This window comes from Oncorhynchus clarkii, chromosome 12, assembly GCF_045791955.1.
Source record: "Oncorhynchus clarkii lewisi isolate Uvic-CL-2024 chromosome 12, UVic_Ocla_1.0, whole genome shotgun sequence".
Classification (NCBI taxonomy): Eukaryota; Metazoa; Chordata; class Actinopteri; order Salmoniformes; family Salmonidae; genus Oncorhynchus; species Oncorhynchus clarkii.
In genome coordinates this window covers 3,763,077-3,831,038 of record NC_092158.1, presented here as the reverse complement: position 1 = coordinate 3,831,038, position 67,962 = coordinate 3,763,077, and the positions used below count along the sequence as shown (strand labels likewise).

The following is a 67,962-nucleotide window of genomic DNA, read 5'->3' as shown; positions in this document are numbered from 1 at the left end:
ACTCCCTGCTGACAGACAGGACAGAGACGTTAGGTAACTGTTACTCCCTGCTGACAGACAGACAGAGACGTTAGGTAACTGTTACTCCCTGCTGACAGACAGGACAGAGACGTTAGGTAACTGTTACTCCCTGCTGACAGACAGGACAGAGACGTTAGGTAACTGTTACTCCCTGCTGACAGACAGGACAGAGACGTTAGGTAACTGTTACTCCCTGCTGACAGACAGGACAGAGACGTTAGGTAACTGTTACTCCCTGCTGACAGACAGGACAGAGACGTTAGGTAACTGTTACTCCCTGCTGACAGACAGGACAGGACAGAGACGTTAGGTAACTGTTACTCCCTGCTGACAGACAAGACAGAGATGTTAGGCAACTGTTACTCCCTGCTGACAGACAAGACAGGACAGAGACGTTAGGTAACTGTTACTCCCTGCTGACAGACAAGACAGAGATGTTAGGCAACTGTTACTCCCTGCTGACAGACAAGACAGGACAGAGACGTTAGGTAACTGTTACTCCCTGCTGACAGACAAGACAGAGACGTTAGGTAACTGTTACTCCCTGCTGACAGACAGGACAGAGACGTTAAGTAACTGTTACTCCCTGCTGACAGACAAGACAGGACAGAGACGTTAGGTAACTGTTACTCCCTGCTGACAGACAAGACAGAGATGTTAGGTAACTGTTACTCCCTGCTGACAGACAAGACAGGACAGAGACGTTAGGTAACTGTTACTCCCTGCTGACAGACAGGACAGAGACGTTAGGTAACTGTTACTCCCTGCTGACAGACAAGACAGGACAGAGACGTTAGGTAACTGTTACTCCCTGCTGACAGACAGGACAGAGACGTTAGGTAACTGTTACTCCCTGCTGACAGACAAGACAGGACAGAGACGTTAGGTAACTGTTACTCCCTGCTGACAGACAGGACAGAGACGTTAGGTAACTGTTACTCCCTGCTGACAGACAGGACAGAGACGTTAGGTAACTGTTACTCCCTGCTGACAGACAGGACAGAGACGTTAGGTAACTGTTACTCCCTGCTGACAGACAAGACAGGACAGAGACGTTAGGTAACTGTTACTCCCTGCTGACAGACAGAACAGAGACGTTAGGTAACTGTTACTCCCTGCTGACAGACAGGACAGGACAGAGACATTAGGTAACTGTTACTCCCTGCTGACAGACAAGACAGGACAGAGACGTTAGGTAACTGTTACTCCCTGCTGACAGACAAGACAGGACAGAGATGTTAGGTAACTGTTACTCCCTGCTGACAGACAGGACAGAGACGTTAGGTAACTGTTACTCCCTGCTGACAGACAGAACAGAGACGTTAAGTAACTGTTACTCCCTGCTGACAGACAAGACAGAGCCATTAGGTAACTGTTACTCCCTGCTGACAGACAGGACAGAGACGTTAGGTAACTGTTACTCCCTGCTGACAGACAGGACAGGACAGAGACATTAGGTAACTGTTACTCCCTGCTGACAGACAAGACAGGACAGAGACGTTAGGTAACTGTTACTCCCTGCTGACAGACAAGACAGGACAGAGACGTTAGGTAACTGTTACTCCCTGCTGACAGACAAGACAGGACAGAGACGTTAGGTAACTGTTACTCCCTGCTGACAGACAGGACAGAGACGTTAGGTAACTGTTACTCCCTCCTGACAGACAGGACAGGACAGAGACGTTAGGTAACTGTTACTCCCTGCTGACAGATTGATGGACTAATAGTATAGAAACTAATAGTATAGAGACTGACAGACTAATAGTATAGAAACTAATAGTATAGAGACTGACAGACTAATAGTATAGAGACTGACAGACTAATAGTATAGAGACTGACAGACTAATAGTATAGAGACTGACAGACTAATAGTATAGAGACTGACAGACTAATAGTATAGAGACGGACAGACTAATAGTATAGAGACTGATGGACTAATAGTATAGAAACTAATAGTATAGAGACTGATGGACTAATATTATAGAGACTGACGGACTAATAATATAGAGACCGGTGAACTAGAGACTGATGGACTAGAGACTGACGGACGAATAGTATAGAGACTGATGGACTAGAGACTGACGGACGAATAGTATAGAGACTGATGGACTAATAGTATAGAGACTGACAAACGAATAGTATAGAGACTGATGGACTAATAGTATAGAGACTGACAAACGAATAGTATAGAGACTGATGGACTAGAGCCTGATGGACTAATAGTATAGAGACGGATAGACTAATAGTATAGAGACTAACAGACTAATAGTATAGAGACTGATGGACTAATAGTATAGAGACTGATGAACTAATAGTATAGGAACCACCAAGACTGTTTTTAGAGCTGGTCGCCCGGCTAAACTGAGCAATCGGGGGAGAAGGGCTTTGGTCAGGGAGGTGACCAAGAACTCGATGGTCACTTTGACAGAGCTCCAGAGTTCCTCTGTGAAGATGGGATAACCTTCCAGAAGGACAACCATCTCTGCAGCACTCAACCAATCAGGCCTTTGGGGTAGAGTTGCCAGACGGAAGCCACTCTTAAGTAATAGGCACATGACAGCCCATTTGGAGTTTTCCAAAAGGCAATTAAAAACTCTCAGACCATGAGAAACAAGATTCTCTGGTCTGATGAAACCAAGATTGAAGTCTTTGGCCTGAATTCCAAGTGTCACGTCTGGAGGAAACCTGGCACCATCTCTACGGTGAAGCATGGTGGTGGCAGCATCATGCTGTGGGGATGTTTTTCAGCAGCAGGGACAGGGAGACTAGTCAGGATAAAGGGAAAGACAAACGGAGCAAAGTACAGAGAGATCCTTGATGAAAACCTGCTCCAGAGCACTCAGGACCTCTGAGTGGGGCGAAGGTTCAACTTCCAACAGGACAATGACCCTAAAAACACAGCCGAGACAACGCACGCATGGCTTCGGTACAAGTCTCTGAATGTCGAACGCCATAGGATGTTTATGTGTTGGTTAAGGGCAGTCAGGTCTGGAGAGAACCAAGGGCTATATCTGTTCCTGGTTCTAAATTTCTTGAATGGGGCATGCTTATTTAAGATGGTGAGGAAGGCTTTATTTTTAAATAACCAGGCATCCTCTACTGACGGGATGAGATCAATATCCTTCCAGGATACCCCGGCCAGGTCGATTGGAAAGGCCTGCTCGCTGAAGTGGTTCAGGGGGCGTTTGACAGTGATGAGTGGAGGTCGTTTGACCGCTGACCCATTACGGATGCAGGCAATGAGGCAGTGATCGCTGAGATCTTGGTTGAAAACAGCAGAGGTGTATTTAGAGGGCAAGTTGGTTAGGATGATATCTATGAGGGTGCCCGTGTTTACGGCTTTGGGGAGGTATCTGGTAGGGTCATTGATAATTTGTGTGAGATTGAGGGCCTCAAGCTTAGATTGTAGGATGGCTGGGGTGTTAAGCATGTTCCAGTTTAGGTCACCTAGCAGCACATTAACAACTGCCTCCTTGCCCCTATCTGGGCTCGAACCAGGGACCCTCTGAACACATTAACAACTGCCTCTTCGCCCCTATCTGGGCTCGAACCAGGGACCCTCTGAACACATTAACAACTGCCTCTTCGCCCCTATCTGGGCTCGAACCAGGGACCCTCTGAACACATTAACAACTGCCTCCTCGCCCCTATCTGGGCTCGAACCAGGGACCCTCTGAACACATTAACAACTGCCTCCTCGCCCCTATCTGGGCTCGAACCAGGGACCCTCTGAACACATTAACAACTGCCTCCTCGCCCCTATCTGGGCTCGAACCAGGGACCCTCTGAACACATTAACAACTGCCTCCTCGCCCCTATCTGGGCTCGAACCAGGGACCCTCTGAACACATTAACAACTGCCTCCTCGCCCCTATCTGGGCTCGAACCAGGGACCCTCTGAACACATTAACAACTGCCTCCTCGCCCCTATCTGGGCTCGAACCAGGGACCCTCTGAACACATTAACAACTGCCTCCTCGCCCCTATCTGGGCTCGAACCAGGGACCCTCTGAACACATTAACAACTGCCTCCTCGCCCCTATCTGGGCTCGAACCAGGGACCCTCTGAACACATTAACAACTGCCTCCTCGCCTCTATCTGGGCTCGAACCAGGGACCCTCTGAACACATTAACAACTGCCTCCTCGCCCCTATCTGGGCTCGAACCAGGGACCCTCTGAACACATTAACAACTGCCTCCTCGCCCCTATCTGGGCTCGAACCAGGGACCCTCTGAACACATTAACAACTGCCTCCGGCAAAGCATCGTTAAATATCCCTCAACAAAAGCTCCTTGCAGAGCAAAGAAAACAACCACTTCGAAGTCTCGGAGCTTTGTGACGTCACAGATTGAAACTCTATTAGCGAACAACACTAACTAGCTAGCCATTTCAAACCAGTTACATGTGTTTTGGTCATTTGTATTTAAATGTGTTTTGCTAAGTTGTGTTGAAAGAAGTTTTGTGTGTCTTTTTGCTGAGTTGTATTTAAAGGGGTTTAGGGGTTTAGGGGTTTATTTGAGGCAGTTATTAATCTGACATCAATTTCTCTCTGCCCTTCAGTCCTCGCTCTGTTCACTAGTCAACACAGCGGCAGCCACTGGGCCTATCTACTCCCTTTGATGATATTCAAATAGCCACCGGCAGAGAATGAATATGCAAAGAAAATAAACAAAGATACAATCTCTTTACCCTTTTCCTACTAAGCCCTTCTCTGACATTTCAGCTGCTGAGTGAGAGATGCGCACACACTGGGAGGCTGTCCACACACACTTAGAGGCTGTCCACACACACTTAGAGGCTGTCCACACACTGGGAGGCTGTCCACACACACTGGGAGGCCGTCCACACACACTGGGAGGCCGTCCACACACACTTAGAGGCTGTCCACACACACTTAGAGGCTGTCCACACACTGGGAGGCCGTCCACACACACTGGGAGGCCGTCCACACACACTGGGAGGCCGTCCACACACACTGGGAGGCTGTCCACACACTGGGAGGCTGTCCACACACTGGGAGGCTGTCCACACACTGGGAGGCCGTCCACACACACTGGGAGGCTGTCCACACAAACTGGGAGGCTGTCCACACACTGGGAGGATGTCCACACACTGGGAGGCCGTCCACACACACTGGGAGGCTGTCCACACACTGGGAGGCCATCCACACACACTGGGAGGCCGTCCACACACTGGGAGGCTGTCCACACACTGGGAGGCTGTCCACACACTGGGAGGCTGTCCACACACACTGGGAGGCTGTCCACACACACTGGGAGGCTGTCCACACACACTGGGAGGCTGTCCACACACTGGGAGGCTGTCCACACACTGGGAGGCCGTCCACACACACTGGGAGGCCATCCACACACACTGGGAGGCCGTCCACACACACTAGGAGGCCGTCCACACACACACACACACAACACTCTGCCATTTCACACACATCCCCAGGTAGATATCAGCCGGTCCTACCCTCTCTCCTGCCCTAAATGCCTAACACATTGGCATTCAGGCTGGTACCACCTCACACTACATCCCTTCTAGGCAGAGATGCAAAGAAAAAGCCATATCTCGGACTGGCCAATAAAAAGAAAAGATTAAGATGGGCAAAAGAACACAGACACTGGACAGAGGAACTCTGCCTAGAAGGCCAGCATCCCAGAGTCGCCTCTTCACTGTTGATGTTGAGACTGGTGTTTTGCGGGTACTATTTAATGAAGCTGCCAGTTGAGGACTTGTGAGGCGTCTGTTTCTCAACCTAGACACTCTAATGTACTTGTCCTCTTGCTCAGTTGTACACCGGGGCTTCCCACTCCTCTTTCTATTCTGGTTAGAGCCAGTTTGCGCTGTTCTGTGAAGGGAGTAGTAAACAGCGTTGTTCCAGATCTTCGGTTTCTTGGAAATTTCTCGCATGGAATAGCCTTCATTTCTCAGAACAAGAATAAACTGACGAGTTTCAGAAGAAAGTTATTTATTTCTGGCCATTATGAGCCTGTAATCAAACCCACATGCTAATGCTCCAGATACTCAACTAGTCTAAAGAAGGCCAGTGTTATTGCTTCTTTAATCAGGACAACAGTTTTCAGCTGTGCTAACATAATTGCAGAAGGGTTTTCTAATGATCAATTAGTCTTTTAAAAGTATAAACTTGGATTAGCTAACACAACGTGTCATTGGAACACAGGTGTGATGGTTGCTGATAATGGGCCTCTGTACGCCAATGTAGATATTCCATTAAAAATCTGCCAATTTCCAGCTACAATAGTCATTTACAACATTAACAATGTCTACACTGTATTTCTTATCAAGTTCATGTTAAATGCTAAATTCCCAATCTGGTCACCTAATAATCCCCAGTTTACAATTGGCTCATTCATCGCCCTCCTCTCCCCTGTAACTATTCCCCAGGTTGTTGCTGCAAATGAGAACGTGTTCTCAGTCAACTTACCTGGATAAATTAAAAAAAATAAACTGACAATTCTTCATCAGTTCTGCTAATACATCAAAAAAAACTGACATTTGGGACTCACATTGTGGCTCACCTTAATACGGATCACACCAGTTAACAGGGAAGAGACTCATTTATGCCCTTCACAGTATGCAACGCTGCGCAAAATGATGATCCCGTGTAGCAAAAAAATACACAGACGTGTCCAACCCCACAATTAAACAATTCACGCAAGTACGCAGGATCCTAATGAAGCTCTAGAGATTAATTCCTTCACTGTACCATTCATTCACACCATGGTACAAATACACCCATATGGCCAATGTGTTGGCGTACATACATGGATAACTGATGTGTTGGCGTACATACATGGATAACTGATGTGAAAACATTTGCAAAGCTACTATTGCACGTCCATGCTGACCTTGTGATTGACTGACTGACTGGCAGGTGGACTGACTGACAGGTTGACTGACTGACTGGCTGACTGACTCACTCACTCATAAAGAGATACTTTGGGATTTTGAGTCAGATAAACTCATGGACACCATTTTTATCTCTCTGTGTCCAATATGAAGGTAGTTTCGCAAACCAATGCTAATTAGCATTAGCGCAATGACTGGAAGTCTATGGGTATCCTCCATTAAACGCACTAATGCTAATTAGCATTAGCGCAATGACTGGAAGTCTATTAGGTATCTTCCATTAAACGCACTAATGCTAATTAGCATTAGCCCAATGACTGGAAGTCTATTGGGTATCTTCCATTAAATGCACTAATGCTAATTAGCAACTTCCTTCAAACTGCAAGCAGAGACCTAAAAATGGTATCATCCGCAAGTATATCCGTTTATCCGGCTCTGGGGAAGTAGATAAAAGGGATCATTGCCAAAATCTCGAAGTATCTCAAGGCCAAAATCAGTGGGGGGGGGGGGGGGGGGTCCTCTCAGTCCTCTTATGAGCCACATATGGAAGTGTTACACCTTTTTGTTTTTCAGGTCAACCAGTACTAGAAACATTAGAATACAAAGTTGCCTCACCGGGCTCCATTTTACACATGTTCTGGTATTGTGTAGTTATGAAAAACCTTTGGGACTGTATTGTTTGTCATTTCTAAGTGTGTCGGAATTCAAGGGGGGGAGGGGGAGGAACAGCGGCAGGGTGGGGGAACAGAGGGACAGGGAGGGAGAGTAATAATTTTGCACGCCCAATTTTTCAGTTTTTGATTTTGTTAAAAAAGTTTGAAATATCCAATAAATGTCGTTCCACTTCATGATTGTGTCCCACTTGTTGTTGATTCTTCACAAAAAAATACAGCTTTATATCTTTATGTTTGAAGCCTGAAATGTGGCAAAAGGTCGCAAAGTTCAAGGGGGCCGAATACTTTCGCAAGGCACTGTATTTGGGCTGCAGGGCTGGTAACTCTAATGAACTTCTCCTCTGCAGCAGAGGTAACTCTGGGTCTTCCATTCCTGTGGCGGTCCTCATGAGAGTCAGTTTCATCATAGCACTTGATGGTTTTTGCGACTGCACTTGAAGAAACTTTCAAAGTTCTTGAAATTTTCCAGATTGACTGACCTTCATGCCTTAAAGTAATGATGGACTGTCATTTCTCTTTGCTAATTTGAGCTGTTCTTGCCATAATATGGACTTGGTCTTTTACCAAATAGGGCTATCTTCTATATACCACCCCTACCTTATCATAATACTGATTGATTGTCTCAAACGCATTAAGAAGGAAAGAAATTCCACAAATTAACTTTTAACAAGGCACGCCTGTTAATTGACACTTTTTTGGTTACTACATGATTCCATATGTGTTATTTCATAGTTTTGATATATTCACTATTATTCTACAATGTAGAAAATAGTCCAGCTAATTTTTGACTGGTACTGTATTTATGTCCTGTGTGGGTGGGTTTTATTTTTAACCTTTATTTAACTAGGCAAGTTAGTTAAAACAAATTCTTGTTTACAATGACGGCAAACAGGGGAACAGTGGGTTAGCTGCTTTGTTCAGGGGCAGAACAACAGATTTTTACCTTGTCAACTCGAGGATTCGGTCCAGCAACCTTTCGGTTACTGGCCCAACGCTCTAACCACTATATTATGCCATGAAAATAAGGTAAGTGTTCATCCCCAATTTTGTAGTATGAGGACAGAGAATAGGAAGATGAGTCCTCTACAGAGATATCAGACAGAGAAAGAGGCTGGTATGTTACTATGGGGCATAGCAGTGTTATAAGTGTGGAGTTATAAGTGTAGTTAGCATAGGGCTACCGTATACTACAGTACATCAGCTAGCTTTAACACGGAGACACATCAGCTAGCTTTAAAACGGAGCCACATCAGCTAGCTTTAACACGGAGCCCCATCAGCTAGCTTTAACACAGAGCCACATCAGCTAGCTTTAACAAGGAGCCACATCAGCTAGCCACATCAGCTAGCTTTAACACGGAGCCACATCAGCTAGCTTTAACACGGAGCCACATCTGCTAGCTTTAACACGGAGCCACATCAGCTAGCTTTAACACGGAGCCACATCAGCTAGCTTTAACACGGAGCCACATCAGCTAGCTTTAACACGGAGCCACATCAGCTAGCTTTAACACGGAGCCACATCAGCTAGCTTTAACACGGAGCCACATCAGCTAGCTTTAACACGGAGACACATCAGCTAGCTTTAACACGGAGCCACATCAGCTAGCTTTAACACAGAGCCACATCAGCTAGCTTTAACACGGAGACACATCAGCTAGCTTTAAAACGGAGCCACATCAGCTAGCTTTAACACGGAGCCACATCAGCTAGCTTTAACATGGAGACACATCAGCTAGCTTTAAAACGGAGCCACATCAGCTAGCTTTAACACGGAGCCACATCAGCTAGCTTTAACATGGAGACACATCAGCTAGCTTTAACACGGAGCCACATCAGCTAGCTTTAACACGGAGCCACATCAGCTAGCTTTAACACGGAGCCACATCAGCTAGCTTTAACACAGCGCCACATCAGCTAGCTTTAACACAGAGCCACATCAGCTAGCTTTAACACGGAGCCACATCAGCTAGCTTTAACACGGAGCCACCACCTAGCTTTAACACGGAGCCACATCAGCTAGCCACATCAGCTAGCTTTAACACAGAGCCACATCAGCTAGCTTTAAAACGGAACCACATCAGCTAGCTTTAACACGGAGCCACATCTGCTAGCTATGTGAATAGTTGAAGGAGCTATTAACTCTAACCCATAAAGCACAAAGAGATCCAACAAGCGTCTGCTGTCTATCGTATCGTAACCGAGGTAAAGCTGAAGACTCAGGGGAGAAGTGCAGCCTACATCCCAAATGGCACCCTAGTCCATGTACAGTGCACTACTTTAGACCAGGGCCTATGGGGAATAGGGTGCCATTTGAGACGAGTACTAGGTATCTGAGAAGGTGGGAGATAGGGACGTCTCTAGTCTCTGTTGACAGAACATGATGGGCCCTGGACCTCAACAGTCCTTCAGTGGAGTTATCAACATTTAGATACTAATGTCAACTAATGAAAATACTTCTAACAACATCATGTACCAACTACCAAGGCCTACTGCATAACAACACCATGTACCGACTACCAAGGCCTACTGCCTAACAAATCCATGTACTGAAGCCTACTGCCTAACAACACCATGTACCGACTACCAAGGCCTACTGCCTAACAAATCCATGTACTGAAGCCTACTGCCTAACAACACCATGTACCGACTACCAAGGCCTACTGCCTAACAACATCATGTACCGACTACCAGGGCCTACTGCCTAACAACACCATGTACCGAATACCAAGGCCTACTGCCTAACAACACCATGTACCGACTACCAAGGCCTACTGCCTAACAACACCATGTACTGACTACCAAGGCCTACTGCCTAACAACACCATGTACCGACTACCAAGGCCTACTGCCTAACAACACCATGTACCGACTACCAAGGCCTACTGCCTAACAACACCATGTACCGACTACCAGGGCCTACTGCCTAACAACACCATGTACCGACTACCAAGGCCTACTGCCTAACAACACCATGTACCGACTACCAAGGCCTACTGCCTAACAACACCATGTACCGACTACCAGGGCCTACTGCCTAACAACACCATGTACCGACTACCAAGGCCTACTGCCTAACAACACCATGTACCGACTACCAGGGCCTACTGCCTAACAACACCATGTACCGACTACCAAGGCCTACTGCCTAACAACACCATGTACCGACTACCAGGACCTACTGCCTAACAACATCATATGCACCAAGGCCTACTGCCTAACAACACCATGTACCGACTACCAAGGCCTACTGCCTAACAACACCATGTACCGACTACCAGGGCCTACTGCCTACCAACATCATGTACCGACTACCAAGGCTTACTGCCTAACAACACCATATGTAGCAGGGCCTAATGTTTGCGAGCACACCTGCAACATGTGTATTTGAAAGGAATCACATAATGAAAGCAGTAATGCTTCTGAACCACTAGCAGGTCCTAACAGGAAGTGGTTAAATTTAATTGAACTGGTAACTCGGGTTACTACGGCAGGGCTGAGCATGTGGCCGAGGTGAGGTGGGTGTTAGTTTCCGTTTAATATTGGATGGATGGAAGCACACACACACACACACACACACACACACACACACACACACACACACACACACACACACACACTCTTAAAGAAGTGTAAACTGAAACCCAGCCAGGAACAGCAGAGAATCAGGCCAGGTAGGCAGGTCAGGTCATCTGATCCAGTATCAGGCCAGGTAGAGAGGTAGGCAGGTCAGGTCATCTGATCCAGTATCAGGCCTGGTAGAGAGGTAGGCAGGTCATCTGATCCAGTATCAGGCCTGGTAGAGAGGTAGGCAGGTCATCTGATCCAGTATCTGATCCAGTATCAGGCCAGGTAGAGAGGTAGGCAGGTCAGGTCATCTGATCCAGTATCAGGCCTGGTAGAGAGGTAGGCAGGTCATCTGATCCAGTATCAGGCCTGGTAGAGAGGTAGGCAGGTCATCTGATCCAGTATCAGGCCTGGTAGAGGTAGGCAGGTCATCTGATCCAGTATCTGATCCAGTATCAGGCCAGGTAGAGAGGTAGGCAGGTCAGGTCATCTAATCCAGTATCAGGCCTGGTAGAGAGGTAGGCAGGTCATCTGATCCAGTATCAGGCCGAGTAGAGAGGTAAGCAGGTCATCTGATCCAGTATCAGGCCAGGTAGAGAGGTAGGCAGGTCAGGTCATCTGATCCAGTATCAGACCTGGTAGAGAGGTAGGCAGGTCATCTGATCCAGTATCAGGCCTGGTAGAGAGGTAGGCAGGTCATCTGATCCCGTATCAGGCCAGCTAGAGAGGTAGGCAGGTCAGGTCATGTGATCCAGTATCAGGCCAGGTAGGCAGGTTGACCTGCTTGGTCCTACTGCTGTACTGTCTGACTGGGTGAAAAGAGAAACCACACACTGGAACCCTAACTCAGACCCTAACCCTAATCTAACACCTACCCCTAACCCCTAACCCAGACCCTAACCCTAATCTAACACCTACCCCTAATCTAACCCAGACCCTAACCCTAATCTAACCCCTAACCCAGACCCTAACCCTAACCTAACCCCTAACCTTAATCTAACCCCTAACCCTAATCTAACCCTAATCTAACCCCTAACCCTAATCTAACTCCTAACCCTAACTCAGGCCCTAACCCAGACCCTAATCTAACCCTAACCGAGGCCCTAACCCTAATCCTAATCTAACCCCTAACCCTAACTCAGGCCCTAACCCAGACCCTAATCTAACCCCTAACCCTAACCGAGGCCCTAACCCTAATCTAACCCAAACCCTAACCTCTAACCCTAAACTAACCCTAACCCAGGCCCTAACCCTAATCTAACCCCTAACCCTAAACTAACCCTAACCCAGATCAGGAAGACACCCCCCAATTCACTGAGCCCCGAGCAGAAAGGAACTGCAGGATTTGAAGAATTGCTGATTCACCAAAAATACTCTGGCCCCCATGCTGGGCGAGGTTAACATGCTTTAGTTGCAAATTCAAACGAATGTGAGTCCCAAATGGCACTATATTCCCTATATAGTGCACTACTTTTGACCAGAGCCAATTGAGGGTCAGGTGGGGGGGGCATGTCAGATAGGGTCAGATTTGGGGCGCATCCAGGGGCTATGGACATAGTGAAATGTTCAACAACTGAATCTGTCATGACAGTGAGGCCCTTTCTCCTCTCTTCCTTCACCTGGGACAAGAGAGAGGGAGGACAGGTGTAGACAACACACCTGGGACAAGAGAGAGGGAGGACAGGTGCAGACAACACACCTGGGACAAGAGAGAGACAGAGGAGGGGGTGGATACCAGAACATCCCCCTCGCTCTCTCACACAGTGCTGCGATGAGGCCTGGCACATAGCTGACATTCCACTAACCTGAGCCCTGGACTGTGGAGAGTGGAGAGAGGAGGGGGGGAGATGAGAAGGGGAGAGAGGAGATAGGAAAAAGACAGGAGAGGGGGGAGAAAATGGGAGAGAAGAGAGGAATGGGAGAAAATGGGACAGAAGAGAGGAGTGGGGGAAAATGGGAGAGAAGAGAGGAATGGGAGAAAATGGGACAGAAGAGAGGAGTGGGAGAAAATGGGAGAGGGGAGGAGAGAAGTCATATACAGTCGAAAATTCAGCCGCACAAAAGTACAAGGAACTACGCAGAGAGAGACGCAAGCGGAGCTCTGTAGAGCACGTAAAATGGAACAATGGTCCAAGCAGCCAGCCCTCCTTCCACCCACCTCTGTTAAAGCCTGCTAGCCTAGAGACACTGCCAGTCAGCACAGAACAGAATGCCAACAGAGAACTAACAATGCTCAGCGGTTAAAACAAAGGAAGGAGAGGACATGGCCATGGCTACTGTCATGTAGAAACACAATATGGACTTACTACTCCATGTAAGTGTGTCGATGATAGTAATATGTTTGTTCCATAAAATACAAATAATAAAGCCTTGTGTGTGTGTGTGTGTGTGTGTGTGTGTGTGTGTGTGTGTGTGTGTGTGTGTGTGTGTGTGTGTGTGTGTGTGTGTGTGTGTGTGTGTTCATGTTCGGGTCGATTCAAAGCGTGGAAAGAAAGCTTGAGAACTTGTCTGCTACAACAAGAAGAGAGAGAGAGAGAGAGAGAGATAGAGAGAGAGAGAGAGACAGAGAGAGAGAGAGAGAGAGAGAGGGGGGGGAGAGAGAGAGAGAGAGAGAGAGGGGGGGAGAGAGAGAGGGAGAGAGAGAGAGAGGGAGAGAGAGAGAGAGAGAGTGAGACGAGGGGGGGAGAGAGAGAGAGAGAGAGAGAAAAAAACAACAGGATTTCACAGTCAGATGATCGTGCCATTGTTCACCAAATTAACCAACAAACAAACGCAAAAAGGAAATGTAGAAAGAACATTTGTGGAGAAGAAAAGTCATCTGAAAATGAGGAGAGACTAGCAACTGTAACAGCTGTTTAATGTTTTAGTGAAAAACATCACTCTGTTAGTCAGTTCCATTCCCTACATAGTGCACTACTTTAGACCAGAGACCTATGGAACCCTATTCTCTATTATATAGTGCACTACTTTAGACCAGAGACCTATGGAACCCTATTCCCTATATAGGGCACTACTTTAGACCAGGGCCCTATGGAACCCTATTCCCTATCTATATATATATATATATAGGGATAGGGTGCCATTTGGGACATAGACCATGTGTTTGGACTCCAGGAAGAGTAGCTGCTGCCAAGGCAACCTAATGGGGATCCATAATAAACCCAGGAAGAGTAGCTGCTGCCTTGACAGGAACTAATGGGGATCCATAATAAACCCCAGGAAGAGTAGCTGCTGCCTTGGCAGGAACTAATGGGGATCCATAATAAACCCCAGGAAGAGTAGCTGCTGCCTTGGCAGGAACTAATGGGGATCCATAATAAACCCCAGGAAGAGTAGCTGCTGCCTTGGCAGGAACTAATGGGGATCCATAATAAACCCCAGGAAGAGTAGCTGCTGCCTTGGTAGGAACGAATAGGGATCCATAATAAACCCCAGGAAGAGTAGCTGCTGCCTTGGTAGGAACGAATAGGGATCCATAATAAACCCCAGGAAGAGTAGCTGCTTTCTTGGCAGGAACTAATGGGGATCCATAATAAACCCAAGGAAGAGTAGCTGCTGCCTTGACAGGAACTAATGGGGATCCATAATGAACCCCAGGAAGAGTAGCTGCTGCCTTGGTAGGAACGAATAGGGATCCATAATAAACCCCAGGAAGAGTAGCTGCTGCCTTGGTAGGAACGAATAGGGATCCATAATAAACCCCAGGAAGAGTAGCTGCTGCCTTGGCAGGAACTAATGGGGATCCATAATATACCCCAGGAAGAGTAGCTGCTGCCTTGGTAGGAACGAATAGGGATCCATAATAAACCCCAGGAAGAGTAGCTGCTGCCTTGACAGGAACTAATGGGGATCCATAATAAACCCAAGGAAGAGTAGCTGCTGCCAAGGAAACCTAATGGGGATCCCATAATAAAAACAAATACTCAGTAATTAACACCTTGTACGCATAGCAACATGTCAGGATGGGAGCACAGTAGCTAAATACCAAAGCTAAAATATTCTGTGTCACGCAGTAAACATTGTTTTATAGAGAAAATCTATTCTAACACAGTTTCTCAGAGTGTAGCGCAGTGATGTTCTGTCTCAGGCAGGCCGAAGACATCCCCAGTAACAGGGCCCAGAGGTATTCCCAAACAGTAACAGGGCCCAGAGGTATTCCACAACAGTAACAGAGCCCAGAGATATTCCCCAACACTAACAGGGCCCAGAGATATTCCCCAACAGTAACAAAGCCCAGAGATATTCCCCAACAGTAACAGGGCCCAGAGATATTCCCCAACAGTAACAGGGCCCAGAGGTATTCCCCAACAGTAACAGGGCCCAGAGGTATTCCCAAACAGTAACAGGGCCCAGAGGTATTCCCCAACAGTAACAGGGCCCAGAGATATTCCCCAACAGTAACAAAGCCCAGAGATATTCCCCAACAGTAACAGGGCCCAGAGATATTCCCCAACAGTAACAGGGCCCAGAGGTATTCCCCAACAGTAACAGGGCCCAGAGGTATTCCCCAACAGTAACAGGGCCCAGAGGTATTCCCCAACAGTAACAGGGCCCAGAGGTATTCCCCAACAGTAACAGGGCCCAGAGGTATTCCCCAACAGTAACAGGGCCCAGAGGTATTCCCCAACATTAACAGAGCCCAGAGGTATTCCCAAACAGTAAGGATAACTCACAGTGTGTCCCAAACCCTATTCCCTATATATAGTAGGCCTAGGGGTTCATGCTCTGGTTGATTAAAAAATGTCATGATATTTAGTGATATTGATTTGTGTGTGGTTGTCAACACAACCACCAGATATCAACATTTAAAGGAGATGTATCTTCTGATTGGATAGTTCCATCTGAGCCTCTGACTGAGTCTGGCTTTAATTCCAGTTTGTCTACAAATTAATAATTGATATGTTGGATTCACGTCTTCATCTCAACCAAAAAAGTTAAAGAACAGGAATAAATCAAATTAAATTTGATTTCAAATCAAATCAAATATATTTTACGTGCATTTGAAGTTTAATTTAATGTGAAAACAACGGGGGTGTAGACTTTCATAAGGCACGCTATGTTGTAATCTCATTGATCAACACATCTACCAAATATTATCCAATTATCCACGTTGAAATGGCATGGTGCGCCCTGTGGGATTCCAGCTCCAGCTCTTTTCCCTGCCTAACCCAACCAGGAAGAGACACAGAGGCAAACCAGGAAGCAAAACCAGGAAACAGTCACAGCAGCTTCCTGTATCTATAGCCGCAAACAGACACAACAGACAGTGGGGGGCTGGGTCATACTGTTCTGTTTATAATGGAAACATACACAGTGGACAAAACATTAGGAACACCTTCCTTCCTTCTCAGAACAGCCTCAATTCGTCGGGTCGTGGACTCTACGAGGTGTTGAAAGCGTTTTACAGGGATAATGGCCCATGTTGACTCCAATGCTTCCCACAGTTGTGCCAAGTTAGTTGGATGTCCTTTGGGTGGTGGACCGTTGTTGACACACAGGGGAAACTGTGTGATACCAGGCGCGGTGTCAGAGGAAGGCCCTTAAAAAAGTCAAAGAATCCAGCCACCCTAGTCATAGACTGTTCTCTCTGCTACAGTACGGTAAGCGGTACCAGAGCACCAGGTGTAGGTCCAAGAGGCTTCTAAACAGCTTCTACCCCCAAGCTATATAGAGGGGGGGGGGGAGAGAGAGAGAGAGAGAGTTCAGGAGTCTATATATGACTCCTGAACATCTAATCAAATGGCTACTCAGACTATTTGTATTGCCCCCTCCTCCCCCTCTTTTACACAGCTACTACTCTCTGTTGTTATCATCTATGCATAGCAACGTTAATAACTCTACCTACATGTACATATTACCTCAACTACCTCAACTCTGTACCGGTACCCCCCTGTATATAGCCTCCACATTGACTCTGTACCGGTACCCCCCTGTATATAGCCTCCACATTGACTCTGTACCGTAACACCCTGTATATAGCCTCCACATTGACTCTGTACCGGTACCCCCCTGTATATAGCCTCCACATTGACTCTGTACCGGTACCCCCTGTATATAGCCTCCACATTGACTCTGTACCGTAACACCCTGTATATAGCCTCCACATTGACTCTGTACCATAATACCCTGTATATAGCCTCCACACTGACTCTGTACTGGTACCCCCTGTATATAGCCTCCACATTGACTCTGTACCGGTACCCCCTGTATATAGTCTCCACACTGACTCTGTACCGGTACACCCTGTATATAGCCTCCACATTGACTCTGTACCGGCACCCCCTGTATATAGCCTCCACATTGACTCTGTACCGGTACCCCCTGTATATAGCCTCCACATTGACTCTGTACCGGTACCCCCTGTATATAGCCTCCACATTGACTCTGTACCGTAACACCCTGTATATAGCCTCCACACTGACTCTGTACCGTAATACCCTGTATATAGCCTCCACATTGACTCTGTACCGTAACACCCTGTATATAGCCTCCACATTGACTCTGTACCGTAACACCCTGTATATAGCCTCCACATTGACTCTGTACTGGTACCCCCTGTATATAGCCTCCACACTGACTCTGTACCGTAATACCCTGTATATAGCCTCCACACTGACTCTGTACCGTAATACCCTGTATATAGCCTCCACATTGACTCTGTACCATAATACCCTGTATATAGCCTCCACACTGACTCTGTACTGGTACCCCCTGTATATAGCCTCCACATTGACTCTGTACCGGTACCCCCTGTATATAGTCTCCACACTGACTCTGTACCGGTACACCCTGTATATAGCCTCCACATTGACTCTGTACCGGCACCCCCTGTATATAGCCTCCACATTGACTCTGTACCGGTACCCCCTGTATATAGCCTCCACATTGACTCTGTACCGGTACCCCCTGTATATAGCCTCCACATTGACTCTGTACCGTAACACCCTGTATATAGCCTCCACACTGACTCTGTACCGTAATACCCTGTATATAGCCTCCACATTGACTCTGTACCGTAACACCCTGTATATAGCCTCCACATTGACTCTGTACCGTAACACCCTGTATATAGCCTCCACATTGACTCTGTACTGGTACCCCCTGTATATAGCCTCCACACTGACTCTGTACCGTAATACCCTGTATATAGCCTCCACACTGACTCTGTACCGTAATACCCTGTATATAGCCTCCACACTGACTCTGTACCGTAATACCCTGTATATAGCCTCCACACTGACTCTGTACCGTAATACCCTGTATATAGCCTCCACACTGACTCTGTACCGTAATACCCTGTATATAGCCTCCACACTGACTCTGTACCAGTACCACCTGTATATAGCCTCCACATTGACTCTGTACCAGTACCCCCTGTATATAGCCTCCACATTGACTCTGTACCAGTACCCCCTGTATATAGCCTCCACATTGACTCTGTACCAGTACCCCCTGTATATAGCCTCCACACTGACTCTGTACCAGTACCACCTGTATATAGGCTCGCTATTGTTATTTTACTGCTGCTCTTTAATTACTTGTTACTTTTATCTCTTATTCTTATCCGTATTTTTTGAAACTGCACTCATAAGTAAGCATTTCACTGTAAGGTCTACTACACCTGTTGTATTCAGCATTTCACTGTGATGTCTACACCTGTTGTATTCAGCATTTCACTGTAAGGTCTACTACACCTGTTGTATTCAGCATTTCACTGTAAGGTCTACTACACCTGTTGTATTCAGCATTTCACTGTAAGGTCTACTACACCTGTTGTATTCAGCATTTCACTGTGATGTCTACACCTGTTGTATTCAGCATTTCACTGTAAGGTCTACTACACCTGTTGTATTCAGCATTTCACTGTAAGGTCTACTACACCTGTTGTATTCAGCATTTCACTGTAAGGTCTACTACACCTGTTGTATTCAGCATTTCACTGTAAGGTCTACTACACCTGTTGTATTCAGCATTTCACTGTGAGGTCTACTACACCTGTTGTATTCAGCATTTCACTGTAAGGTCTACTACACCTGTTGTATTCAGCATTTCACTGTAAGGTCTACTACACCTGTTGTATTCAGCATTTCACTGTAAGGTCTACTACACCTGTTGTATTCAGCATTTCATTGTAAGGTCTACTACACCTGTTGTATTCAGCATTTCACTGTAAGGTCTACTACACCTGTTGTATTCAGCATTTCACTGTGAGGTCTACTACACCTGTTGTATTCAGCATTTCACTGTAAGGTCTACTACACCTGTTGTATTCAGCGCATGTGACTAATAAGATTTGATTTTAAACTGTGAAAAACCCAGCAGCATTGCAGTTCTTGACACATTCAAACCGGTGCGTCTGGCACCTACTACCATACCCCGTATAAAGGCACTTAAATATTTTATCTTGTCCATTCACCCTCTGAATGGCACACATACTCAATCCATGTCTCCATTGTCTCAGGGTTCATAAATCCTTCTTTAACCCGTCTCCTCCCCTTCATCTACACTGATTGAAGTGGATTTAACAAGAGACATCAATAAGGAATCATATCTTTCACCTGGATTCCCCTGGTCAGTCTGTGTCATGGAAAGAGGTGTTCCTAATGTTTTGTCCACATATAGGGCCTCAGTATAGGTCTCATATAAGCAGGGATGAATGAGGGAGAACCCGAGGGGGACCGGGTTCCGGAACCTTCCATGTAGAAAACAAATCTTAATTTAGGAAGACACACTGGACTCTACCAACACACACTGGACTCTACCAACACAATAACACACACTGGACTCTACCAACACACACTGGACTCTACCAACACACACTGGACTCTACCAACACAATAACACACACTGGACTCTACCAACACACACTGGACTCTACCAACACAATAACACACACTGGACTCTACCAACACACACTGGACTCTACCAACACACACTGGACTCTACCAACACAATAACACACACTGGACTCTACCAACACAATAACACACACTGGACTCTACCAACACAATAACACACACTGGACTCTACCAACACACACTGGACTCTACCAACACAATAACACACACTGGACTCTACCAACACAATAACACACACTGGACTCTACCAACACAATAACACACACTGGACTCTACCAACACAATAACACACACTGGACTCTACCAACACAATAACACACACTGGACTCTACCAACACACACTGGACTCTACCAACACACTAACACACACTGGACTCTACCAACACACACTGGACTCTACCAACACAATAACACACACTGGACTCTACCAACACACACTGGACTCTACCAACACAATAACACACACTGGACTCTACCAACACACACTGGACTCTACCAACACACACTGGACTCTACCAACACACTAACACACACTGGACTCTACCAACACAATAACACACACTGGACTCTACCAACACACACTGGACTCTACCAACACACACTGGACTCTACCAACACACACTGGACTCTACCAACACACACTGGACTCTACCAACACACACTGGACTCTACCAACACACACTGGACTCTACCAACACAATAACACACTGGACTCTACCAACACACACTGGACTCTACCAACACAATAACACACTGGACTCTACCAACACACACTGGACTCTACCAACACACACTGGACTCTACCAACACACTAACACACACTGGACTCTACCAACACAATAACACACACTGGACTCTACCAACACACTAACACACACTGGACTCTACCAAAACAATAACACACTGGACTCTACCAACACACACTAGACTCTACCAACACACACTGGACTCTACCAACACACTAACACACACTGGACTCTACCAACACACTAACACACACTGGACTCTACCAACACACTAACACACACTGGACTCTACCAAAACAATAACACACTGGACTCTACCAACACACACTGGACTCTACCAACACACACTGGACTCTACCAACACACTAACACACACTGGACTCTACCAACACACTAACACACACTGGACTCTACCAACACACTAACACACACTGGACTCTACCAACACAATAACACACACTGGACTCTACCAACACACACTGGACTCTACCAACACACACTGGACTCTACCAACACACTAACACACACTGGACTCTACCAACACACTAACACGCACTGGACTCTACCAACACACACTGGACTCTACCAACACAATAACACACACTGGACTCTACCAACACACACTGGACTCTACCAACACACTAACACACACTGGACTCTACCAACACACACTGGACTCTACCAACACACACTGGACTCTACCAACACAATAACACACACTGGACTCTACCAACACACACTGGACTCTACCAACACAATAACACACACTGGACTCTACCAACACACACTGGACTCTACCAACACACACTGGACTCTACCAACACACACTGGACTCTACCAACACACACTGGACTCTACCAACACACACTGGACTCTACCAACACACACTGGACTCTACCAACACACACTGGACTCTACCAACACAATAACACACTGGACTATACCAACACACACTGGACTCTACCAACACAATAACACACACTGGACTCTACCAACACACACTGGACTCTACCAACACACACTGGACTCTACCAACACAATAACACACTGGTCTCTATCAACACAATAACACACACTGGACTCTACCAACACAATAACACACTGGTCTCTATCAACACAATAACACACACTGGACTCTACCAACACAATAACACACACTGGACTCTACCAACACAATAACACAAACTTAGACTAACACTGCAACACACAGACACACTACATATGCTCACACACACACATATGCTCACACACACACGCACACACACATACAACACACACACACGGATAGTGATACCACTCACACATAGACAGTCTTTCCCACTCTCCAGACACATTGCTGCTGTTTATTATCTATCCTGACGCCTGGTCACTTCTACCCATACCTACATGTACACATGACCTCAAATACCTCAACTACCCCGTACCCTTGCACATTGACTCTGTACCGGTTCTCCTTGTATATAGCCTTTTTAGTGCTATTTATCAGGTACCTATTTTATACTTTTTATTTGCAAATGCTTTTACTTCTTAACTCTGCATTGGTGGGAATGGGCTCGTAAGTAAGCATTCCCCTGTGAAGTCTAAACCCGTTGTATTCGGTGCATGTGAACAATAAAATGTGATTTGAGTTGATGTACTATACCTTGTGTAAAAAAAAAAAAAAAACAGAGTAGACATTTATATCTGAGACTGACTAAAACACAGAACAATCCCTGTATGGGTTATCAGGTTTAATAGGCAAGGCAGGGTCAAAGTTATCAGGTTGAATCAACAAGACAGGACCAAAGTTATCAGGTTTAACCAATAAGACCGGACCAAAGTTATCAGGTTTAACCAACAAGACAGGACCAACGTTATCAGGTTTAACCAACAAGACCGGACCAAAGTTATCAGGTTTAACCAACAAGACAGGACCAAAGGGAAATTAACAACAGCAGTTATTATTCATCCGTGGATCAATATTTGATCAATATTTAATATTCAAAAGATTTGTTGGGTTTAACACCTGACACCAGTGTGTTCAGCAAACACACTATGACTAATGTTATCAAGATCAATTTATTTCTGAACTCAAGAATTAAGATGACATACACATTATCACTGTGCTATGATGACACATTCTACAATAAATGGACTGTCGTGTTTAGGTTCACATCAAGAAGGGGGATGACGTGGCAAACCAACTAGCCTACTCACACTTTTCAGTATAGGCCTATAAAATAGCCTGCCTTATCACTGACAGATGCCTAGAATATGTGGACAATTACAAATACCTAGGTGTCTGGCTAGACTGTAAACTCTCCTTCCTGACTCATATTAATAAGCATCTCCGATCCAAACTTAAATCTAGAATCGGCTTCCTATTTCGCAAACAAAGCCTCATTCACATCACGCTGCCAAACATACCCTCGTAAAACTGACTATCCTACCGATCCTCGACTTTGGCGATGTCATTTACAAAATAGCCTCCAACACTCTACTCAGCAAACTGGATGTAGTCTATCACAGTGCCATCCGTTTTGTCACTAAAGCACCTTATATCACCCACCACTGCGACCTGTATGCTCTCATTGGCTGGCCCTCGCTACATATTCGTCACCAGACCCACTGGCTCCAGGTCATCTATAAGTCTTTGCTAGGTAAAGCCCCACCTTATCTCAGTTCACTGGTCACGATAACAACACCCACCCGTAGCACCCACCCGTAGCACGCGCTCCAGCAGGTATATCTCACTGGTCATCCTCAAAGCCAACACCCCCTTTCCTTCCAGTTCTCTGCTGCCGATGACTAGAACGAATTGCAAAAATGACTGAAGTTGGAAACTTATATCTCCCTCACTAACTTAAGCATCAGCTGTCAGAGCAGCTTACCGATCGCTGCAAATAGCCCATCCAACCAACTTCCTACCTCATCCCCATGTTGTTTTTATTAGCTTTTTTGCTATTTTCCACACCAGTACTTCTACTTGCACATCATCATCTGCACATATATCATTCCAGTGTTCAATTGCTAAATTGTAATTGCTTGCTATTATGGCCTATTTATTGCCTTACCTCCTTACTCCATTAGCACACACTGTATATAGACTTTTCTACTGTATTATTGACGGTATGTTTGTTTTACTCCATGTGTAACTCTGTGTTGTTGTCTGTGTAACACTGCTTTGCTTTATCTTGGCCAGGTCGCAGTTGTAAATTAGAACTTATTCTCAACTAGCCTACCTGGTTAAATAAAGGTGGAATAAATAAAAAATATTGAAAAAAGAAATAAAGAATAGCCTGCCTTATCACCGATAGTTTCTGTAGAGAGATGTGTGATGTACAATCCCCCATTGGGGAAGCTCACAGAACACACCACACACAGCTCACTGTACATTGGAATCATCGGTTACATTTAATACAACGTTCATGTCCATATCCTCCTACACGAGGACCCCAACTCGTGTAAGTGGTTTAACTCTGATGATCCACTTCGTTACATTGTATTTGTTACATTAGCTCACAAAGGGAGAAAGAAGCAGAGCGGTCAAGCTGGCCGCGTCTTTTGTTTCAGGAAGAGAAGGCAAGGTATGGCAGGCAGCGTGGCAGACAATTCCAAGTTGGAGATGGCATAGAATTGTTACAAATTGTCTTACAAAACTGCACAGTTATGGTCAGCAAATGCAAGTTGGCTTATAGGCGAAAATATGATTCAAGCGTTATAGGCTATGATAATGTTATTGCTAATTTATTACATCCAGATACTTGTTAATGAATTATAGCGTAGCCTAAACCCACAATTGGACGTATGAAGCCTAACTAAAAACATGTATTAAAATGTTGTAAGGAAATGGTTCCGAGGAAGATTTGATATCAACCAGCCCCCCCCCCCCCCCCCCCCCGTCGTCGCTCCTTTTCCTCGCACACGAGTTGTAAACAATGATATAGAATAGCTCCCGTTTAGTTGTTTAAACATCTATAATACGACGTATATCTACGAGTAGATCACATAATACTTTTACTTTAGGAGTTATCTCTTCAGACAAGTTGTACGTGTTCTCTAAATGATGCTTTATATATCAGAGCACGCTGTTGTTTTCCGCGAACAAGACAGAAACGCCCCTTACATATCTTAAAATGGCAGCATATCTTCATTTAATGTTCATTTTACTGTCCCTCTGTGAGCTGCGGTATCGATAAACATCATGCATGAATAACAAATATATAAAAAGCTAGACAACCCAATAATTGAAGGAAAATGTGTTGTTTTCTATCACTTCCTCAAATCAAACTCAAATAATGGAACAAGCAAACACCCATGCGCATAAAAACACGGAAAATGGGATTTCCTCTACATGCTATAGTTTTTTTCCAGCGACTTGAAGTCTTTAAAATAATAGAATAACACCATTAAATCTGTCTAAACTCTAAAAAGAAACAAAATTGGTTGACTGAGAGGGGCTTGTTTGCGCCCCCTATCCTACCGCGTTCAGTTCTCTAAATGTTCTTTCCGTGCCTATAATTCCACACACTATAAGCTACATGAAATGGTGCGAGGTGTTATGTAAAACAATGTTACATGCGTGTGTGTAATCAGCAAATATTGTAAAGAAAAAAACAACATACCCATCCATTGCACAGAGGAAACAGTGTAGAAAGGACAGTGAACGCTCGGCAAAGTGAAGAAATAGGTTTGGGTGTTGTTACTAGCGCCTCTGGTATAACCCTCGCCCCCACAACACAGAAAATGTTCTCTCTCATACGCACAATGGCACGCTTCCTGTTCCTGACGCGAGCACAGACATACAGACATGTACAGACGCCTGCCTGCCTCGCTGTACAAAATGGCCTCCCCTCTCAGGCAGCTCCAAAAGAGACACACCTTTGTCACTTTCAACAACGAACACGCATCCAAGCAGGCCTACACCAATCTGCGCCCCAGCGCGCCATCTCCCCGCACGCAGCTTGGACAGAAATACGGCTAGAATAAAGCTTTGCCCGCCATGTCAGAGAGATAGCGGGAGGGGTTATCATGTAGGGAAAGATTGGAGTCGAGCCACTTGTCTGCTGCAGACTAGGAGTTAGTTAAACAGGGATAATCTTGTTCAACGGCAGGTATTAATTAATCAAGTTAATGGATCCCACTGATCCAAGACTCTCCATTTTAATCAATCTCCCACAGTCCACACTAATTTACCCCGAGAGAGACACAATAAAGCCGTACCGCGTATTCTTATTTCGGGTGGAAGGTAGCCTAGTGGTTGGAGCGTTGGGCCAGTAGCCGAAAGGTTGCTTGATCAATCCCTGAACTGACAAGGTAAAAATCTGCAGTTCTGAGCAAGGCGGTTAACCCACTGTTCCCCTGAACAAGGCAGTTAACCCACTGTTCCCCTGAACAAGGCAGTTAACCCACTGTTCCCCTGAACAAGGCAGTTAACCCACTGTTCCCCTGAACAAGGCAGTTCACCCACTGTTCCCTGAACAAGGCAGTTAACCCACTGTTCCCCTGAACAAGGCAGTTAACCCACTGTTCCCCTGAACAAGGCAGTTAACCCACTGTTCCCCTGAACAAGGCAGTTAACCCACTGTTCCCCTGAACAAGGCAGTTAACCCACTGTTCCCCTGAACAAGGCAGTTAACCCACTGTTCCCCTGAACAAGGCAGTTAACCCACTGTTCCCCTGAACAAGGCAGTTAACCCACTGTTCCCCTGAACAAGGCAGTTAACCCACTGTTCCCCTGAACAAGGCAGTTCACCCACTGTTCCCTGAACAAGGCAGTTAACCCACTGTTCCCCTGAACAAGGCAGTTAACCCACTGTTCCCCTGAACAAGGCAGTTAACCCACTGTTCCCCTGAACAAGGCAGTTAACCCACTGTTCCCCTGAACAAGGCAGTTAACCCACTGTTCCCCTGAACAAGGCAGTTAACCCACTGTTCCCCTGAACAAGGCAGTTAACCCACTGTTCCCCTGAACAAGGCAGTTAACCCACTGTTCCCCTGAACAAGGCAGTTAACCCACTGTTCCCTCAACAAGGCAGTTAACCCACTGTTCCCCTGAACAAGGCAGTTAACCCACTGTTCCCCTGAACAAGGCAGTTAACCCACTGTTCCCCTGAACAAGGCAGTTAACCCACTGTTCCCCTGAACAAGGCAGTTAACCCACTGTTCCCCTGAACAAGGCAGTTAACCCACTGTTCCCTGAACAAGGCAGTTAACCCACTGTTCCCCTGAACAAGGCAGTTAACCCACTGTTCCCCTGAACAAGGCAGTTAACCCACTGTTCCCCTGAACAAGGCAGTTAACCCACTGTTCCCCTGAACAAGGCAGTTAACCCACTGTTCCCCTGAACAAGGCAGTTAACCCACTGTCCCCTGAACAAGGCAGTGAACCCACTGTCCCCTGAACAAGGCAGTTAACCCACTGTTCCCCTGAACAAGGCAGTTAACCCACTGTCCCTAGGCTGCCATTGTAAATAAGAATGATTTCTTAACTGACGTGCCTAGTTAAATAAAGTTTAAATAATAAAAAATAGACATGTATTAAGCCTGTAATATATATGTATTTAAGCACTGTAATATACACGTATACATACTTAAGCAATAAGGCACGAGAGGGTGTATATTGGCCTTATTTCACAAACCCCCGAGGTGCCTTATTGCTGTTATAAACTGGTTACCAACATAATTAGAGCAGTAAAAATAAATGTTTTGTCTTACCTGTGGTATACTGTCTGATATACCATGGCTGTCAGCCAATCAGGGTTCGAACCAACTAGTTTATAAATGTATATAAGCCTATAATGAGTCTGTAGTATACATGTATATAAGCCTGTAATGAGTCTGTAGTATACATGTATATAAGCCTGTAATGAGTCTGTAGTACACATTATGTAAGCCTGTAATGAGTCTGTAGTATACATTATATAAGCCTGTAATGAGGCTGTAGTATACATGTATATAAGCCTGTACTATACATTATATAAGCCTGTAATAAGCCTGTAATATACATGTATATAAGCCTGTAATATACATTATATAAGCCTGTAATAAGCCTGTAATATACATGTATATAAGCCTGTAATGAGTCTGTAGTATACATGTATATAAGCCTGTAATATACATTATATAAGCCTGTAATGAGTCTGTAATATACATGAAAATAAATAAAATAAAATACAATTTATTTATATAGCCCTTCGTTCATCAGCTGATATCTCAAAGTGCTGTATAGAAACCCAGCCTAAAACCCCAAACAGCAAGCAATGCAGGTGTAGAAGCACGGTGGCTAGGAAAAACTCCCTAGAAAGGCCAAAACCTAGGAAGAAACCTAGAGAGGAACCAGGCTATGTGGGGTGACCAGTCCTCTTCTGGCTGTGCCGGGTGGAGATTATAACAGAACATGGCCAAGATGTTCAAATGTTCATAAATGACCAGCATGGTCAAATAATAATAATCACAGGCAGAACAGTTGAAACTGGAGCAGCAGCACAGCCAGGTGGACTGGGGACAGCAAGGAGTGATCATGTCAGGTAGTCCTGAGGCATGGTCCTAGGGCTCAGGTCCTCCGAGAGAGAGAAAGAAAGAAAGAAAGAGAGAATTAGAGAGAGCATACTTAAATTCACACAGGACACCGGATAGGACAGGAGAAGTACTCCAGATATAACAAACTGACCCTAGCCCCCCGACACATAAACTACTGCAGCATAAATACTGGAGGCTGAGACAGGAGGGGTCAGGAGACACTGTGGCCCCATCCATTGACACCCCCGGACAGGGCCAAACAGGAAGGATATAACCCCACCCACTTTTCCAAAGCACAGCCCCCATACCACTAGAGGGATATCGTCAACCACCAACTTACCATCCTGAGACAAGGTCAAGTATAGCCCACAAAGATCTCCGCCACGGCACAACCCAAGGGGGGGGGGGGGGCAAATAAGCCTGTAGACAAATAAGCCTGTAATATACATTTATATAATAAGCCTGTAATGAGTCTGTAGTATACATGTATATAAGCCTGTAATTAGTCTGTAATATACATTATATAAGCCTGTAATGAGTCTGTAATAGACATTATATAAGCCTGTAATGAGTCTGTAATATACATGTATATAAGCCTGTAATGAGTCTGTAATATACATGTATATAAGCCTGTAATGAGTCTGTAATATACACGTATATAATCCTGTAAAATGTCCATAACAGACACGTATATAAGCCTAAAATAAGCCTGTAATATACACGTATATAAGCCTGTAATGAGTCTGTAGTATACATTATATAAGCCTGTAATATACACGTATATAAGCCTGTAATAGACAGGTATAGAAGCCTGTAAAATGTCCATAATAGACACCTATATAAGCCTAAAATAAGCCTGTAATATACACGTATATAAGCCTGTAATGAGTCTGTAGTATACATTATATAAGCCTGTAATATACACGTATATAAGCCTGTAATAGACAGGTATAGAAGCCTGTAAAATGTCCATAATATACACGTATATAAGCCTGTAATGAGTCTGTAGTATACATTATATAAGCCTGTAATATACACGTATATAAGCCTGTAATAGACAGGCACATAAGCCTGTAATATGTCCATAATTGTACACTTATATAAGCCTAAAATAAGCCTGTAATATACATGTATATAAGATAATAAAGGAATAATAAACATATCCTGGCCTGTTTCTTCCATCACAGGTTGTTACTAACAGTGATCTTGCTATCGTCTGTGTGGTTCACACACACACACACACACACACACACACACACACACACACACACACACACACACACACACAAACAAACAGACAGTCAACGATAAACATTAATTGGAGTATGTGTCAACCATTTACTACGACATTTAGTCCCTGGATTATAGGCTGTAGAGCTTTACATCAGATGACTGCATTCCTTATGCAAAATCCCATCTGTGTTTTCCTGCATGTCAACAGTTGTTTGATCACGGTTCTATCCATGCAGCACAAGTGAGCACTGAAGCATGTAGAAACTTGTTGCTCCAGTCTGACTGGACATACTGGAGTTTTGTAAACACATCCAATGAGAGCCCAACTTCAATACAAAGGGAAAGCTAGAAGTTCCAAATGTTATGCTGCCTCGCTCTCTTTCTCTCTCTCTCATCCCGTGTGTGACCCATATCACATGTCACTACAAGACCATGTGACATTCATCGACCAGTAATCTGATGAATATCATTACTTGTATAGCTCTGAAAATATATGATTTATTCAGGCTGTAGCCTGCCCTACAGGATATCTCTTCCGTGAGTTGTTCTATAAACATTAGCATACAACCCCCAGCAGAGGGACACAGTGTTGAATGCTTCCTTGTTTCTGGCGGCTGATAGCCTATAAGCTTTTCTGATTCATTCCTATTTAAAACTGGATCTATTGTTCGAATCCTAGAGCCGACAAGGTGACAAATCTGGATAAGCCCGTTCTGATCACTAAATGACCTACGACTAAAATATAAATACAAATGGTAACACATTAATAAACAGTTATGGCTCAAATTAAGGGGTGGGGGGTTGAAATGTACACAATAGTTACGGGAGGACAATGGGGTGAGGGTCATGCTTTTAACATTTCAGTCAGGAGGAGGGTTAGTACTTTCTTTCTTTTTTTGTTCAATTGATCCCGGGGAGGGTTATGTAATTTGTAATCAATTAAATGTCTTATTGCTCAAGGTTTGAAAATGAGTCGCTTATTATAGTATCTCATGTGTGCCTGATGATGCCATAAATACCCGATTATCTGCTGGCGCGCAATATCAAGTGCGCCTAGTGTCGTCTCAATAAAATGTTCCATCCACTAGGCTACCTAAATTGTTGTGAGCATCTTGTTACCACAGGCCATTGGAATACATTGAGCTCGTTGACAAAACAGACCATGGAACGCCTATTCACACGAAGATCTGCGGCGAGTCTGTGTAAATGATGTGGTTATATTGGAGACAGGTTTATAGCAGTGAATGTCGTCCGGTGCTTAATTTGAACCGGATCCGATCAGAAATAGGATCCGGCACCTCTCCGTTTTGGACTGTTTTATTCCAGAACCTATTTGGCCGGATCCGGTACGTTAATAAAAGCGATCAAAGTTAATTTGAGTTGCCTCTCCATTAATTCTCCTGCACCCCACAAATAAACGTAATGTGAAAAAGTAGCCCGGGCCTAATATTCTAAGAGTTGATTTGGTTTGGACCGTTATGGTTTGCGCAACAGTGTAACACCTATGTTTGAGATCAACGTATGACTGTGGCTGTGTGAGAAGCGCGCCTTTATCTCTCATATAACTAGAATGAGATTCACTTTCTATAATCTCTCTCCCTCTCTCTGCTCTGATAGACGTGAACCTGCAACTCTAATCTCTCCAGCGTTGCACTTCATCATTTATTTCCTTATAGAATCATACCAGCATGAAGGGTTCTGAACTAACTGCAGCACCTCTGATAAATTGAAATACATTTCCCAACGTTCTAGAATTAATGGTGACTGTTCATAAATAAATTAAATCATTCAGAATAGCCTACTACACCACGAAAAGGCCTATAATTTAGCCACAGAGGATCAATAGCTTCGGGAACGCGAGGCAAATCTGTCAGTGAAAAAACAGCACGCAGACATCACATATTTCAAACCCATTATAAACCCCTGTGAAGAGTAGCTGCTGCCTTGGCAGGAACTATTGGGGATCCTTAATAAATACACTTACTGGGAAATCATCATTTTCATATGTGATTTTTTAAATATGTTGACGCAATTACTGAAGGAAGCTACTACATGTGCTTACCTCGGTGCGGCACAGCCTCAACTATGTGAGACTTAATGTGTGCCCGCAAACTGGCATAGTGTCGGGGCTGGCAGAAAGAGCAATGGCACTGGGATAAAACCATGCGGCCATCAGCAGCTTTAAAAACTGTGATATGCTGTAAAACACAAACATAAATGACACATAGTTTAGTAAGATAGTTAGCTAGTTAGTTAGATGCGTCGATAACGTTAGTTAACAATTGCTCACAGAAAACAGGACTCTCAGTGATGATATAGCTACTTTAACTGGATAGGTTAACTAACTTTAGCTTGGTAGATATTTTTATATATTTATTTTTTATTTCACTTTTCTTTAATTATTTAACCAGGTAGGCCAGTTGAGAACAAGTTCTCATTTTCAACTGCGACCTGGCCAAGATAAAGCAAAGCAGTTCGACACATACAACGACACAGAGTTACACATGGAATAAACAAAACATACAGTCAATAATACAAAAGAAAAATAGAAAAATCTATGTACAATGTGCCACGTTAATTATAGCCCCGTTAGTGTTAGACATAAATAAAAAGATAGTATACATCTATGAAGAACTTACGTAGCTACACCAAAGACACAGCTCAATGTGAATGGCAAAATGTTAGCCTAAAGGAAATTCCTCAGAAAGTTTGAAAACACAGCAGCCACCCAGAACGGTCTTGAGTGGCAACACATTCGCCGAATTAGCTGATCCACTTTCCATACACCCACTTCGGGTGATCCTCCCACTTCTATTGACACGCCCACTCCCAGAAACTCCAGGTTTGCAGTTACCCATGGCACGAATTATAGCATCACGTAAAGATCTGTCCATCTGCGCAACGCGCTCGAAATAACGACAACCTTGACCGTTCCCACTATTTGTGTTGACAATGGCGGTGTTCTAGAGGATCAAAACCGTAATGTATCATAGTTAAATTGTGACTGACCGATGTACAAATAATAATAAATAGTTATTTATGATGTAAGATTCTTTGTAGATCAGTCTGCAGTCGCCTGCAATGCTGAACAAGCCCACTGGTTGATAGTGGCAGGACACAAAGAGCCGGGATCGAGAAGAATGTTGTGTGCAAAATCCCAGACTAGATTACCATGAAAGAAACCAAGTGTTGTAGAGGAGCCCAACATGTCCACAAAGGAGAGAGAAGGTACACTGTATATAAAAAATTATGTGGACACCCCTTCAAATGAGTGGATTTGGCTATATCAGCCACAACCCGTTGCTGACAGGTGTATAAAATCGAGCACCATGCGATCTCCATAGACAAACATTGGCAGTAGAATGGCCTTACTGAAGAGCTCAGTGACTTTCAACGTGGCACCGTCATAGGATGCCACCTTTCCAACAAGTCAGTTTGTCAAATGTCCAACCTGCTAGAGCTGCCACGGTCAACTAGTAAGGCCTTTTATTGTGAAGTGGAAACGTCTAGGAGCAACAATCTCAGCCGCCACAAAGTGGTAGGCCACACAAGCTCACAGAACGGGACCTAAAAATCATCTTTCCTCAGTTGCAACACTCACTAGTGAGTTCCAAACTGCCTCTGGAAGCAATGTCATGGGTTTCCATGGCCGAGCAGCCGCACACAAGCCTAAAATCACCAATGCCAAGCGTCGGCTGGAGTGTTGTAAAGCTCACCACCATTGGACTCTGGAGCAGTGGAAACGAGTTCTCTGGAGTGATGAATCACACTTCACCATCTGGTAGTCCGACAGTCAAATGTGGGTTTGGCGGCTGCCAGAAAACGCTACCTGCCCCAATGCATAGTGCCGACTGTAAAGTTTGGTGGAGCAGGAATAATGGTCTGGGGCTGTTTTTCATGGTTCGGGCTAGAACCCTGAGTTCCAGTGAAGGGAAATCTTAACGCTACAGCATACAATGACATTCTAGATGATTCTGTGCTTCCAACTTTGTTGTAACAATTTGGGGAAGGTATCCCCGGATGCACAAAACGAGGTCCCTACAGAAGTGGTTTGTTGAGATCGGTGTGGAAGAACTTGACTGGCCTGCACAGAGCGCTGACCTCAACCGCATCGAACACCTTTGGGTTGAATTGGAACGCCGTCTGCGAGCCAAGCCTCTTCGCCCAACATCAGTGCCCGATCTCATTAATGCTCTTGTGGCTGAATGGAAGCAAGTGCCCGCAGCAATGTTCCAACATCTAGTGGAAAGCCTTCCCAGAAGAGTGGAGGCTGTTATAGCAGCAATGTTCCATCATCTAGTGGAAAGCCTTCCCAGAAGAGTGGAGGTTGTAATAGCAGCAATGTTCCAACATCTAGTGGAAAGCCTTCCCAGAAGAGTGGAGGCTGTTATAGCAGCAAAGGGGGGGACCAACTCCATATTAATGCCCATGATTATGGAATGAGATGTTCGACGTGCAGGTGTCACATACTTTTGGTCATGTCGTGTAGATTTTCCATTCAATTTGTTTTGCTTTTTGGATACCAAAATTGTGCTGGATGATTTAGCATAGTGATAGCTTGCTAGCTTGCAAATGCTAGCTAGCTAGCTAGCCAACTAACGTTACCTATGCTAAATCGTCCAGCAGAATACCAAAAAACGAGCTAGCTAACTGGCCCATAAGGAAAATTGGCCTTATAAAGTGCCTTCGGAAAGTATTTAGACCCCTTAACTTTTTCCACATTTTGTTAAATCACAGCCCTTGTTTTTTTCCCCTCATCAATCTACACACAATATCCAATAATGACAAAGACAGGGTTTTAGACATGTTTGCTCTTTTTTTATTTTTTTATTAACTGAAACATGACATTTGCATAAGTATTCAGACCCTTTACGCAGTACTTTGTTGAAGCACCTTTGGCAGTGATTACAGCCTCAAGTCTTCTTGGGTATTAAGCTACAATCTTGGCACACCTGTATTTGGGGAGTTTCTCCCATTCTCTGCAGATCCTCTCAAACTCTGTCAGGTTGTATGGGGAGATATTTTCAGGTCTCTCCAGAGATGTTCGACCTGGTTCAAGTCCAGGCACTGGCTGGGCCACTCAAGGACATTCAGAAACTTGTCCCGAAGCCACTTCTGCGTTGTCCTGTTGGAAGGGGAACCTTCGCCCCAGTCTGAGGTCCTAAGCACTCTGGAGCAGGTTTTCATCAAGGATCTCTCTGTACTTTGCTCCGTTCATCTCTTCCTCGATCCTGACTAGTCGACTATTCCCTGCCACTGAAAAACATCCCCACAGCATGATGCTGCCACCACCATGCCTCACCGTAGCGATGGTGCCAGGTTTCCTCCAGACGTGACGCTTGACATTCAGGCCAAAGAGTTCAATCTTGGTTTCATCAGACCAGATAATCTTGTTTCTCATGGTCTGAGAGTCTTTAGGTACCTTTTGGCTAACACCAAGTGGGCTGTCATGAGCCTTTTACTGAGGAGTGGCTTCCTTCTGGCCACTCTACCATCTACCATAAAGGCCTAATTGGTGGAGTGCTGCAGAGATGGTTATCTTTCTGGAAGGTTCTCCCATCTTCACAGTGGAACTCTGGAGCTCTATCAGAGTGACCATCGGGTTCTTGGTCACTGACTCCCTGACCAAGGCCCTTCTCCCCCGATTGCTCAGTTTGGCCTGGTGACCAGCTCTACGAAGTCTTGGTGGTTCCAACTTCTTGCATTTAAGAATGATGGAGGCCACTTTGTTCTTGGGAACCTTCAATGCTGCAGAAATGTTTTGGTAAAAATGTCTAAAAACCTGTTTTCCCTTTGTCATTATGAGAATATTGTGTGTAGATTGCTCATTTTTAAAATGTATTTGACACATTTTAGAATAAGGCTAACGTAACAAAATGTTGAAAAAGTCAAGGGATCTGAGTATTTTCCGAAGGCACTGTAGGTGTTAGGGTTGGTTGTTGGTGCAATTATTAGAATTTCTCTCTTTTTATTTTTGAATCACAAATGTACCGTGATTGAACATACACTGTCGCACAGTAGGTGGCGGCATGCACAAACACAATGGGCGAACGCCAAGATACCAAAGAAGAAGAACATCTCTAACTGGGGTAAAGGCCACTTCGGCTGCTTTCATCCGTTGGTCACATTGTTTCCGGATCGTTTTTTATTTTTATAGCAAAGTTGGAAACTGGACTTGCTTCTGAACTGACTTGAGTCGTCCGTTCACATTCTCTGCGTTTAAAAACATATCTGTAAGAGAAATCAGACGTTTCAGAATGTTGCAAAACACAGGGTAAGTAACGTCAGCTAGCTTGCTAACGTTAGCCTCTTGGCTACATAACATACTATATAGTTGTCTAATTTTCTCCTTTAAGCTTTTCGTAAGTGGTTGATTACTTGCTTCTAACCAATTAGCTAAGCTGTAAGAGAAACATTTTTCGACGAGCATTGCGAAATTAATTTTGTCCAGAAATTGTAACATAAACTGTGTTGAAATGTTAGCTAGACAGGGTTAGCTTGTAAACAGTTGTAAATGAGAACTTGTTCTCAACTCGACTACCTGGTTAAATAAAGGTGAAATAAAAAAAAAACAAAATAAAAAAGCAAGTCATCTGGCTACGATAAAGAAAGTGAGTGAGTTGTCAGTAAACTTTGCTGTTTGTCTTTCACACACATCTGTACATATCACCGTTACAATGTGTACCTACTAGTTATGTAACTATATATTTCAAACAGCTAGACTTAGATTTGTTAGTTTTTTGACTGGTTGTAAACTTGTAAACTTAGCAGGCATTGTGTCATGTAGGTGAATGCCTAGGTAAATAAAATAAAAATGTCACAAAGACCTGATGTGGGGAATGGAGATTCAGGCTAAAGGTCACCGGAGTGTAACAGCCAACCAATGAGTGACCTCTATCTCACACCACGGTCACAACATCGCGAGACTTCCAGGTACGCCTGGTCAGGGATTTGAGAAATCGGTGAAATAATTGAAAAATTCATCCTTAGTCGTTCATTTTCTCTCAATCTAAAGGCACAACCTAGATTCGTGTCAATGTCTTAAGTAGTTGAACATGTTATTACCCCCCAAACTCGTGACATTTTTTAATATGTAAAAAAAAAACTTTATCGAATGAGTGTCTTTTGATTTTTGACGGCCAGCCGTTCTGTTGCGAGACGGACCTTTTAGGTGTTTCTACGCCTGAGTTCAGCGAGCCAAAAGTCGCCATGACACCGCCTACAACTGTGATCAGAGGATTTCTATTGGAGAAGCAGTTTTAGCCTGTCTTTGATAGCAGCACCTCATACTTTAATGAATGGCCTCTTGTCATATTATGCCAAAGTGATCCTGTCCTTGAGTATTAGCCAATCTCTTTGTGTTGTCGTGCCAACTCCTTTTCTGTCATTGTCAAGACCCTTTTTAATTTATATATATATATATATTTATGTGTATATATATAATTTTTCTTCATGTTTGGCAAACAGACGGGCACTCAGCCAACTTGAATCGAATTAATTCATTGTGTTAAATTCAGGTATATGGAACTGAACCCAACCCCTGGTAGACTCTTGATAGAGTTCCACATGTTGCTTTTGAAACAGTAAAACCTCAGTCCGTCCCCTCGCCCGTCGGTTACACTTTCACTAATTGAGGAGACAAAGATGGAATTATCTCTTGATTGGATGATGCCACCTCCCTGAAGGTGTTCTGTATGGATTTTTGCTCTATCTTGTAATTTCTTACATCCTGACCTAATGCACAATGTAGTGGCAGCAGCAGTCCTCCTGAACCTAGCTCATCCTGCCGAACAACCTATTCCTTTGTTGTGTGTGAATTACAGAAAGCTAGCTGGGCAAACCCTGTTCATTACAGGGGCAAGTCGTGGTATTGGGAAAGCCATCGCACTCAAAGCTGCTAAGGATGGTGCCAATGTTGTCATAGCTGCTAAAACGGCACAAGCCCACCCCAAACTACCCGGAACCATCTACACCGCTGCGGAAGAAAGTGAGTACAGCTTGACTTTACCTTTTTTCTGGCTTTAGGCTTAAACCACATGTAACTTTCTGTCTTTTCACCATTTAGTCCCTCTCAGTTTACCAGGAATTCTTGAGCTTCTTGACTTCTGAATTATGTGATAATAAGTACATTGGTACGTGCTGCTTATCCCTGTGCGTGTTGCTAGTCGAGGCATTGGGAGGCAGAGCGTTGCCTTGTATCGTAGACGTCAGAGATGAGAAGCAGATTGGCGATGCAGTGGAACAGGCCGTGCAGAAGTTTGGAGGTGAGCAGCAATGAGACTTTACACCCCAAATGAAGGGAAAAAGCACAGAATAACCAAGCGCATTAGTGTTTAATATTGGTTAACGCAGAACTAAAGTATTGCTCTCGAGTAGCGTGGAAGGCACTGCATCACAGTGCTAGAAGCGTCACTACAGAGCCTGGTTCGATCCTGGGCTGTATCACAACCGGCCGTGATCGGGAATCCCATAGGGCGGTGCACAATTGGCCCAGCGTCGTCCGGGTTAGGGTTTGGCCGGTGTAGGCCCGGGTCATTGTAAATAAGAATTTGTTCTCATCTGGCTTAACTAGATAAATACATAAAATATTGCGTAATTGGTGGGCTGCTCCATTAAGTTCTGGGTCCATTCGGGTTAGAAGGGAAACCAGGAGAACCAGAACCACTAGAACCAGGAGCTCCCCCTTCTGTCTTTGCAAATTACGGGCCGAATGCCCTCTTCCAAAATTCAAAAGATGCTAACACCTGTGAAATCATGATTTATGCAAATACAATAAAAAAAACTCAAATTCTGGAACTACTGCTGCTTGTTAGCTAACGCATTCTGTTCTTTCCTGACAGATTCTACCGTATCAGTTATGTTTACGTTGATCTGTCCACGAGATTAAACTGTGCTTATCTCTTCCATTTTTTTTGTTTGTTGTGGATTTAGGCGGATCTACACAAACAATGTCATTGAACGTCATTTCGTCTTGAAATTAGTCTACTTTTGAGATCTGAAAACATCTGACAAGACTTTTTAATTTGTAAGTGAAGTGTCCCTTTTTTAACATATGTCTGTATCCAGGTATTGATATCCTGGTGAACAATGCCAGTGCCATTAATCTGACGGGAACCCTGGAGACACCCATGAAGAAAGTGGACCTCATGTTGGGCGTCAACCTCAGAGGGACCTATCTGACGTGAGTGAATGAATACATACTAACAAACAGGATGGTCAACTAGGCCGTCATCAATGCAACAGTTTGATTGTGTGCTATTTTGCATTCTTGATTTATTCTAGAAAACTCTCTAAGCATTGGTATTGGTCGTCTAGCAGTTAGGAGCAAGCCAGCAACCCGTTGCCAGTTTGAATACCAGGTCTGATGGGGAAGATCTGGTGGGAAATGAGCTGGCAACTGGAGGGTTACTGGTATCAAATCCTAGATGTCGTCCCCCCCCCCCCCCCCCCCCCACACACAAACACACAACAACTGTTCCATGGGAGCAGAAATGTGGGTTGGGACCTTGTAGAATACGGTGATCTGAATGTTAAGAAGTAATTGTTTATTCATCACTATTTCATGCCAGCAGGTGGCAGTATAAACTTAGCTGCAATGTGCTGACTACCTTCTGTAGTACAGGGCCGTCAGCTGACTACCTTCTGTAATACAGAGTCGTCAGCTGACTACCTTCTGTAATACAGAGTCGTCAGCTGACTACCTTCTGTAATACAGGGCCGTCAGCTGACTACCTTCTGTAATACAGGGCCGTCAGCTGACTACCTTCTGTAGTACAGGGCCGTCAGCTGACTACCTTCTGTAATACAGGGCCGTCAGCTGACTACCTTCTGTAATACAGGGCCGTCAGCTGACTACCTTCTGTAGTACAGGGCCGTCAGCTGACTACCTTCTGTAATACAGAGTCGTCAGCTGACTACCTTCTGTAATACAGGGCCGTCAGCTGACTACCTTCTGTAATACAGGGCCGTCAGCTGACTACCTTCTGTAGTACAGGGCCGTCAGCTGACTACCTTCTGTAATACAGGGCCGTCAGCTGACTACCTTTTGCAGTACAGAGTCGCTTTTGTAGGAGTCAGAAAGGAAAATAATTGTTCCATAAACCCTTCAAAACATTAGAAATAACTTCAAAACAACTGTTTATGCATTGGTTGTATTACCAACATAAATGATCATCACAATAATATCTTACATTCACTTGTAAATGTCCCGTACCTCGGGCATAAAAAATATTGTCCCGCCCGGTAAATGACTGAGGGAAACCAACTGACCTCAGTCACGCAATAAATACATGTGTAAAACCGGTCTCATTCATACAATCAGATTGTTATAAACATTATCGGTAATGTCAGTAAATCTTCACCTACAACTAAACACTATAAACCAACATGGTGTAAATCTTCACCTACAACTAAACACTATAAACCAACATGGTGTAAATCTTCACCTACAACTAAACACTATAAACCAACATGGTGTAAATCTTCACCTACAACTAAACACTATAAACCAACATGGTGTAAATCTTCACCTACAACTAAACACTATAAACCAACATGGTGTAAATCTTCACCTACAACTAAACACTATAAACCAACATGGTGTAAATCTTCACCTACAACTAAACACTATAAACCAACATGGTGTAAATCTTCACCTACAACTAAACACTATAAACCAACATGGTGTAAATCTTCACCTACAACTAAACACTATAAACCAACATGGTGTAAATCTTCACCTACAACTAAACACTATAAACCAACATGGTGTAAATCTTCACCTACAACTAAACACTATAAACCAACATGGTGTAAATCTTCACCTACAACTAAACACTATAAACCAACATGGTGTAAATCTTCACCTACAACTAAACACTATAAACCAACATGGTGTAAATCTTCACCTACAACTAAACACTATAAACCAACATGGTGTAAATCTTCACCTACAACTAAACACTATAAACCAACATGGTGTAAATCTTCACCTACAACTAAACACTATAAACCAACATGGTGTAAATCTTCACCTACAACTAAACACTATAAACCAACATGGTGTAAATCTTCACCTACAACTAAACACTATAAACCAACATGGTGTAAATCTTCACCTACAACTAAACACTATAAACCAACATGGTGTAAATCTTCACCTACAACTAAACACTATAAACCAACATGGTGTAAATCTTCACCTACAACTAAACACTATAAACCAACATGGTGTAAATCTTCACCTACAACTAAACACTATAAACCAACATGGTGTAAATCTTCACCTACAACTAAACACTATAAACCAACATGGTGTAAATCTTCACCTACAACTAAACACTATAAACCAACATGGTGTAAATCTTCACCTACAACTAAACACTATAAACCAACATGGTGTAAATCTTCACCTACAACTAAACACTATAAACCAACATGGTGTAAATCTTCACCTACAACTAAACACTATAAACCAACATGGTGTAAATCTTCACCTACAACTAAACACTATAAACCAACATGGTGTAAATCTTCACCTACAACTAAACACTATAAACCAACATGGTGTAAATCTTCACCTACAACTAAACACTATAAACCAACATGGTGTAAATCTTCACCTACAACTAAACACTATAAACCAACATGGTGTAAATCTTCACCTACAACTAAACACTATAAACCAACATGGTGTAAATCTTCACCTACAACTAAACACTATAAACCAACATGGTGTAAATCTTCACCTACAACTAAACACTATAAACCAACATGGTGTAAATCTTCACCTACAACTAAACACTATAAACCAACATGGTGTAAATCTTCACCTACAACTAAACACTATAAACCAACATGGTGTAAATCTTCACCTACAACTAAACACTATAAACCAACATGGTGTAAATCTTCACCTACAACTAAACACTATAAACCAACATGGTGTAAATCTTCACCTACAACTAAACACTATAAACCAACATGGTGTAAATCTTCACCTACAACTAAACACTATAAACCAACATGGTGTAAATCTTCACCTACAACTAAACACTATAAACCAACATGGTGTAAATCTTCACCTACAACTAAACACTATAAACCAACATGGTGTAAATCTTCACCTACAACTAAACACTATAAACCAACATGGTGTAAATCTTCACCTACAACTAAACACTATAAACCAACATGGTGTAAATCTTCACCTACAACTAAACACTATAAACCAACATGGTGTAAATCTTCACCTACAACTAAACACTATAAACCAACATGGTGTAAATCTTCACCTACAACTAAACACTATAAACCAAAACATGGTGTAAATCTTCACCTACAACTAAACACTATAAACCAACATGGTGTAAATCTTCACCTACAACTAAACACTATAAACCAACATGGTGTAAATCTTCACCTACAACTAAACACTATAAACCAACATGGTGTAAATCTTCACCTACAACTAAACACTATAAACCAACATGGTGTAAATCTTCACCTACAACTAAACACTATAAACCAACATGGTGTAAATCTTCACCTACAACTAAACACTATAAACCAACATGGTGTAAATCTTCACCTACAACTAAACACTATAAACCAACATGGTGTAAATCTTCACCTACAACTAAACACTATAAACCAACATGGTGTAAATCTTCACCTACAACTAAACACTATAAACCAACATGGTGTAAATCTTCACCTACAACTAAACACTATAAACCAACATGGTGTAAATCTTCACCTACAACTAAACACTATAAACCAACATGGTGTAAATCTTCACCTACAACTAAACACTATAAACCAACATGGTGTAAATCTTCACCTACAACTAAACACTATAAACCAACATGGTGTAAATCTTCACCTACAACTAAACACTATAAACCAACATGGTGTAAATCTTCACCTACAACTAAACACTATAAACCAACATGGTGTAAATCTTCACCTACAACTAAACACTATAAACCAACATGGTGTAAATCTTCACCTACAACTAAACACTATAAACCAACATGGTGTAAATCTTCACCTACAACTAAACACTATAAACCAACATGGTGTAAATCTTCACCTACAACTAAACACTATAAACCAACATGGTGTAAATCTTCACCTACAACTAAACACTATAAACCAACATGGTGTAAATCTTCACCTACAACTAAACACTATAAACCAACATGGTGTAAATCTTCACCTACAACTAAACACTATAAACCAACATGGTGTAAATCTTCACCTACAACTAAACACTATAAACCAACATGGTGTAAATCTTCACCTACAACTAAACACTATAAACCAACATGGTGTAAATCTTCACCTACAACTAAACACTATAAACCAACATGGTGTAAATCTTCACCTACAACTAAACACTATAAACCAACATGGTGTAAATCTTCACCTACAACTAAACACTATAAACCAACATGGTGTAAATCTTCACCTACAACTAAACACTATAAACCAACATGGTGTAAATCTTCACCTACAACTAAACACTATAAACCAACATGGTGTAAATCTTCACCTACAACTAAACACTATAAACCAACATGGTGTAAATCTTCACCTACAACTAAACACTATAAACCAACATGGTGTAAATCTTCACCTACAACTAAACACTATAAACCAACATGGTGTAAATCTTCACCTACAACTAAACACTATAAACCAACATGGTGTAAATCTTCACCTACAACTAAACACTATAAACCAACATGGTGTAAATCTTCACCTACAACTAAACACTATAAACCAACATGGTGTAAATCTTCACCTACAACTAAACACTATAAACCAACATGGTGTAAATCTTCACCTACAACTAAACACTATAAACCAACATGGTGTAAATCTTCACCTACAACTAAACACTATAAACCAACATGGTGTAAATCTTCACCTACAACTAAACACTATAAACCAACATGGTGTAAATCTTCACCTACAACTAAACACTATAAACCAACATGGTGTAAATCTTCACCTACAACTAAACACTATAAACCAACATGGTGTAAATCTTCACCTACAACTAAACACTATAAACCAACATGGTGTAAATCTTCACCTACAACTAAACACTATAAACCAACATGGTGTAAATCTTCACCTACAACTAAACACTATAAACCAACATGGTGTAAATCTTCACCTACAACTAAACACTATAAACCAACATGGTGTAAATCTTCACCTACAACTAAACACTATAAACCAACATGGTGTAAATCTTCACCTACAACTAAACACTATAAACCAACATGGTGTAATCTTCACCTACAACTAAACACTATAAACCAACATGGTGTAAATCTTCACCTACAACTAAACACTATAAACCAACATGGTGTAAATCTTCACCTACAACTAAACACTATAAACCAACATGGTGTAAATCTTCACCTACAACTAAACACTATAAACCAACATGGTGTAAATCTTCACCTACAACTAAACACTATAAACCAACATGGTGTAAATCTTCACCTACAACTAAACACTATAAACCAACATGGTGTAAATCTTCACCTACAACTAAACACTATAAACCAACATGGTGTAAATCTTCACCTACAACTAAACACTATAAACCAACATGGTGTAAATCTTCACCTACAACTAAACACTATAAACCAACATGGTGTAAATCTTCACCTACAACTAAACACTATAAACCAACATGGTGTAAATCTTCACCTACAACTAAACACTATAAACCAACATGGTGTAAATCTTCACCTACAACTAAACACTATAAACCAACATGGTGTAAATCTTCACCTACAACTAAACACTATAAACCAACATGGTGTAAATCTTCACCTACAACTAAACACTATAAACCAACATGGTGTAAATCTTCACCTACAACTAAACACTATAAACCAACATGGTGTAAATCTTCACCTACAACTAAACACTATAAACCAACATGGTGTAAATCTTCACCTACAACTAAACACTATAAACCAACATGGTGTAAATCTTCACCTACAACTAAACACTATAAACCAACATGGTGTAAATCTTCACCTACAACTAAACACTATAAACCAACATGGTGTAAATCTTCACCTACAACTAAACACTATAAACCAACATGGTGTAAATCTTCACCTACAACTAAACACTATAAACCAACATGGTGTAAATCTTCACCTACAACTAAACACTATAAACCAACATGGTGTAAATCTTCACCTACAACTAAACACTATAAACCAACATGGTGTAAATCTTCACCTACAACTAAACACTATAAACCAACATGGTGTAAATCTTCACCTACAACTAAACACTATAAACCAACATGGTGTAAATCTTCACCTACAACTAAACACTATAAACCAACATGGTGTAAATCTTCACCTACAACTAAACACTATAAACCAACATGGTGTAAATCTTCACCTACAACTAAACACTATAAACCAACATGGTGTAAATCTTCACCTACAACTAAACACTATAAACCAACATGGTGTAAATCTTCACCTACAACTAAACACTATAAACCAACATGGTGTAAATCTTCACCTACAACTAAACACTATAAACCAACATGGTGTAAATCTTCACCTACAACTAAACACTATAAACCAACATGGTGTAAATCTTCACCTACAACTAAACACTATAAACCAACATGGTGTAAATCTTCACCTACAACTAAACACTATAAACCAACATGGTGTAAATCTTCACCTACAACTAAACACTATAAACCAACATGGTGTAAATCTTCACCTACAACTAAACACTATAAACCAACATGGTGTAAATCTTCACCTACAACTAAACACTATAAACCAACATGGTGTAAATCTTCACCTACAACTAAACACTATAAACCAACATGGTGTAAATCTTCACCTACAACTAAACACTATAAACCAACATGGTGTAAATCTTCACCTACAACTAAACACTATAAACCAACATGGTGTAAATCTTCACCTACAACTAAACACTATAAACCAACATGGTGTAAATCTTCACCTACAACTAAACACTATAAACCAACATGGTGTAAATCTTCACCTACAACTAAACACTATAAACCAACATGGTGTAAATCTTCACCTACAACTAAACACTATAAACCAACATGGTGTAAATCTTCACCTACAACTAAACACTATAAACCAACATGGTGTAAATCTTCACCTACAACTAAACACTATAAACCAACATGGTGTAAATCTTCACCTACAACTAAACACTATAAACCAACATGGTGTAAATCTTCACCTACAACTAAACACTATAAACCAACATGGTGTAAATCTTCACCTACAACTAAACACTATAAACCAACATGGTGTAAATCTTCACCTACAACTAAACACTATAAACCAACATGGTGTAAATCTTCACCTACAACTAAACACTATAAACCAACATGGTGTAAATCTTCACCTACAACTAAACACTATAAACCAACATGGTGTAAATCTTCACCTACAACTAAACACTATAAACCAACATGGTGTAAATCTTCACCTACAACTAAACACTATAAACCAACATGGTGTAAATCTTCACCTACAACTAAACACTATAAACCAACATGGTGTAAATCTTCACCTACAACTAAACACTATAAACCAACATGGTGTAAATCTTCACCTACAACTAAACACTATAAACCAACATGGTGTAAATCTTCACCTACAACTAAACACTATAAACCAACATGGTGTAAATCTTCACCTACAACTAAACACTATAAACCAACATGGTGTAAATCTTCACCTACAACTAAACACTATAAACCAACATGGTGTAAATCTTCACCTACAACTAAACACTATAAACCAACATGGTGTAAATCTTCACCTACAACTAAACACTATAAACCAACATGGTGTAAATCTTCACCTACAACTAAACACTATAAACCAACATGGTGTAAATCTTCACCTACAACTAAACACTATAAACCAACATGGTGTAAATCTTCACCTACAACTAAACACTATAAACCAACATGGTGTAAATCTTCACCTACAACTAAACACTATAAACCAACATGGTGTAAATCTTCACCTACAACTAAACACTATAAACCAACATGGTGTAAATCTTCACCTACAACTAAACACTATAAACCAACATGGTGTAAATCTTCACCTACAACTAAACACTATAAACCAACATGGTGTAAATCTTCACCTACAACTAAACACTATAAACCAACATGGTGTAAATCTTCACCTACAACTAAACACTATAAACCAACATGGTGTAAATCTTCACCTACAACTAAACACTATAAACCAACATGGTGTAAATCTTCACCTACAACTAAACACTATAAACCAACATGGTGTAAATCTTCACCTACAACTAAACACTATAAACCAACATGGTGTAAATCTTCACCTACAACTAAACACTATAAACCAACATGGTGTAAATCTTCACCTACAACTAAACACTATAAACCAACATGGTGTAAATCTTCACCTACAACTAAACACTATAAACCAACATGGTGTAAATCTTCACCTACAACTAAACACTATAAACCAACATGGTGTAAATCTTCACCTACAACTAAACACTATAAACCAACATGGTGTAAATCTTCACCTACAACTAAACACTATAAACCAACATGGTGTAAATCTTCACCTACAACTAAACACTATAAACCAACATGGTGTAAATCTTCACCTACAACTAAACACTATAAACCAACATGGTGTAAATCTTCACCTACAACTAAACACTATAAACCAACATGGTGTAAATCTTCACCTACAACTAAACACTATAAACCAACATGGTGTAAATCTTCACCTACAACTAAACACTATAAACCAACATGGTGTAAATCTTCACCTACAACTAAACACTATAAACCAACATGGTGTAAATCTTCACCTACAACTAAACACTATAAACCAACATGGTGTAAATCTTCACCTACAACTAAACACTATAAACCAACATGGTGTAAATCTTCACCTACAACTAAACACTATAAACCAACATGGTGTAAATCTTCACCTACAACTAAACACTATAAACCAACATGGTGTAAATCTTCACCTACAACTAAACACTATAAACCAACATGGTGTAAATCTTCACCTACAACTAAACACTATAAACCAACATGGTGTAAATCTTCACCTACAACTAAACACTATAAACCAACATGGTGTAAATCTTCACCTACAACTAAACACTATAAACCAACATGGTGTAAATCTTCACCTACAACTAAACACTATAAACCAACATGGTGTAAATCTTCACCTACAACTAAACACTATAAACCAACATGGTGTAAATCTTCACCTACAACTAAACACTATAAACCAACATGGTGTAAATCTTCACCTACAACTAAACACTATAAACCAACATGGTGTAAATCTTCACCTACAACTAAACACTATAAACCAACATGGTGTAAATCTTCACCTACAACTAAACACTATAAACCAACATGGTGTAAATCTTCACCTACAACTAAACACTATAAACCAACATGGTGTAAATCTTCACCTACAACTAAACACTATAAACCAACATGGTGTAAATCTTCACCTACAACTAAACACTATAAACCAACATGGTGTAAATCTTCACCTACAACTAAACACTATAAACCAACATGGTGTAAATCTTCACCTACAACTAAACACTATAAACCAACATGGTGTAAATCTTCACCTACAACTAAACACTATAAACCAACATGGTGTAAATCTTCACCTACAACTAAACACTATAAACCAACATGGTGTAAATCTTCACCTACAACTAAACACTATAAACCAACATGGTGTAAATCTTCACCTACAACTAAACACTATAAACCAACATGGTGTAAATCTTCACCTACAACTAAACACTATAAACCAACATGGTGTAAATCTTCACCTACAACTAAACACTATAAACCAACATGGTGTAAATCTTCACCTACAACTAAACACTATAAACCAACATGGTGTAAATCTTCACCTACTATAAAACAAATGAAATACCGTCTGGAGGGGGAAAAAGGTTGTGGGGACAGTCAGTCCATCCCATCTACCAACAGATCTTCAGAGGAGAGGAGGGGGAAAAAGGTTGTGGGGACAGTCAGTCCATCCCATCTACCAACAGATCTTCAGAGGAGAGGAGGGGGGAAAAAGGTTGTGGGGACAGTCAGTCCATCCCATCTACCAACAGATCTTCAGAGGAGAGGAGGGGGAAAAAAGGTTGTGGGGACAGTCAGTCCATCCCATCTACCAACAGATCTTCAGAGGAGAGGAGGGGGAAAAAAGGTTGTGGGGACAGTCAGTCCATCCCATCTACCAACAGATCTTCAGAGGAGAGGAGGGGGAAAAAAGGTTGTGGGGACAGTCAGTCCATCCCATCTACCAACAGCTCTTCAGAGGAGAGGAGGGGGGAAAAAAGGTTGTGGGGACAGTCAGTCCATCCCATCTACCAACAGATCTTCAGAGGAGAGGAGGGGGAAAAAAGGTTGTGGGGACAGTCAGTCCATCCCATCTACCAACAGATCTTCAGAGGAGAGGAGGGGGAAAAAAGGTTGTGGGGACAGTCAGTCCATCCCATCTACCAACAGATCTTCAGAGGAGAGGAGGGGGAAAAAAGGTTGTGGGGACAGTCAGTCCATCCCATCTACCAACAGATCTTCAGAGGAGAGGAGGGGGGAAAAAGGTTGTGGGGACAGTCAGTCCATCCCATCTACCAACAGATCTTCAGAGGAGAGGAGGGGGAAAAAAGGTTGTGGGGACAGTCAGTCCATCCCATCTACCAACAGATCTTCAGAGGAGAGGAGGGGGGAAAAAGGTTGTGGGGACAGTCAGTCCATCCCATCTACCAACAGATCTTCAGAGGAGAGGAGGGGGAAAAAAGGTTGTGGGGACAGTCAGTCCATCCCATCTACCAACAGATCTTCAGAGGAGAGGAGGGGGAAAAAAGGTTGTGGGGACAGTCAGTCCATCCCATCTACCAACAGATCTTCAGAGGAGAGGAGGGGGAAAAAAGGTTGTGGGGACAGTCAGTCCATCCCATCTACCAACAGCTCTTCAGAGAAGAGGAGGGGGGAAAAAAGGTTGTGGGGACAGTCAGTCCATCCCATCTACCAAGAGATCTTCAGAGGAGAGGAGGGGGAAAAAGGTTGTGGGGACAGTCAGTCCATCCCATCTACCAACAGCTCTTCAGAGGAGAGGAGGGGGAAAAAAGGTTGTGGGGACAGTCAGTCCATCCCATCTACCAACAGATCTTCAGAGGAGAGGAGGGGGGAAAAAGGTTGTGGGGACAGTGAGTCCATCCCATCTACCAACAGATCTTCAGAGGAGAGGAGGGGGAAAAGGTTGTGGGGACAGTCAGTCCATCCCATCTACCAACAGATCTTCAGAGGAGAGGAGGGGGAAAAAAGGTTGTGGGGACAGTCAGTCCATCCCATCTACCAACAGATCTTCAGAGGAGAGGAGGGGGAAAAAAGGTTGTGGGGACAGTCAGTCCATCCCATCTACCAACAGATCTTCAGAGGAGAGGAGGGGGAAAAAAGGTTGTGGGGACAGTCAGTCCATCCCATCTACCAACAGCTCTTCAGCGGAGAGGAGGGGGGAAAAAAGGTTGTGGGGACAGTCAGTCCATCCCATCTACCAACAGATCTTCAGAGGAGAGGAGGGGGAAAAAAGGTTGTGGGGACAGTCAGTCCATCCCATCTACCAACAGATCTTCAGAGGAGAGGAGGGGGAAAAAAGGTTGTGGGGACAGTCAGTCCATCCCATCTACCAACAGATCTTCAGAGGAGAGGAGGGGGAAAAAAGGTTGTGGGGACAGTCAGTCCATCCCATCTACCAACAGATCTTCAGAGGAGAGGAGGGGGGAAAAAGGTTGTGGGGACAGTCAGTCCATCCCATCTACCAACAGATCTTCAGAGGAGAGGAGGGGGAAAAAAGGTTGTGGGGACAGTCAGTCCATCCCATCTACCAACAGATCTTCAGAGGAGAGGAGGGGGAAAAAGGTTGTGGGGACAGTCAGTCCATCCCATCTACCAACAGATCTTCAGAGGAGAGGAGGGGGAAAAAGGTTGTGGGGACAGTCAGTCCATCCCATCTACCAACAGATCTTCAGAGGAGAGGAGGGGGAAAAAAGGTTGTGGGGACAGTCAGTCCATCCCATCTACCAACAGATCTTCAGAGGAGAGGAGGGGGAAAAAAGGTTGTGGGGACAGTCAGTCCATCCCATCTACCAACAGCTCTTCAGAGAAGAGGAGGGGGGAAAAAAGGTTGTGGGGACAGTCAGTCCATCCCATCTACCAAGAGATCTTCAGAGGAGAGGAGGGGGAAAAAGGTTGTGGGGACAGTCAGTCCATCCCATCTACCAACAGCTCTTCAGAGGAGAGGAGGGGGAAAAAAGGTTGTGGGGACAGTCAGTCCATCCCATCTACCAACAGATCTTCAGAGGAGAGGAGGGGGGAAAAAGGTTGTGGGGACAGTGAGTCCATCCCATCTACCAACAGATCTTCAGAGGAGAGGAGGGGGAAAAGGTTGTGGGGACAGTCAGTCCATCCCATCTACCAACAGATCTTCAGAGGAGAGGAGGGGGAAAAAAGGTTGTGGGGACAGTCAGTCCATCCCATCTACCAACAGATCTTCAGAGGAGAGGAGGGGGGAAAAAAGGTTGTGGGGACAGTCAGTCCATCCCATCTACCAACAGATCTTCAGAGGAGAGGAGGGGGAAAAAAGGTTGTGGGGACAGTCAGTCCATCCCATCTACCAACAGATCTTCAGAGGAGAGGAGGGGGAAAAAAGGTTGTAGTCAGTGGGGACAGTCAGTCCATCCCATCTACCAACAGATCTTCAGAGGAGAGGAGGGGGAAAAAAAGGTTGTAGTCAGTGGGGACAGTCAGTCCATCCCATCTACCAACAGATCTTCAGAGGAGAGGAGGGGGAAAAAGGTTGTAGTCAGTGGGGACAGTCAGTCCATCCCATCTACCAACAGATCTTCAGAGGAGAGGAGGGGGAAAAAGGTTGTGGGGACAGTCAGTCCATCCCATCTACCAACAGATCTTCAGAGGAGAGGAGGGGGAAAAAAGGTTGTGGGGACAGTCAGTCCATCCCATCTACCAACAGATCTTCAGAGGAGAGGAGGGGGGAAAAAGGTTGTGGGGACAGTGAGTCCATCCCATCTACCAACAGATCTTCAGAGGAGAGGAGGGGGAAAAGGTTGTGGGGACAGTCAGTCCATCCCATCTACCAACAGATCTTCAGAGGAGAGGAGGGGGAAAAAAGGTTGTAGTCAGTGGGGACAGTCAGTCCATCCCATCTACCAACAGATCTTCAGAGGAGAGGAGGGGGGAAAAAAGGTTGTGGGGACAGTCAGTCCATCCCATCTACCAACAGATCTTCAGAGGAGAGGAGGGGGAAAAAAGGTTGTAGTCAGTGGGGACAGTCAGTCCATCCCATCTACCAACAGATCTTCAGAGGAGAGGAGGGGGAAAAAAAGGTTGTAGTCAGCGGAGACCAACGGAGGGAGATAAGTAGTCCAACAATAGAAATGAGTAGATCCTTTTAACTCTTGCAACACAACTATAAAACCTTTTTTTAAATACAAAACAGCAGAGTGAAGGAGCTTTGGAACTGAGGGTTGAGACTTCCTCATTCGCACCACTGTCACCCCAAACTTTTGCTCATCTGATGCTGGCTTTTTAATAGGGAATTGAAGGGAAAGCACCCCATCGGGAGGAGAAGCACTGAGACGGTTTAGACAAATTCAGGGCCGTCACACACACACACCACTTCCCTTGGAAAAAGCCAACCAATGCCACGGAAGGTACATATTGGTCTGGGAAACTGAGAAAAGTCTCCTCACTTTACTCCTCTATGATATTCATGACTTTGCTGTGTTCACTCTCATCAGCTGAGGGGTAACGGACCTCAACGTGCGAGATGTCGTCTGGGAATCCGAGAAACACATCCATCACTTTCTTCTTCAAATATATTCAGGACCTTGCGCCGTTCAATCTCCTCCAATTCCTCGGCTAAGGGGTAACAAGCCTTAAGGTAAACTGTAGAGTACGCTATTTCCCAAGAGTTTATCTAGTTTTTCGTTGCTGTCTATTTACCGTCACAAACCGATGCAGGCATGAAGACCGCACTCAACAAGCTGTATAAGGCCATAAACAAACGAGAATGCTCACCGAGAAGCGACGCTCCTAGTGACTTGAATGTAGAGGGACTTAAAATCCGTTTGACATCGTTTCTACCAGCATGTCACGTGCAACCAGAATAAAAATAAATACATCTCTGGACCGCCTGTACTCCACACACGGAGACGCGTACAAAGCTCTCCCTCGCCCTCCATTTGGCAAATCTGACCATAATTCTGCCCTCCTAATTCCTGCTAACAAGTAAAAACTCAAGCAGGAAGCACCAGCTCAATACAGAAGTGGTCCGATGACCAGATGCTAAACTACAGGACTGTTTTGCTAGCACAGACTGGAACATGTTCCGGGATTCTTCCGATGGCATTGAGGAGTACACCACCATCAGTCATCGGCTTCATCAGTAAGTGCATCGATGACGTCGTCCCCACAGTGACCGTACGGTACATACGGCGCACAATTGGTCCCGTCGTCGTCCGGGTTTGGCCGGTATAGGCCGTCATTGTAAATAAGAATTTGTTATTATTAACTGACTTGTCTAGTTAAAGGTGACATATGTTCATTTAAAAAATGTACTATAGCATGCAGAGTCTGGAGTAACCTGCTATAGCAACATGTCCAAGGGTCCTCTGAGGGGACGATGCCGGTTCAGCTCTGCAGATCTTTCACCTCCTTCCACAGCTTCTCATTGAGCAGCGTGTAGGACAGGGGTGTCAAAGTCAAATGGACGGAGGGCCAAATTAAAAAAATCAGCTACAAGACGAGGGCCGGACTGTTCGAATGTTCATTGAAAAATTTTTAAATGACGCATATAGTCTAGTGAACCTAATTGAACCTACTGAAAACCTAACAAATATATTACAATATGATCAGATAAATAAAGCAATATTTTCTTATGGCTCTGTCAGTAATCTTTAATTTTCAACAGACACAAAAGACAAATTTCCTTTATATAAATATCCCCATAACATGAACATTAAATGAAAGAAACCGGTATTCAAGGCACCATCAGTAGACTATATTTTCTATTTTAGCAAAAGTGGGCTAAATTTACTTCAAAGAAAAAACAATAATAGCAATTTTCTATCATCCACTCAACTGAAATATTTAAAAAATATAATTGGATTGAAATACAAAAAAATAAAGTGCAAAAATCTATTAATCAAAAACAACACTTTGTTTAAGGAGAAGTAACATGCAGTGAAAACAAATATTAAATTTTAACTTTTAAACTTGAACTGAGTAAAAACTCTAAATATGTGATTGCACAGTAATGTTCACTTGTTTGAGGTTGAGGGTGATACTTGGTGGTGTCCCATCTTTTCCACAAGTTCATCAATGTTCGGGGTAAGGCTCTGAGCTGAAGAAATCCTCAGAATTGAGTGGAGGTGTTCAGCAGTAAGTCGACTTCTGTGTGATGTTTTGTTCAGGTTCATCAAAGAAAACAGTTGTTCACACAGGTATGTGCTGCCAAACATAGACAACGTTTGAGCAGCCTGGATGCGCAGCTGGGGCATTGTGCCGGGGAGGAAACGGGCGAACTCCGCAGCACCCACTGCCGCATATTTTGCCCTCAGTGCATCATTGCATTGGAGGTCAATCAACTCCATTTGGAGGTTTGGTGGTGAGCTTTCCACGTCAACAGCAAATGGGTTACCGAGCAGTTCCAACCTGCTTTTTTGTGCTTCAAAGTCAGCAAATCGGCGTCGAAAGTCAGCGGCAAGCATACCTATTTTATCAGCCAACTGTGTGCTCGGGAACGCACTGGTAGAGAGCTTCTCTTTCATGGTCTGGCAGCTGGGAAAGTGGCTCAAATTTTCTTTCCGCATCTGCGTCTCCCACAGAGTCAGTTTGGTTTTAAATGCCTTCACTGTACTGTACATATCAGAGATGACACGATCCCGACCCTGCAGCTGCAAGTTTATTGCATTCAGATGACTCGTAATGTCACACAGAAAAGCCATTTCACACAGAAACATTTCGTCTCGGAGTTGTGTTGTGTCTTTCCCTTTGCTGTCCAAGAACAGACAAATCTCCTCACGAAGCTCGAAACATCTTTGAAGCACCTTTCCCTGGCTTAGCCATCGCACCTCTGTGTGATAAGGCAAATCACCATGCTCCGTTTCTAACTCCGTCAGAAATGCCTTGAACTGGCGGTGATTCAAACCTTTGGCTCTGATAAAGTTAACTGTGCGCGTGATGATGCTCATTACATGCTCCATTTTCAAGGCTTTACCGCACAACGCTTCCTGGTGTATGATACAATGATAAGCTGTCAGCTCACCTGTCGCGTTTTCCTCTTGCATCTTTTCCCGTATCTTCGCCACCAGTCCGCTCCTGTGTCCACACATCGCAGGTGCTCCGTCGGTTGTCAAACCCACGAGTTTTTCCCAAGGCAGCTCCATCTCATTTACACATCTTGACACCTCTTCATACAAATCATGCCCCGTAGTTGTGCCATGCATAGGACGTAAAGCCAAAAACTCCTCTGTCACGCTTAGGTTGGAGTCCACTCCGCGGATGAAAATTGACAACTGGGCAATGTCAGAAATGTCGGTGCTCTCATCCACAGCCAAGGAATATGCAATAAAATCTTTTCCCTTTTTCACAAGCTGCTCTTTTAGATTGATGGACAACTGGTCTACTCTCTCGGCAATGGTGTTTCTGCTCAGACTCACATTTAAAAAGAGTTGCCTTTTTTCTGGGCAAACTTCGTCACAAACTTTAATCATGCAGTTTTTGATGAAATCCCCCTCCGTAAATGGCCGGGCTGATTTAGCGATCTCTTCTGCCAAAATAAAACTGGCCTTGACAGCAGCCTGGCCTTGTGATTTGGCTTTTTTGAACAGAGCCTGTCGAGATTTGAGGCCTCGTTTTAATTCCTCTGCCTTTTGTAGCCTTTGTTCCATGTCCATATTCTTGTTTTTGTCCGCGTGTTTCGTTTCATAATGTCGTCTCAGATTATACTCTTTCAGTACCGCCACACTTTCTCCACACAGAAGACACACAGGTTTTCCAGCTACCTTCGTGAACATATACTCCGACTCCCACCTTGTTTGAAACCCCCGGTTCTCAGTATCCACCTTCCGTTTTGCCATTTTTGATGGGTATCTGAAAGTTAATTTTACTGTGATGCTGACGACTGCTGTGCCAATAAATATTGAAATGAAGCAGCCTACTGCTCGGTGCGTCACCTTTGCATTGTGGGAAATGTAGTATTGGTGCGTGTAAAAGATCTGCGGGCTGCCGGCTTGCTGCGGGCCGGTTCTAATAATAAATCAAGATCATCCCAGGGGCCGTAAAAAACCTTCTTGCGGGCCGGATGTGGCCCGCGGGCCTTGACTCTGACATATGTGGTGTAGGATGACCTGTTGTCCAGGATGGTTCTTCCTGTCCACGGGCCTATGGACAGGGGTAACACCAGCTTGTGCGGTATTGGCTGAAAGGTTTTACGTATTCAGGGACTCTTGGGGTTTCAGCTCTGGTCAGAGGAGGATGATCGTTCTTGTGATGGGAGTTAGGTGTGTTGACTTGTTGCACGGTTTGTGGTTTCTGGAGGGGTTTACCGTACTCGATGCTGATTTGGACCTGTAGCCGGAGAATGTCCCTCTTTGCTACAGGTCCAACAGAACGGTGGAGGGGTCTTGGCTGGAGACTCTCTGGCTGTGGTTCATGGTCTAGCATGGGTGTCTGTTTCTTTCTCTGTTCATATTGCTGTTGACATCCTCTACCCTTCTCAAACTGCTGTCCCAGTCTAACCAGTCTGACTCTTTCTCTGAGTTGACTTTCCGGTAGTGGAATGATGTTCTTCAAGATCAATTTAATGACCTCTTCCTCCTCAGTGCCAGGTTTCCACCATCGGCACAGGGAGTGGTAACTGTATGCAAAGTCACCGATACTCTCTCTCTCTCTCTGTCCTTGCGCTTAATTCCTTGACTTTTTCCACATTTTGTTACGTTACAGCCTTATTCTAAAAATAATATTTAAAAAATCCCCCTCATTAATCTACACACAATACCCCATAATGACAAAGCATAAACAGGTTTTCAGACATGTTGATTTTAGTGTGTATATAATAAAAATTACATTTGCATAAGTATTCAGACCCTTTACTCAGTACTTCGAGAGGGTTTCATTCGATGAAGAAGCCTTTCTGAAAATGTATTTCTGACTTGTTGTTTTTCCAGGTCTAAGCTGTTGTTTTGCCAGGTCTCTAAGCTGTTGTTTTGCCAGGTCTCTAAGCTGTTGTTTTGCCAGGTCTCTAAGCTGTTGTTTTGCCAGGTCTCTAAGCTGTTGTTTTGCCAGGTCTCTAAGCTGTTGTTTTGCCAGGTCTCTAAGCTGTTGTTTTGCCAGGTCTCTAAGCTGTTGTTTTGCCAGGTCTCTAAGCTGTTGTTTTGCCAGGTCTCTAAGCTGTTGTTTTGCCAGGTCTCTAAAGCTGTTGTTTTGCCAGGTCTCTAAAGCTGTTGTTTTGCCAGGTCTCTAAAGCTGTTGTTTTGCCAGGTCTCTAAGCTGTTGTTTTGCCAGGTCTCTAAGCTGTTGTTTTGCCAGATCTCTAAGCTGTTGTTTTGCCAGGTCTCTAAGCTGTTGTTTTGCCAGGTCTCTAAGCTGTTGTTTTGCCAGGTCTCTAAGCTGTTGTTTTGCCAGGTCTCTAAGCTGTTGTTTTGCCAGGTCTCTAAGCTGTTGTTTTGCCAGGTCTCTAAGCTGTTGTTTTGCCAGGTCTCTAAAGCTGTTGTTTTGCCAGGTCTCTAAGCTGTTGTTTTTCCAGGTCTAAGCTGTTGTTTTGCCAGGTCTAAGCTGTTGTTTTGCCAGGTCTCTAAGCTGTTGTTTTGCCAGGTCTCTAAGCTGTTGTTTTGCTAGGTCTCTAAAGCTGTTGTTTTGCCAGGTCTCTAAAGCTGTTGTTTTGCCAGGTCTCTAAGCTGTTGTTTTGCCAGGTCTCTAAAGCAGTTGTTTTGCCAGGTCTCTAAAGCTGTTGTTTTGCCAGGTCTCTAAGCTGTTGTTTTGCCAGGTCTCTAAGCTGTTGTTTTGCCAGGTCTCTAAGCTGTTGTTTTGCCAGGTCTCTAAGCTGTTGTTTTGCCAGGTCTCTAAGCTGTTGTTTTGCCAGGTCTCTAAAGCTGTTGTTTTGCCAGATCTCTAAAGCTGTTGTTTTGCCAGGTCTCTAAGCTGTTGTTTTGCCAGGTCTCTAAGCTGTTGTTTTGCCAGGTCTCTAAGCTGTTGTTTTGCCAGGTCTCTAAGCTGTTGTTTTGCCAGGTCTCTAAGCTGTTGTTTTGCCAGGTCTCTAAAGCTGTTGTTTTGCCAGGTCTCTAAGCTGTTGTTTTTCCAGGTCTAATCTGTTGTTTTGCCAGGTCTAAGCTGTTGTTTTGCCAGGTCTCTAAGCTGTTGTTTTGCCAGGTCTCTAAGCTGTTGTTTTGCTAGGTCTCTAAAGCTGTTGTTTTGCCAGGTCTCTAAAGCTGTTGTTTTGCCAGGTCTCTAAAGCTGTTGTTTTGCCAGGTCTCTAAGCTGTTGTTTTGCCAGGTCTCTAAAGCAGTTGTTTTGCCAGGTCTCTAAAGCTGTTGTTTTGCCAGGTCTCTAAAGCTGTTGTTTTGCCAGGTCTCTAAGCTGTTGTTTTGCCAGGTCTCTAAAGCAGTTGTTTTGCCAGGTCTCTAAAGCTGTTGTTTTGCCAGGTCTCTAAGCTGTTGTTTTGCCAGGTCTCTAAGCTGTTGTTTTGCCAGGTCTCTAAGCTGTTGTTTTGCCAGGTCTCTAAGCTGTTGTTTTGCCAGGTCTCTAAGCTGTTGTTTTGCCAGGTCTCTAAGCTGTTGTTTTGCCAGGTCTCTAAAGCTGTTGTTTTGCCAGGTCTCTAAAGCTGTTGTTTTGCCAGGTCTCTAAGCTGTTGTTTTGCCAGGTCTCTAAGCTGTTGTTTTGCCAGGTCTCTAAGCTGTTGTTTTGCCAGGTCTCTAAGCTGTTGTTTTGCCAGGTCTCTAAGCTGTTGTTTTGCCAGGTCTCTAAAGCTGTTGTTTTGCCAGGTCTCTAAGCTGTTGTTTTTCCAGGTCTAATCTGTTGTTTTGCCAGGTCTAAGCTGTTGTTTTGCCAGGTCTCTAAGCTGTTGTTTTGCCAGGTCTCTAAAGCAGTTGTTTTGCCAGGTCTCTAAGGCTGTTGTTTTGCCAGGTCTCTAAAGCTGTTGTTTTGCCAGGTCTCTAAAGCTGTTGTTTTGCCAGGTCTCTAAGCTGTTGTTTTGCCAGGTCTCTAAAGCTGTTGTTTTGCCAGGTCTCTAAGCTGTTGTTTTGCCAGGTCTCTAAGCTGTTGTTTTGCCAGGTCTCTAAAGCTGTTGTTTTGCCAGGTCTCTAAAGCTGTTGTTTTGCCAGGTCTCTAAAGCTGTTGTTTTGCCAGGTCTCTAAAGCTGTTGTTTTGCCAGGTCTCTAAGCTGTTTTTTCCCCAGGTCTAAGCTGTGCATCCCACATCTGTTGAAGAGTAAGAACCCTCACATCCTGAACCTCAGCCCCCCGCTTAACCTGAACCCCATCTGGTTCAAAAACCACACAGGTAAGGAAGGCTTCACCCGCTGTTTGTCTGAGTCCTTTTTACCCAAAGTGTGCACTTCCCTTCACTGATTTTAAAAAGAAAATGGCTTCTATAAGAAATATGATGGAAACTCCCTCTAGCACCTGCCTCCACCAATCCAATGCTTTTTTGATTTTTGTGGATAGTAGTGAACAAGTTGAGGAGAAAGGAGAGATTGTTGGGACCGTACCCTCTCTGTTTGCGATGCACCGAGAAAGATTTTGTTTTCAAATCACTGACTTGTGTTTTTAACCTGTTCTTTGTTGTTGTTGATGATGGTTTCCCTTTTAGCGTACACAATGGCCAAGTATGGCATGTCCATGTGTGTTCTGGGCATGGCCGAAGAGTTCAGAGGGTCCATCGCTGTCAATGCCTTGTGGCCTAAGACGGGTATGTGTTGAAAGATACCATACACACGGTATAACCCGTTTTAATGACCCACAGTAGACATGAGAAGACTAGTTTGTCTCTTTGTTGTCATCTGGAATCCCATCAGTTCTTTCTAAATAACTTCCCATGTGCCAATAACGTATTTTGAAGTGAAAAATAAAAATAAAATAAAACTGGTTTAATTCAAAGGAAGATGTATTTATTTTCTTAATGAATGTTGCGCCGTGTCCTCCAGCCATCCAGACTGCTGCTATGGAAATGCTAGGTGGTGCGGAGGTGGGTAAGCAGTGTCGCAACGTCGACATCATGTCAGACGCAGCCTACGCCATCCTCGGGAAGCCACGCAGCTACACCGGAAACTTCGTCATCGACGAGGAAATTCTGAAGACCGAGGGAATTAAAGACTTTGACATTTACGCCGTCGCTCCAGGTACGTGCATGGCGACGTCAGGTTTAATTAACACAGGTATAAAACAGCCTGATACAGTAATCCTTCCACTTGGATCTCTAGTGTCAATTTTAATACCCCCCCTAGAGTCTCTTGATGCGCTGGTGGGTCAATGTAAGTTACATAATACAGAAATCACCGTCTAAATCAGTCAGTTTTAAGATAAGAGATGTTTATTTCATTGGATGGATCTGCTGGGGAAGTTGGCCGAGCTACAGCGGTATTTGTCAGAACATCGGACGTTCTGAAAATCGGCCTGGCCTATAAACTAATATGACCTCCTCTACGACCCCCACACGTGCCACAGCCCTCGTCTGAAGGTAACCGGGTACCAGTTTTAAAGAAAATGAATGGAAGTATTGATGTAGTTTTGTGCCCCCCCCCCCCCCCCCCAAAAAAGGTGTTGAATATGTGTAAAAACAATGAAACACCGTTTGTTTCCTGAGCTTTCTTATATCTCCTAGATTTCGGACTTCCAAACCTTCTTCCTTATCTATGTTTTGACTCTATGTTTTGCTATTTATGAATGTCATTTCAATGTGTTTCTATGGGATTTGGTACTAAAGGCCACTCAATATTATCAAATATGTATTTATATATATTTAATACCTAAAGGGGTTCCTATAATTCTAAATCAAATGGCTAAATAATGATCAATAGTATGACCGTCTTAAAATAATTAAATATGTCAGTTTATAACCTCATCCCCTCCACCCCAACATCTTCGACTCTAGATAATGTTTTAAGGTGGTGTGGTTATGTTGTCCACAGAGGTGTGGTTATGTTGTCCACAGAGGTGTGGTTATGTTGTCCACAGAGGTGTGGTTATGTTGTCCACAGAGGTGTGGTTATGTTGTCCACAGAGGTGTGGTTATTAATCTAAATAATTTAAATAAAGCCATTTTTTAACATTTTTGTTTTTTTACATCAGCAGTTGTCACATTTTCACCCAGACTAAAACCCCAAGAGGCAATGATGCAGACGCACGTTGACTAAGAAACGGAAAGGAGGAAACCTAAAGAGGAACCAGGCTCCGAGGGGTGGCCAGTCGTCTTCTGGCCGTACCGGGTGGTTATGCTAATAGTGTGTCTCTCCACAGGTAATGCACTGCTCCCAGACTTCTTCCTGGATGAGGCTGAGGCTCTGGTGCAGAACATGGGCGATCAGGTTGTCATTCCAGTGGTTAAGGGTTACTCACGCAACGCTGCTACCAGTGGGCCCATAGCGGAAACATTCAATATCATCAAGGGAGTCCTCAACCCTGACATTGTCAAATCCACTGGAGGAGTCTACAAATTCGACCTGTCTGGTAAGAAACTTGTTTTCAGCATTGTATGAATGTTTGTAATAGTGAATATATTCACCGTTGTTCACCTGTCAATTTATTAGGTAACTAGTACCAAGCCAAAGCCCTCTTTGCATCCAGAACAGCCCGAATTCTCCGTGGGGATGGATTCTACAAGGTGTCGGGGAAAAGTTCCACAGGGATGTTGGTCCATTGGACGACAGTACATTCATGCTGCCAGCAGCCCGTTCCATCTCATCCCCAAGATGCTATTGGGTTGAGGTCTGGTGACTGATCAGGCCACCAAAGTAAACTGAACTCCAGGCTCCAGGCAATGTTTTTCCACTCCTCATTGGTCCAGTGTTGGTGATCACGTGCCCACTGGAGTGAAACACGGTGTGGTCCTCTCCTGTAATAGAATGTGGTCCTCTCCTGTAATAGAATGTGGTCGTCTCCTGTAATAGAATGTGGTCGTCTCCTGTAATAGAATGTGGTCGTCTCCTGTAATAGAATGTGGTCGTCTCCTGTAATAGAATGTGGTCGTCTCCTGTAATAGAATGTGGTCGTCTCCTGTAATAGAATGTGGTCGTCTCCTGTAATAGAATGTGGTCGTCTCCTGTAATAGAATGTGGTCGTCTCCTGTAATAGAATGTGGTCGTCTCCTGTAATAGAATGTGGTCGTCTCCTGTAATAGAATGTGGTCGTCTCCTGTAATAGAATGTGGTCGTCTCCTGTAATAGAATGTGGTCGTCTCCTGTAATAGAATGTGGTCGTCTCCTGTAATAGAATGTGGTCGTCTCCTGTAATAGAATGTGGTCGTCTCCTGTAATAGAATGTGGTCGTCTCCTGTAATAGAATGTGGTCGTCTCCTGTAATAGAATGTGGTCGTCTCCTGTAATAGAATGTGGTCGTCTCCTGTAATAGAATGTGGTCGTCTCCTGTAATAGAATGCGGTCGTCTCCTGTAATAGAATGCGGTCGTCTCCTGTAATAGAATGCGGTCGTCTCCTGTAATAGAATGCGGTCGTCTCCTGTAATAGAATGCGGTCGTCTCCTGTAATAGAATGCGGTCGTCTCCTGTAATAGAATGCGGTCGTCTCCTGTAATAGAATGCGGTCGTCTCCTGTAATAGAATGTGGTCGTCTCCTGTAATAGAATGTGGTCGTCTCCTGTAATAGAATGTGGTCGTCTCCTGTAATAGAATGTGGTCGTCTCCTGTAATAGAATGTGGTCGTCTCCTGTAATAGAATGTGGTCGTCTCCTGTAATAGAATGTGGTCGTCTCCTGTAATAGAATGTGGTCGTCTCCTGTAATAGAATGTGGTCGTCTCCTGTAATAGAATGTGGTCGTCTCCTGTAATAGAATGTGGTCGTCTCCTGTAATAGAACCATCCGTGACGAGGACCGACGAGTTGTGGGTTCTGAGATGTTGTCCTGCGCCGTTATTTGTCTGTTTGTGGCCCACCTGTTAACTTGCATGATTCTTCCCTTTCTCCTTCAACCTCTCATCAACCAGCTGTTAACTTGCATGATTCTTCCCATTCATCTTTAACCTCTCATCAACCAGCTGTTTTCGCCCACAGGACTGCTGCTGACTGGATGTTTTGGTTTGTTGCATAATTCTCAGTAAACCCAAGACACTGTCGTGCGTGAAAAGCCCAGGAGGCCGTTTCTGAGATACTGGATTCGGGGCACTTGGTACCGATTTATACCAGGCTCAGTCATCTACAGGGCACTAGTTCATCTACGGGGCACTAGCTCAGCTACGGGGCACTAGCTCATCTACGGGGCACTAGCTCATCTACGGGGCACTAGTTCATCTACGGGGCACTAGTTCATCTACGGGGCACTAGTTCATCTACGGGGCACTAGTTCATCTACGGGGCACTAGTTCATCTACGGGGCACTAGTTCATCTACGGGGCACTAGTTCATCTACGGGGCACTAGTTCATCTACGGGGCACTAGTTCATCTACGGGGCACTAGTTCATCTACGGGGCACTAGTTCATCTACGGGGCATTCAGAAAGTATTCAGACCCTTTGACTTTTTCCACATTTTGTTACGTTACATTTTAGGATAAGGCTGTATCAAATTGTTTTTTTTCTTCCCTCAATCTACACAACACCCCATAATGACAAAGCAAAAACTGAATTAGAAATGATTGCTAATTTATTTTAAAATAACATTTAATAATCATTTATATAAGAATTCAGACCCTTTTCTCAGTACTTTGTTGAAGCACCTTTGGCAGCGATTACAGCCTCGATTCTTCTTGGGAATGACGCTACAAGCTTGGCACACCTGTATTTGGGGAGTTTCTCCCATTCTTCTCTGCAGATCCTCTCCAGCTCTGTCAGGTTAGATGGGGAGCGTCGCTGCACAGCTATTTTCATGTCTCTCCAGAGATGTTCGATCAGGTCCAAGCCTGGGTTCTGGCTGGGCCACTCAAGGACCTTCAATGACTTGTCCCGAAGCCACTCCTGCGTTGTCTTGGCTGTGTGCATAGGGTCGTTGTCCTGTTGGAAGGTAAACCTTCACCCCAGTCTTATTCCATTTTAGAATAAGGCTGTAACAAAATGTGGAAAAAGTCAAGGGGTCTGATTACTTTCCGAAGGCGCTGTACAGACTACAGGTCGACCGATTAATCGGAATGGCCGATTTCAAGTTTTCATAACAATCGGAAATCGGTATTTTTGGGCGCCGATTTTTATTATTATTTTTTTGTTATTATTTTATTTTTTCCACCTTTTTTATTTAACTTTTATTTAACTAGGCAAGTCAATAAGAACAAATTCTTATTTTCAATGACGGCCGAGGAACAGTGGGTTAACTGCCTGTTCAGGGGCAGAAAGTCAGATTTTCACCTTGCCAGCTCGGGGGATCAATCTTGCAACCTTACAGTTAACTAGTCCAACGCAATAACGACCTGCCTCTCTCTCGTTGCACTCCACAAGGAGACTGACTGCCTGTTAAGCGAATGCAGTAAGCCAAGGTAAATTGCTAGCTAGCATTAAACTTATCTTATAAAAAACAATCAATCATAATCACTAGTTATCTACACATGGTTGATGATATTACTAGATATTATCTAGCGTGTCCTGCGTTTCATATAATCTGACTGAGCATACTAGTATCTGACTGAGCGGTGGTAGGCAGAAGCAGGCGCGTAAACATTCATTCAAACAGCACTTTTGTGCGTTTTGCCAGCAGCTCTTCGTTTTGCGTTAAGCATTGCGCTGTTTATGACCTCAAGCCTATCAACTCCCGAGATGAGGCTGGTGTAACCGAAGTGAAATGGCTAGCTAGTTAGCGCGCGCTAATAGCGTTTCAAACGTCACTCGCTCTGAGCCTTCTAGTAGTTGTTCCCCTTGCTCTGCATGGGTAACGCTGCTCTGATGGTGGCTGTTGTCGTTGTGTTGCTGGTTCGAGCCCAGGGAGGAGCGAGGAGAGGGACAGAAACCCTGTACCCACACGGGTCCTCAGTGGATAAGAAGTCTTGCAACACAACCCTGTACCCACACTGGTCCTCTGTGGATAGGAAGTCATGCAACACAACCCTGTACCCACACTGGTCCTCTGTGGATAGGAAGTCATGCAACACAACCCTGTACCCACACGGGTCCTCAGTGGATAAGAAGTCATGCAACACAACCCTGTACCCACACTGGTCCTCTGTGGATAAGAAGTCATGCAACACAACCCTGTACCCACACTGGTCTTCTGTGGATAAGAAGCCATTCATCACTTCCCCTACTCCCCTGTTTCATCACTTCCTCTACTCCCCTGTTTCATCACTTCCTCTACTCCCCTGTTTCATCACTTCCCCTACTCCCCTGTTTCATCACTTCCCCTACTCCCCTGTTTCATCACTTCCCCTACTCCCCTGTTTCATCACTTCCCCTACTCCCCTGTTTCATCACTTCCCCTACTCCCCTGTTTCATCACTTCCCCTACTCCCCTGTTTCATCACTTCCCCTACTCCCCTGTTTCATCACTTCCCCTACTCCCCTGTTTCATCACTTCCCCTACTCCCCTGTTTCATCACTTCCCCTACTCCCCTGTTTCATCACTTCCCCTGTTTCATCACTTCCCCTGTTTCATCACTTCCCCTGTTTCATCACTTCCCCTGTTTCATCACTTCCCCTGTTTCATCACTTCCCCTGTTTCATCACTTCCCCTACTCCCCTGTTTCATCACTTCCCCTGTTTCATCACTTCCCCTACTCCCCTGTTTCATCACTTCCCCTGTTTCATCACTTCCCCTGTTTCATTACACTCGGTGGACAACGCAGGCAACTCCGAAAGTCATTATTTTTGTGATGTTTGACTGTCCATTAGGCTCCCTCTTTAGTTGTTGTGAAGGGGAGGCTATAGTAGTGTGTCTGTGTTCCAGGTGAGCATGCAGGAGTGTGGTTCATAGACATGAAGAACGGTGGGGGCAGTGCGGGTAGTGGAGAACCCCCAGTCAAAGCTGACGTGGTCATGACCATGGACAGCGCCGACTTCACCAAGATGTTCGCAGGTCAGTGTGACTGACTGGATAGCTGGGTCGTGTTCATTGGGCACGAAACGGATGAAAACAGACCTGAAACAGGAAGGGGAATACCTGCCACTACCTGGGTCCTATTCACCGCACCAAACCATTTTTGCAACATTTGGTTCCTATTGAATATGACTCTAGACTGGTCCAATGAGAAACGTTTCTGTTTGCCTGATGAACACGGTTAGCTTTTTTTTCATTAGTTATTTCTGATGTCTTTGCCACTATAGTTATCTCTTTAGTGATACACGTGCCGCTTTCTTCATGTTGTATTTCTCTCTCTCTCTCTCTCTGTGTCTCTCTCTCTCTCTCTCTGTGTCTCTCTCTCTCTCTCTCTCTCTCTCTCTCTCTCTCTCTCTCTCTGTGTCTCTCTCTCTCTGTGTCTCTCTCTCTCTGTGTGTCTCTCTCTCTCTGTGTCTCTCTCTCTCTGTGTGTCTCTCTCTCTCTGTGTCTCTCTCGCTCTCTGTGTGTCTCTCTCTCTCTGTGTCTCTCTCTCCAGGCAAACTAAAACCCACCATGGCCTTTATGTCAGGGAAGCTGATGATTAAAGGAGACATGAGCCTGGCTATCAAGATGGAGAAGATGATGTCCATGATGAAGTCTAAACTCTAAATTATAAGAACGAGGAGATGCCTATTCACTACATCTGGTGCCTTCAAGACAACTGGGAACTTTGTAATATAATAACAATTATAATCTGACTGTTAAAAATGGTGATGGAGTGTTTCCTCCGACACATTGGTGCGGCTGGCTTCCGGGTTGGATGCGCGCTGTGTTAAGAAGCAGTGCGGCTTGGTTGGGTTGTGTATCGGAGGACGCATGACTTTCAAACTTCGTCTCTCCCGAGCCCGTATGGGAGTTGTAGCGATGAGACAAGATAGTAGCTACTAACCATTGGACACCACGAAATTGGGGAGAAAAAGGGGAGAAAAATTCAACAACTAAAAATTGTGATGGTGAGAGGTCGGAGAACTCCACGACGATGCCTGAATTTCTGAATTCAGAGGTTATAGATTTACAAGTTCCGTGTTGTCTAAAATGGTACCCTGTAATAGAGGGAACCCGGGTGTCAATTTGGGAAATACCCAGAATGTCTAACGAAATGTGCCGTTTTCCATCTCTCTGAATGTGTCATAATGAACTGTCCCTCCTCCCTCTTCTCTAACCATACCGTTTTCCATCTCTCTGAATGTGTCATAATGAACTGTCCCTCCTCCCTCTTCTCCAACCATGCCGTTTTCTAATAAACCAGTTGCTCTAATTGTACTGCTGTTTCTGTTTGTCGTCGTGGCTCACATTGTTCAGTAAATCCCCGGGACACTCGGGTGCGTCTCTCTGGATAACCGCGTCAGCTGAATAACTGAAATGTAGAATGTACAAACTAGAAGATACAGTAGAAATGAATGTTATGTCAAGTATGAGTGTTACAAATATAATATGAACAGTGTCTTGGTTTGAGCAGATGAATCAATAGTATATAAAATAAAGGTTTGATTTCAATTAAATAGAACAGCAGCGGTGTGTGTGTGTGTGTGTGTGTGCTTAAGGGGTGGATGTGTGGAGAGTTCCATTTTTGCTTCCACTGGTGGCCCTTAAGGTCAACGGCATCAAAAACCTGGTTGCCTCTGTTCAGGAGGCTGAAACTTGTCCCCAAGTGGATCTTCCAGCAAGACAATAACACCAAGCATATGTAAAAATGAACAAAGAAATGTTGAATTGACCACAAAATGACCCAAAATATTTTTCAGAAATAAATATATTACTTATTAAACAAAATATTTTTCTCGGATCAATTTGAATTAGTAAAATTGTTCCTTTTTTTTTAGCGTACAGCATAGCTCAGTGTTGGTATTATTTGTATTTTTTTGCACATCCTTATCAAAGGTGCCAATCATCTTGGACCTGAATGTACAGTATGTCTGTCTCCTTTTCAGAATCGGTGTCTGGTAGTGTCTACTGTAGGTCCCCCTATAGTCTCTGCAGCTGGTGTCTACTGTAGGTCCCTCTATAGTCTCTGCAGCTGGTGTCTACTGTAGGTCCCCCTATAGTCTCTGCAGCTGGTGTCTACTGTAGGTCCCCCTATAGTCTCTGCAGCTGGTGTCTACTGTAGGTCCC

At 43.6% G+C, this 67,962-nt stretch overlaps 2 protein-coding genes across 6 annotated transcripts in view; one reads left to right on the top strand and one right to left on the bottom strand.

The window, feature by feature from the left end:
• LOC139422651 (polypyrimidine tract-binding protein 3-like) overlaps positions 1 to 25,464 on the bottom strand; it is a 104,536-nt gene extending 79,072 nt beyond the window's left edge. For 3 of the 5 annotated variants that reach the window (XM_071173809.1, XM_071173811.1, XM_071173813.1), the window contains exon 1: positions 25,348 to 25,461. Coding sequence is in view for 1 of the 5 variants with exons in the window: in XM_071173812.1 (XP_071029913.1) it covers positions 25,348 to 25,351 (4 nt within the window). In the remaining 4 variants the exon portion in view is untranslated. Of the gene's footprint in view, positions 1 to 25,347 lie in introns of all 5 variants that reach the window. The other 2 variants (XM_071173812.1, XM_071173810.1) reach the window with 2 other exon arrangements.
• A 10,044-nt stretch (positions 25,465 to 35,508) lies between these two features.
• On the top strand, positions 35,509 to 67,620 carry LOC139422650 (hydroxysteroid dehydrogenase like 2). Its single transcript, XM_071173808.1, has 10 exons — positions 35,509 to 35,749; positions 37,299 to 37,462; positions 37,641 to 37,739; positions 38,542 to 38,656; positions 59,064 to 59,167; positions 59,477 to 59,575; positions 59,811 to 60,005; positions 61,123 to 61,332; positions 65,701 to 65,829; positions 66,347 to 67,620. The coding sequence occupies exons 1-10, from the start codon at positions 35,733 to 35,735 to the stop codon at positions 66,457 to 66,459; spliced, it is 1,245 nt and encodes a 414-aa protein (XP_071029909.1). The 5' UTR covers positions 35,509 to 35,732; the 3' UTR covers positions 66,460 to 67,620.
• Positions 67,621 to 67,962: the final 342 nt, after the last annotated feature.

Excerpts from the sequence above, each read along its gene's own strand:
- LOC139422650 (XM_071173808.1), top strand. Across the intron at positions 59,576-59,810 it reads TGCCTTGTGGCCTAAGACGG|CCATCCAGACTGCTGCTATG; the intron begins GTATGTGTTGAA and ends CGTGTCCTCCAG. Across the intron at positions 60,006-61,122 it reads CATTTACGCCGTCGCTCCAG|GTAATGCACTGCTCCCAGAC; the intron begins GTACGTGCATGG and ends GTCTCTCCACAG.